Below are 72,089 nucleotides of genomic sequence, written 5' to 3' on the forward strand. Positions count from 1 at the left end.
GTTGTAATAAATGTATTAGAAATTGCTTCCATTAACCTAAAAAGCATGGGCATTTTTGAGGCATCGTTGTAGATGTTTAATCCCTTTGTGAAATGAGATGATGCTCAATCCACCTCATGAAACGACATGAGCTAAATGTGAGAAAAGCCACCAAGGTTAGTGGTTAAGGACAGAGAGCTGCAGTCAGATCTGCTTTCTCATCTTATCCTGGTCACTTAGTAGCTCTTTTATTTTGAGAAAAGTAATTATCTTTTCTAAGGCTCAGTTCCTTCAGCTGTGAAATAGTTTTAAGAATATTAACCTGATATTTTTAAATGAGTTTTTGAAAAAATCTTACATGACAAAGGTTCAGTATGTTAAGTTTAATGAATTTAGTTACTTTATTAATCAAACATATGAAAAACACTTAAGCGCTAAGAAATTCAACAGCTAAACAAAGTACATTATGGCCTAGAAAAGTAAGGAATTGGAAGCACTATCCATCCTGTGAATTGGTGTCTCCAATTACTTTCATTTCCTCTCAGGCTTTTCTAAATAACAAAAAACCAACAAAACAAAAACACACACACAAAAACAATATAAAACAACCAAAAAAGGGGTCTAATATACCCCTTTTAATCAAAGGAATGTATGATTGCTACAGTAATACCGTACGGTAGAATGTGCCTGTGCCACATCGGTGGGAAGGTGCAATTAATGAGTAACTAACTGGCTTTCTTTAGAGTGCAACTTGTTCTGCTGAGTCTCGGAGTCAGTGAGGGAGACAGGACCGAGCAATACGTGGTAAGTAGGCAGACACAGAAGGGAAGCGTACACTATTCCTAGCTCCCCTGTTGCTAATCCTTGAGTTGTCTTCAGGAAACTTTTAATTAGCAGAATTGATTGCTTCATCTTGATATTTTAAAAGTACCATAGGGAAAAATAATCACCCTTATAAATACAAGAAACAATTCCCCTTCTTTACTTTTTGAAGGTGTACTGGTTTTCCAACTTCTTTGTAGGTAGGGCTGTTTAATTTGTGTTTTACGAGTGAGCAAAATGTTCTTATTTATACTTGGAATCCACTTTCTTATTTAGTAGGGATAAGTGCATGGTTAGAAATAGGTAAATGGCTACCTAGGCAAAAACTAGAGCTGGTCATATGAAAGATACCAATGTGCAAAATTGGGGAATATTTTATTTTTCTCAATAATAAACAAAGGGGTGGTAGACACTAAAATTTTCTTGTGATAGACTTACATGCCTCCCACATGGCCAGGTATTAACATGCATTCTAAGTTATAAAATCGTCAGAGAGCAATCATGGTGCAATATTTTCAATGTGAGAAAACTCAGACTCATAAAGATTAAGATATCTGTCATCACAGAATAAGTAGGCAGCACAGTTATATTTTTTCAAATTGAATCTGCCCAGTTGCAAAACCTGTGAGATGAACATCAGTATTAAGGATACTGGGAATATTTTAGCATCAAAATCATTTTTTAAAGTTTGGAAAGCCCAAAGATACCTTAGCAGATTATTTTTACAGAAGACAGGAGGGGTGGAAAGGGCATGAATACATAGAAGGATGTAACATGATGTTTCACTGTTCTCCAGTAAAAGATGAGAAAAAGATTATGAGCCACCCTATACCTATATACAACAAATAGCCATTTTTCTACCCCCTCTCTCTTTTTACAAACATTTACTTATTTATTTTAGAGAGAGAAAGTGCAGGGCAGAGAAGCAGAGGGAGACAGAGAAAGAATCTCAAGCAGACTCCACGCTGAGCACAGTGCCCAATGGGGAGCTTGATCTCACGATCCTGAGACTGCCACTGGAGCTGAAATCAAGAATCCAATGCACAACCAACTGTGTCACCCAGGTGCTTCCAAGTAACTACCTTTCTATAGATGATGTTTCCTATTTTATGACAAGCCTTTTAGCTTTGCAAAACATCTTAATGTATTCACTAGGTAACCATTAGTTGGAGCTGAGCTCAAGGATAGGAGCCAGCAAAAGGTGGACCACTCAGGAAAAATGGAGTTCCTGAGGTCATTCCAGGAGAGAAGTGGTAGAGCTGAGAAATATGAATAGGAAAGAAATTAGAGAAACCAGACCTGTGTTGGGAAGCTGGGGATTAAGTGCTGTATAATAGTTCTGGAAAAAATCCTCTGTGGTTAGGGTGCAGGAGGACAGCTTAAAAAATACATATAACTAATTATATTGTTAAATTATTTTGTATTAAATAGTTTCCGTCTGCTTTTTTTTTTTTTTTTTTTAATTTTTTATCTGCTTTTGATAGAGTTGTGATGTGTGTGTGTGTGTGTGATCGCGGAATGGATGCGGAAGAGCTCTATGACAAATTTAAAAGGTCTCAAGAGGCTTGTGATTATTTAAACACTGTCATCACAGTTTTTAAGTCATAAAATCATCTTTGGGCATAACCTCTGAGGAATTAATTAAATTTTAACTAATAATTATCATCTGATATAGTTTTTTCTTATACAGATAAAACTTTCTTTTTCCAAGAAGGATCTTGTTGATTGAGTGAAAAATAAAACTCAAAATTACATATAGATTTGCCTGGAGATCTATATTTCTGAATAGTTATTTTTTTTTAAATTGTGGAAGCAAAATTTTTTCAATGCATTTGGATTGGAATAATAAGAACTGATGTTTCCAACTCAGGGTTGTGTTTGTCACAGATTTTAAGTAAGTTTGGACCAACAAGAGTATAGATTCTAGACTGCCTGTACCTTAAAAACCTACAAGAAAGAAGTAGTGATGAATGCAAATCTGAAAACCAGGACAAGCTCTATAGAGACTTACAGTAATCTTGGGCACTGATCCTAGAGGTCTCAATTAGTTGGATAATGATTTCAACTCCTGCAACAGCAAAACAAATTAAGTTAGAAGTCCAACTCTCACTCCTATCAAATTCTGAGCTGCTATGTCAGTTGAGGTCGGCCACGATTTTAGTAGTCATGACTCACTCATTTTTCTGCCATCTCATCCATGGGTTCCCAGGTAGTTCAGCACTACGTCCACATGAACTGCCAGAAGGAAGGAGAAAGGAAGAAGGGAAAGGCAATCCTATGTCATAAAGGGATGGATTAGAAATTGTACACTTCTCTTTCATCACATTCTCTTGCCTAGAACATACTCTTTGGTTGTAGAAAATCTAGTCTAAGAATAAACGAAGAGAAGGGAAGCTTTGTGGTTGTGCTCTTTTGTTTACTTTGGTCTTGCTTTGTTTTTGTTTGTTTGTTGTAAGTGCTGTTCCATAAAGACCCACTCTGGCTCCAAAGGCACTAACATGGGTAGAGGGGAGGTACCGCTTCTAGCCCAGGCTCTGTCAAAGCCGTCTCTGCCTCAGGGCTGTCACTTTGCTCTTCCATCTGCTTTCTCAAATGTAGACAAACATACTGGACCAAGTCATTTCTATTATCTAATTCAGGTCTGATAGACTGAAAAATCAGCTTCTCTAAATGTATTGAATTGACTGGAAAATGTTAGGAGACTTTCTGAAAGCTTTCCTGTGCATTATACCTGTGGCCATACATGGTAAAATATTTACCATCATTCAACTTCTCAAAGATTTCTTTCCTTTCATAACCCCCTAAAGAACATCTAGTCTATCTCACAAAGAATGAATTAAGATGCATCTCTAATGTATCACTTTGTTCCCTTTTACAAAGAACCTAAGGAATTAATGTGGCATCTTCCGGAAGAAATCATTTGTTATCAGGAAAAGAACTTCTGGTACAAGATTCTCAACTTCTAATTAAGTTATCGGGTAAATTCATTTTTCAGTGGTGGATTTCTGTTTGTTTCTTTTTTTTTTTTTTTTCTTTGCAGAAATCTGTTTAATGGTTTAGGAATGTGTACATTCTGGCTCTGCCGTTTCCATAAAGGCAACTTTTCCATGTTTCAAAAAAAATAGATTTGCTATAAAGATTTATGTATCATAAATAGGAAATGTGAAAAATCCCCCCCAATGCAAACCAAGGATGCCGTCTGTTTGTTTCTTGGTACCGATTGGCAAAATCTGGGGTGAAAAAAAGTAATGTGAGGTTAGGTAAAGTATTGAAAAATAGACAAAGTGCAGGTGGGTACGAAATATCCTGAAAGAATCCAAAAATGTAAGTAGACAAAGAGAAATAAGAGGATAATTAGCAAAGGAAAAGTCTTCAAGCCCACTAATGACTGGAACCCAGAAGTTTGCACTCACTAATGTTTAATTGGATACTGTTTCAAGTAAAATACTATTTCTAGTGTTCCCAGGGACAAAGAGTCATAGAAAAGGAAAGAAAAAACAGAAGAAAACGGTCCAAAATGATGTTCTAAGAAATATGACTTTTTCTTTTGCCTTAAAAAAATTTTTCTTACTGATCGAATGTTCTCATTTCCCATTGAAAGAAACGATGAGAAACTTCACCTCAGTGACTGAGTTCATTCTCCTTGGACTCACCAGTCGCCTGGAACTGCAGATTGTCCTCTTCCTGCTGTTTCTGGCCATTTACATGGTCATGGTCGCAGGGAATGTTGGCATGATTGTCCTCATCCAGGTCAATGCCCGGCTCCACAAACCCATGTACTTTTTCCTGAGCCACTTGTCCTTTGTGGATCTGTGTTTCTCTTCCAACGTGACTCCCAAGATGCTGGCGATCTTCTTGTCGGAGAAGGAAACCATTTCCTATCCTGCTTGTCTGGTGCAGTGTTACTTCTTTATCGCCTTGGTCCACGTGGAGATGTACATCCTGGCTGTGATGGCCTTTGATCGGTACATGGCCATCTGCAACCCTCTGCTGTATGGCAGCAAGATGTCTAATAGTGTGTGCACCACCCTCATCATGGGGTCTTACATGTATGGGGCACTCACGGGCCTCATGGAGACCATGTGGACCTACAACCTTGCCTTCTGTGGCCCCAGTGAAATTAACCACTTCTACTGTGCTGACCCACCACTAATTAAGCTGGCCTGTTCTGACACTTCCAACAAGGAGCTGTCGATGTTTGTTGTGGCTGGATGTAATCTTTCTTTTTCTCTGCTCATCATCCTGATTTCCTATCTTTATATTTTTCCTACTATCCTAAGAATTCGTTCCACAGAAGGCAGGCACAAAGCTTTCTCTACCTGTGGCTCCCATCTCACAGCTGTCACCATATTCTATGTGACCCTGTTCGTCATGTATCTCAGACGTCCCTCAAAGGAATCTGTGGAACAAGGTAAAATGGTAGCTGTATTTTATACAACAGTCATCCCCATGTTGAACCCTATGATTTATAGCCTTAGGAATAAGGATGTGAAAGAAGCATTGACCAAAGAGTTGTTAAGAAAACAAAGATTTTCATAGAATCTACCACTATTTTTTTGGTTCCCAAACTTTTTCTAAAACTTTTTCCAAAGTTACAGGGTAGAATTGATGACAAAATGAGAAATATGGTGCATCAAATGGGGACATTGAATTTTTAATTCTAATTATTATTTAATTCTAATAATTTTTAGAGATTTAAACATGAGAAGTAAAATTTCATTACCAAAATTGGCATGTTGGTACTTATTCATTATGCTCACTAATTATTGTAATTTCTTTGTCTTTTGTGCACATGGTGGCATTTTAATTCTCCTGTTTTGGGTTTAGGTGGAAGTATTTCTAGACAGTGAGTTAAATTAGAATTCATACATATCACTTCTAAGCTGAGCATTTAATTGTTCATGAGAAAACCCTTCAGTGGGTTTTTTCCCCTTGTCCTGGTGACCAGCAATATTTAATATTTAAGATGGGTTTTTGAGTGAGAACATGTGGAAATGCTCCCTCCACCATCTCACACTAGAAGTGTGGAATGAGAAGTGCCCTCTGTCTTACGACATATGCTTAACTACAATGATATGTTGAGTTATATTTCCATGGCAAGGAGTCCCCTCTTCTGACTGACACTACAGTAACTATACAAAATTTAAACATGTGAATGCATACAACAGAAATTAAGCCCCACAGCCCTCAAAAAATCATATTTGAGATTTTGTGTTTTGGGCTTTTTCGGTTTCTACAAATATGTGTGTTTGAGTTAAAATTTCTTATTGTAATTATTTAAAATTGTTAATATAAAGCATAAATGTTGTTTAAAATGTCAAATAGTACTATAGGCTTATTCACACTCCTCTCTCACTTCTCCCCTCCCTATCTCCCCATAGATAAACACCTTGTTCCTGTCTTTGGGCATTAACTCATTTTACATTGTAGGTTTAGATGTCTGTGTATTGATTTTCAAACTTGTGCATGATTTATTTTTAATTTATTTTTAATTTATTTTCAGCATAACAGTATTCATTGTTTTTGCACCACACCCAGTGCTCTATGTAATCCGTGTCCTCTATAATACCCACCACCTGGTACCCTGACCTCCCACCCCCCGCCCCTTAAAACCCTCAGATTGTTTTTCAGAGTCCATAGTCTCTCACGGTTCACTTCCCCTTCCAATTTCCCCCAACTCCCTTCTCCTCTCTATCTCTCCATGTCCTCCATGCTATTTGTTATGCTCCACAAATAAGTGAAACCATATGATAATTGACTCTCTCCGCTTGACTTATTTCACTCAGCATAATCTCTTCCAGTCCTGTCCATGTTGCTACAAAAGTTGGGTATTCATCCTTTCTGATGGAGGCATCATACTCCATAGTGTATATGGACCACATCTTCCTTATCCATTCGTCCGTTGAAGGGCATCTTGGTTCTTTCCACAGTTAGGCAACTGTGGCCATTGCTGCTATAAACATTGGGGTACAGATGGCCCTTCTCTTCACGACATCTGTATCTTTGGGGTCAATACCCAGTAGTGCAATTGCAGGGTCATAGGGAAGCTCTATTTTTAATTTCTTGAGGAGTCTCCACACTGTTTTCCAAAGTGGCTGCACCAACTTGCATTCCCACCAACAGTGTAAGAGGGTTCCCCTTTCTCCACATCCCCGCCAACACATGTTTTTTAAGAATGCTTGTGTAGTTAGGCTGAGAGCATAAACAGTTTTCTTACCTAATGTGTGAAAAATGACTAACTATTTGGAAGAAGGTGAGTGGATCATATAAATCTCCCTGCAGAGCAAAGACAATCTCCTACAGAGCTGATAATGCCTTCTATTCCTCTTTTACAAATTTGTAGTTAGATGAAGTAACACCTCTCTCAAAATGCCATTTTGGCAGAGTGGACATATTGTGCAACCCCTTTCCCTTTGCCTCAGTCTCTCCCAATAGTCTAGGAAGGATGAAACCCATCTCTTGTGTTGTCCATCTCCATCTGATTTCTATCACATAAATTTCAACGAGGAGATGAGCAGTGTGGCAGGCACAGGTCTCATTAGGCTTATACTCTTGTGGTGTGAGATATGCATACACAATTATCACAATACACAAGTGAATCATATGTTAGTGACTGCATGGCAAAATCTGAAAAAAAAATACTGTAGGATAAAGGAGCACAGGTGGGTCTCTGGCTCAGGCATAGAATGAGGGTAAATTTTATTGAGAAGGTGATAGTAAACAAAAACTTCATGGAGGTTGTCTAGATATTAGCCAAGCACGTGTGTGTTGTGTGTATGGGGGGGGTGCTGTAGGCACAGAGAACAGCTGGTGAAAAGGGCTGTGTTTCAACGACAGATTAGAAGCCATTGGTGCCGAAACCTAGGTCAATGAGATAGTTGATGGAATATGAGATCAAAGGCGGAATAGGGTCGCACTGGCCAATTATTTAAGATGTGGGTGCCATTGGGAGGTTTCTTCCTTTGAGGAAAAATGAGAAGCTGTGGAAGGGCTCCATGTTCAGTAGCAATATGATGACTTGCATTTTAAAACATCCACTTCTGTTTTTGGATTTAGAATGGAGTGTAGAGGCGCTTGGACAGGGGGATGTTACATAATTCAGGCAAGAGAGATGGTTGCTAGGACCAGGGTAGAGCAGGAAAGGTAGGGAGAGGTCCTCAGATTTGGGGAATATGTTCGGTATAGATCTCTGGGTCCTTAAGGTGGGGTTATTGCTTGGAAGTTAGAGCACCACCAATTCTGGTTTAGGTGCTACAACATGACTAGTTCTCACCAATGGATTGGAAGTGTACAAGCCAGAGATTGTTTTAAAAAGGTATGGATGGCTTCCCTATTATTTCTCCAACTTCTGACAGTTGCATATAGATGCTTAAAGTGACTTAGTTGAGGGCAGAGGACCTGACAGTTGGAAACCCTGCCTGACTGCATGAAAAGGAGCCTCCTGCTGTGAATTGGAATACCTCTTTCAAATTTTATGAAAGAAGCAAAATTTCTAATATTATGTTACATAATTCCACTTAATGTTGATAATCCTACCTGGTAATTTGTCCCTATGTGTAAATGTCCAATGCCAGATTCTCAAAACCAAGATTTTTTACTTCATCAAATATCAATCCTACTCTTTCCCTTATCAATTTTTGCTTTTATGTTTGTGAATCTCATTTTATTTGTTTTACATAAAACAAATATATAAAACAAAACTGCTTTATATAAAAAATATGTTTTATATTTACTTTTTCTTCTTTCTAACACTTGGAATTATGTGCTTAATTGATCAATTTACATTTTTTCCTATTTAGTAATGATAACTATTTGAAATTATAGTTCAGATTTGGAACCTATCATATATCTTGAAATGCATCATTCCTTTTATGTTATGTTTTAAATTTAATTTTAGCTTTTACTTCACCTTAGATCTAAGAATTATATATGTAACTATTTTCATTTATGAATTCCTTTTATAATTTAATGCTAATTTAAAGATGTATTCCTTGCTATTTTCAAAAACCTTGTACTCCTTTATATCTCCTAGATGTTATCATGTTATTTTTGCACTTTTCCACTATGAATTTTGACAAATAATCAGAGGTTGCTCTGAATATAATATATTAATATCATATATTAATATAGTTATATATTATATTCATTTATAATGTGTATTATATATTATGTTTATACATATTATATTGTAATATAAAAATATAATTATGCCTTCTGAAAAATCTAGATTTCTATATTAAAATCCACATAAGTTCTCATAGTCTCTTTATAGTTATTCTTTTTCTTTCTGTTTGCTTTTGTAAAAAGATTCAAATTTAAATTAAAGATTCAAATTTAATCTTAATTTGCATTATTCTTTTCCAATACTCTGTTTTATAATTCATCTATTATATAATATAATTGCATCTTCACTATGGATGATACCCTTCATCAGTTAAGTAACATTTTCCCTCTTATTAAATGATTTTTAATTACATATACTTAAATTCAACTTTACTTCATATTAATATTACAAACTCCTCTTCTCATGATTTTGAGTTCACTTGTCTTGTGCCTTTTAATCTTACAGAGTTCTATGTATATCATCGGTAGGCAAAAACAACAACTTGTTGTTTCTCCCATTGTTCAAAGTGGAAACACTTCAATCAGATGATTTACATGAGGGTTGTCTTCATTTGGGGCAGTGACCTCTCAGAGAGAAGAGCTAGCATATCCCAGGTTTTGCTATGTTTTGATTATTACCTTACAGACTCTCCATTTATTCTGGTGTCAAATATTGTGGAAACACCCATATGATTTTCTCATAGCTAAAGATCCTTTATTTTCAGTCTGTTTCATGATGCCCTCTTGAAGATGCATTGAAATGAGGAACCTGTTTGGCCTATGCAAATGACATGGAGATTTAGATTTAAGTGGATCTTAAATATGTTAACTCCCTCATTTTTGCCGTTTTTTAGCTTGGGCTTGTGAAGCAACACCAATAAATCGAACATGGCAGTGTGTTTTTATTCTTCATCATATTCTTTCCTTTATGTGGTTGTTCTTTCTTTCATACTTTAAAAGGAAACATTCCAAGTGCCCCACTGACAAAGTCAAATGAAGATTTATTGTTGTATAATAATTTCGTGGCAAGAAGAAAAATGGAAGTTGTCCTAGTTTGCCTGTGTCAACTCGATTAACGCAGAGAACTACAGACTGTAGAGTCTTTTCCTCATTGGAACCCAAATTATATTGACACAAAGAGGAATTTGGAAGGTAGAAGAGGAGAAAAAGCCAGTACTCTGTGATTGGCAGAACCAAGGCTCCCGAAGATATCCACATCCTCATCCCTAAAACCTGTGAATATTGCACTGCATATGGCAAATACTAACAAAATACCTGGTATTACATAATGACCAGGGATGAGTAAGACAACGTGTTTTGGTTTCACATTGTTTCATTGTGAAACATTGTTTCAAACTGTTCACTGTCTAACATTATGAAACATGCACTTAAAACTATCTGAGATACAATACTATAATTACAGCAATATGAACTAAGTTATATGAAAATACAGGGGAGGAGAGTATTAGTTTTACTTAGAACTAAATGTTTAAAAGGAAAGTAAGTTTTTCATGACCCATAGAATTAGATAATAGTGATAAATAATCTTTGTGGTCTGGCGAGAACTCTAATTTCTTCCTCTGCGAGTTGTCCTATCTAAATTTCTCTGTGGTAGATGAATGGTTTTCATGGCTTCTTACACTGAGAACCATCTTTTAACATAAAATCCAGAGGAATCACATGATGTTATTTAGTGTCTTGTAGAGACAGGCCTTAGAAATTAAATCTAGCAAAATGTTAATATAGATAGGGCCTATATTAGGCCATGGGTAGGGCAAAGAATAAGGCAACTGCTCTACTGAAAATTTTCTTGCAATTTTGGGGGAAAGCGGCCATTTCCTTCGCTGATCTCAAGAAGCAGAAATAGGCTCTTGTTGCCGGAACTAAAGTGAGTATAATGCAGCAGTCAGGACAGAAGAGGGAACCACTTGGAGGGTATATATTGCCAGGAGATTCAATTAACATGATCAAATGCATATTATCATTGACATACCACATTATTTGGCTATACAAAGAACATATTTTTGTTCCTTCAAGTTCATAAAGAGTGTGAAGGAATATATTCTATAGAATATATTATACATACCAGTCATATAGTGGAAATGGGTGTATTTTGAATTAGAATTGAGATTTTTATCCGCTCAATTAGTAGTTACTTTAGGCCAATCGGATGAGATGAGTAGCAGTACAAACTCTGGAATCAATGTCTAGAACCAGAAACAGGAATCTAGTCCCTGATTTAGGGTGTGTAACCTTGAGCAAGTCACTGAAACTCTTTAAGCTCTAAGTTTCTTGTCTGTAAAATAGATATTATAATAATGACTTCAAGAAGTAGTGGTAAAAATTAAGTTAGTGTGTGCAAATGTAATAAATGCTTTATTGTTGCTATTATTAAATTTCTTATGTTCTTGTAAAATGAAGGATGTAAAGCAAAATCATTTTCCTGCTCTGATATGCTACAGTTTTTATTGTAGGCAATGATGCTACTTGTTTCATCTTACACTGGAAAAGCCCAATGGCACAGAGCGAGGACTGCAGAACACAAGACTGCTCTGTGCAGACTGAGTGACACCATCACCAATTGGGCTTGATGCAAACCCAAAACAAATTGTGTTCTTTGATCCCAGGACACATGCAAAATACCTTGAGTTTGGGGAAAACCAAATTGTGCAAATCTGGTATTAAAAAACAAAACTCAACAGTGGACTCTTCCTCTAGAGAGCTGCTTGCCCCCAGGGTTGTTTGTAGGCAAACTTCTTAATTGTTTCTTCCTTGTTTTTGTTTTGTCAAAGCAAACATTTAAGGGAAAATTCTCTTGTGGACTTCCAGGTTCTCTTTTACCTGGTATACATTGTTGATCATTTCTTATGTAGCATTTGCCTTTTACTTCTGCATTCTTACTGGGAATATTTCTCTTCATTCTCAGGTTGGTATAAAAATGTATCTGGATCTCTCAGATTAAATTTGCATCTTGTATTTTATCTTATCTTATTCTTCATAATTGCCCTTAATTATCCCATAGATATTATCTGAGTGTGAAGATATATATTTGTGTGCATGGGAGAGACAGAGAAATAGGAGGGATGGAGAAAATAAACAGAGAGAGGGAAAGAGGCAGATTTTCTTCAATTTTTTAAAAGGATTTATTTATCTATTTGGGGTGGGGAGAGAGAGAGAAGGGGCAGATGGTTAATATCTCAAGTCAACTCCCTTCTGAGCACAGATTCCAACGTGGAGCTTGGTAACATAACCCTGATATCATGATCTGAGCCAAAATAAGAATTGGTTTCTCAACCATTTGAACCAACCAGAGGCCTTGAGAGAGATTTTCTATAGAGATTTGATTATTTGTTTATTATAAGCTACTAATGGAAGTGCTAATTTCCTGGAGTGCATTTAAGAATAATTGTGTCCTGTGTTATTTATTACATGTGAATATATAATATCTCCTTTAAGATTCATAATTAAATAATAAAATGAGTACTATAATTACTGGTACATCATATTAGGTATAGAGAAATTAAAGAGAAAACAAAGAAAGTATAAAAGCAGCCCAACTTTATGAGTCATGGAGACAGAATGCAACCGAAGTCTGACAACAGAAATGAAATGCTCTTTTTTCTCTTTCTTAAAAAAAAAGATTTTTAAGGAGTTATGTATTTATTTTAGAAAGAAAGAGAGAGCAGGGGCAGGGGCAAAGGGAGAGAATCTCAGGCAGATGCCCTGCTGAGCATGGAGCCAGATGCTGGACTTCATCTCAGGGCCATTAGGTTATGACCTGAGCTAAAATCAAGAGTCTGATGCCTAACTGACTGAGCCACCCGGGCACCTCAAGAAAAGGAATTATTCAACTGTAATACTTTATATTTTCATGCCTGTTTCTCCATCTTTATTGGTAATTTAATTTGAAATACAGACCGATACAACATGGGAAGTCTGTGTATGCATTTTTGCCTTTAGATGGTGAGGACAGCCCTCTAAAGTGCTAATGAGGTCCCCCAACCCCCTACTTTTTTCCAGACCTCATTCTTTTTAAGATCAGGTCTGACTACTCCCCTCTTTCTGATGTCACCATTGCAGTCTATCAGCGGGCGAACCACTTCTCAGCTGTTCATATATGTAGCTTTTGCAAAGTTCATTCACCACTGTCTTTTATGCCCTTTCATTATGCTGCATCATTCTTGATACATGAGAATAGATCTGAATTTCCAAGTAAGAATTCTTCTATTAACCTTTGAAAAATGCACAAGGGTGAAAAGCCCAGGCAGCCATGTCCTTGATAGTCCCTTAACTTCCAGTTGTAATGCAACTGATTTATGATTTTGTGTGCATTATCTTTATGGAAGTTGTGTAAGTGCTATACATGGTTACTGTGTACATTTGGGAAAATTTGTAATAACCAACCTAAAGCAAAATATATGTTCATATTACTACTTTCTACCTTGTGATTTGATGTCATCTTTTATTTCTTAGGCCCACAAATATATTTCTTTAAAATTGTAATTTAACTTTTGTTATAAGAATAATAAATTGGTAGGTAGGTAACCTTGGCCAATGTCTTAATACACATACTGTGAATAGTGAGTGAGTCATCACAAAGCAATTTGTTTAGTCTTTAATTTAAAGGAAACTCTGCTCTGTGCATAATGGATTGATGTTTAACTCTAATTCAATGAGGTCACATGCATTCTTGAAGCTTTAATTTATCCCTGTGTATCTGTGTATGATTCAATCTAAATGATCATGTCCAGTTGATCCCTGGAAAACTCTTCTAGGGGAGAATGAGTCCCATAAAGGTAACATGAGGCCGTAGGGCTGAGGGTGGATGGACAGAAGACACAGACATTATACAAAAAAAGTGACATTCTGTGTATCATAAAACAAAGGATTTTAGCGATAACTTTATTAATTCTGTCACAGATCATTCAGCCTATATAGAAATATATTCCGAAGTAGTTTATCCAGTTATAAATAACTTGAACTCTTCTTTTTTTAAAATTTTTAAATAATTTTTAAAAAGTTTCTTTTCAGCGTAACAGTATTCATTGTTTTTTGCACCACACCCAGTGCTCCATGCAATATGTGCCCTCCCTAAATCCCACCACCTGGTTCCCCCAACCTCCCACCTGCCGCCCCTTCAAAACCCTCAGGTTGTTTTTCAGAGTCCATAGTCTCTTCTAGTCACATCCATGTTGCTACAAAAGTTGGGTATTCATCCTTTCTGATGGAGGCATAATACTCCATAGCGTATATGGAACTTGAACTGTTCCTATTCTTTAAAATGTTTAAGTCATTTCATAATGCCTCAAGTTTTCATTAATTCACCTGAGACTCTGGAGTCATATAGTCTCAGTCTAATCTACTTTGGTTGGAAGCTTTCTCCTTTCTCCAAGAGAATTATTCTTTCCAAGGGTGGGTGGAAGTTACCTTTGTGGATAAAAGTCTGTTTGTTTTCATTATGGCCAGAAATGTATCTTCCTGCCCACTCTTGTCTTTTCTGGTCACTATCCAGTGATATCAATGGATATGTTCAACTGTCATTAACAGTGATGCTGGAGATTAAAATAAGGGTCTTGGAAACAATCACTGGCCCTCTAAGAGTCTGCTTTAGGCTCAGGTCACGATCCCTGGGTTCTGGGATCCAATCCCACATCTGGCTCCTTCTCAGTGGGAAGACTGCTTCTGCTTCTGCCTGCCACTCCCCCTGTTTCTGCATGCTCCCTCTCTCTCTCTGACAAATAAATAAATAATCCTAAAAAAAAAAAAAAAAAGAAAGAAGTAATCTTGAAATTTGGCTAAGCAGAATATTGAGTACTAGTATGTTTCAATAACAATATTTGGTGTAGCTGTTATGTACTAAGGCACTCAGTAGCTTTCAGAGAGCCTGCTACATAGCAAGTCCTCAAAAAAGATTTGTTGAAAAGAATGGCAGAATTCAGGCATAGATATTGAATAAAGGAAGATAGAAGAGGCATGGAAAATATATAAATTAATAAATAAACAATATTTGATTTTTAAATTCATTTCATTCCAGTTATCACTAGGATTTATGACGAATATTGACTTAGAATTGAGAAAATATTGACTTGGAGTTGAGAAAATGCTCAATTTCACCGATGTGACAGAGTTTATTCTTTTGGGACTAACCAGTCGTCAGGAATGGCAAGTCCTCTTCTTCATCATTTTTCTTATGGTCTATGTGGTCACCGTGGTAGGCAATATTGGCATGATCATGTTAATTAAGGTCAGTCCACAGCTTAATAGCCCCATGTACTTTTTCCTCAGTCATTTGTCATTTGTGGATGTCTGGTTTTCTTCCAATGTGACCCCCAAAATGTTGGAAAATCTGTTATCAGACACAAAAACTATTTCTTATGCCGGTTGTTTGGTACAGTGTTTCTTCTTCATTGCCCTCGTCCATGTAGAAGTTTTTATTCTTGCTGTGATGGCCTTTGATAGGTACATGGCAATTGGGAAACCTCTGCTTTATGGCAGCAAAATGTCTAGAGCTGTCTGTATGCGACTGATTTCTTTCCCTTATGTATATGGTTTTCTGACTAGTCTGGCTGCAACCCTGTGGACATATGGCATGTCCTTTTGTGGGAATATTGAGATCAATCACTTCTACTGTGCGGACCCACCTCTCATCAAAATGGCATGTGCTGGGACTCTAGTAAAAGAATATACGATGACCATTCTTGGAGACATCAATGTGACATATTCTCTGGCTGTGGTGATCATTTCATATCTGTTCATTCTCATTGCCATTCTACGGATGCACTCAGCGGAAGGGAGGCGGAAGGCCTTTTCCACCTGTGGCTCCCACTTGACAGCGGTCATCATATTTTATGGGACTCTCATATTCATGTATCTCAGGAGCCCCACAGAAGAGTCTGTGGAGCAGGGAAAAATGGTTGCTGTGTTTTACACCACAGTGATCCCCATGCTGAATCCCATGATCTACAGTCTGAGGAACAAGGGTGTGAAAGAAGCCATGAACAAAGTGATCAGGAGAACATGTTTAACAAAATAAAATAAAATTCTGTTTGTGTTGTCTTGTGGGTTTCATAAGCATTTGTCAACAAATTGCCATTCAGTGTATTGCTTAAAGACTTTTTACAAAAGTTAAATATTTCATGCGTTAAAAATAAAACAGAGAAAGTCTCAAACTAAGAGGAGAAAAAGGAGGCAGATCCATCTCTCTTGATGTAAGTAGTGAGTGTTAATTAAAACTCAAAAAGTGGGGTGCCTGGGTGGCTCAGTGAGTTAAGCCTCTGCCTTCGGCTCAGGTCATGATCTCAGGGTCCTGGGATCGGGCCCCGCGTCGGGCTCTCTGCTCAGCAGGGAGCCTGCTTACCCTCTCTCTCTGCCTGCCTCTCTGCCTATTTGTGATCTCTGTCTGTCAAATAAATAAAATCTTTAAAAAAAAAAAAAACAAACTTAAAAAGTAATGAATTGAAAGGGTTATTGGAACCAGGGTTCACAGGCACTCTAATTGAAATTGTTCAAATACTTAGCTAAAATGAAAGGACTTCGTGCTCCTTATTAGAAAAAAATGGAATGGGGTACCTGGGTAGCTCAGTCCATTAAGGGTCTGCCTATGTCTCAGGTAGTGATCTGTGTCCTTGGATTGAACTCTATACCAGGCTCTTTGCTCAGCAAGGTGTCTGCTTCTCCTTCTCCCTCTGTGCTCTGGCTTTTTTTCCTCTCTCTTTCTCAAGTAAATAAATAAAATCTTAAAAAAAAAAAAAAAGAACGAATGAAAAAGTGGAATAGATGAGTTTAGGAAATACTTAACAGTTTGCCTATTTGGAGAGTAAATGGGGGCAGAAAAAAATTCAACATATTTCATTTATTTTCTAGTGTGACATAAAATTGGTGGTCTTCATTCCATTATCAAAACATTCTCTGTATCTCCAGTACACAGACTAGGAGTTTGCTAAGGCTGCCATAAGAAAATACGTCAGACTGTGATGTGTAAAGAACAAAAATTTATCTTCACAATTCTGGAGGCTGGAAGTCCAAGGTCAAAGCACCAGCAATGCTGTTTTTTTTTTTTCCTGAGGACTCTCCTTTGGTTTGTAGAAGCTGTCATCTCCTTGTACTTGTCATGGTCCTCCCTCTGTGTGTGTTGTGTCCTACTCTCTACTTCTTATAAGGACACAAATCATCTTGGATTGGGACCTACACCTACGACATCATTGTAGTTTGATTTTCTCTTCACAGACTTTACCTTCAAATACAATCATATTCTGAACTGGGGGAGTCAGGACTTTGACATATAGATTTCAAGGAAACATGATTCAGCCCATAATGCAAAGTGACATGGTAATAGAATTGTGACCCAAAGTTGGGACAATGATGTAGAAAAAACTGTTTCAGAGAATTGAGTTAAGCTGAAAATCAACCTGGGAAACAGGATGCAACCTGAGTGTCCATGGAAGACATCGGTCTTACTGGACAGACTTCCCAATGTACAAAGGAAAACACTGAGCCTGAACATAAAGGAGGAAAATGCTACAGAGCGATGAGCTCCCATGTTTAGTGCTGACTGTGCTAGTTGTTGTTTCTCCAGAGGACTCATTCAGTGAAAAAAAAAAAAAAAAAAAAGATCTAACAAAGTAATTGCCTCCTTCTCACCTATTTGTACAATCTCTTAGGAAAATGGAGTAAACAAACATGTACTATAAATTTGGTCTGCATTAATCACCAGAAGAGCCACTGATACTCCTTGTCAAGACAGTTCTTCCCCTGTAGCTAAGTAGGTTTCTTTATTCTGGGACTGTGTATAGCCCTGAGAACTCTGTACTTATTTGGGCAATCATATTCATTTTCAGAATTAGACTTATGATTTATAAAGGACTACATGGAAAAAAGAATGCCAATTACCAGGAAGGTACAGGCATTTAGGACTTCCGATATTGTTACTTATGAAAGTAATCAAGTAATGAGTCTAGAACATAAGGGAATCAAAATATATTGAATGGTATTCTCTAGAATTCTTCCGTTCACATGCCTGAGAGCCCACATTTATTGAGGGCTTGATACGGACTGTTCACAGTGCTATGCATACAACCTACTTTATTTTGTATAATCTTAAAAATAGTCCTGCCCATTTATGAAACATGTTTTTGTTTTATTTTGTTTGTTTTATCAGAACATGGGACTGTCCATAATATTTCCCTCTACCCTAAACCTGAGAAATAATCACTATCCATAATGATAAGGAATCAAACGCAGTGGGGTTGTGTGATGTTTAAATGTATTAGTATTTACAAAATATTTGGGTCAGAGCTTGGCCTATAAGACACACTAATATCTGTGCTTTATAAATTTTAATTCATTTCACCCTCTAAGCAATCCTATGGCATTCAATTCCTCATTATTTATACTCAAAGAATAGTTTACTGTGGGGTGTTCTTAGGGAATACAGATGACTCAATAGAGAAAAATTAACATGGGCATTTTAGTTAATATTACTAGTCTGAGTTTTTTTCCCAGCAAGCAACAGAAGTCAATTCCAGCTACCTTTAGCAAAACAAAACTGTTCTGGAAGGATACATAGTCTTCCAAATCCATGTGTAGCCAGAATACCAGGCTTAGAGAACAGATAACTATTCATGTTGTGGAGATAGGATAGCTCAAACTGCAGCATCGGTGTTCCTTTGCAGGATCAGTCTGCTCTTTCAGGCCCACTGCAATCAGTTTGATGCAAAAATATTTTGTTCACTGGAATCATTATTACATCCGATAATCAAGGGCAAGCATCTGATCCCACCCACTCCTCCCTGAAGCTAGGGTCTAGCTCCTCAGATTTCATTATGGAAACCAGAAGTGGAAGAGTAAGCGGATAGAATTCCCATCCTTCTCAACTCTATGCAATGGGAAATTCCCTCCCAAAGAATTCTAATGGGGTGCTACTGTCTGGGAATATTTAAAAGCCAGACAATGGCCAAAATGCAAATAAAACACATTCTTAAAAATAGCAAAGAAAGATCCCATGCTCCACCTGGAAAGTGCCTATTCTGTTTAGTCTGGGAGGTTAGGTAAGCATTGGACTAGCCTTACTTAATTGCTGAGAATTCTCTAGTAATGAATGTTAGGTTACACAAAAAGAATGAAGCCATTTGGGAAAATACTGTTCTTTGATACTTAGTTCTTTTATCTCCCTAAATTCCTTCTCTGCTCTTGTTAAAATAAGGGATAAAGAAATTCTTTAGTATGGAAGATTATATTTTGGGCCAGATATCTCCATAAAGTACATTTGTTCAATAAAAAGTGGAGAAGAGCGAAGAAAGAGGAAAGGAAACAGAGAAAGATAGGAGGGGAGAAGCACAATTAGAAGAAAGTGCAGAGAAAGGAGAGGGGATAAAACAAGACAAATAGAACCTATCCTGGAAGGTTGATACACCTAGGTTCTAAAGCCTTCCTGCGACTGAGCTTACCCCAGATGGAGATCAGTAGTCCTGGAGTTTAAAAAGAATATATAGTCCAATGTAAATGTAGAGTTTCCTTCTCTCACTAAAGGAAATGAGGAGGAGAAATTTCACCTCAGTGACTGAGTTCATTCTCCTTGGACTCACCAGTCACCTGGAACTGCAGATTGTCCTCTTCCTGCTGTTTCTGGCCATTTACATGGTCACAGTCGCAGGGAATGTTGGCATGATTGTCCTCATCCAGGTCAATGCCCAGCTCCACAAACCCATGTACTTTTTCCTGAGCCACTTGTCCTTTGTGGATCTGTGCTTCTCTTCCACAATGTGACTCCCCAAATGCTGGAGATCTTGTCGGAGAAGGAATTCATTTCCTATTCTGCTTGTCTGGTGCAGTGTTACTTCTTTATCGCCTTGGTCCACGTGGAGATGTACATCCTGGCTGTGATGGCCTTTGATCGGTACATGGCCATCTGCAACCCTCTGCTGTATGGCAGCAAGATGTCCAAGAGTGTGTGCACCACCCTCATCACAGGGCCTTATGTGTATGGGGCACTCACAGGCCTCATGGAGACCATGTGGACCTACAACCTCTCCTTCTGTGGCCCCAGTGAAATTAGCCACTTCTACTGTGCTGACCCACCACTAATTAAGCTGGCCTGTTCTGACACTTCCAACAAGGAGCTGTCAATGTTTGTTGTGGCTGGATATAACCTTTCCTTTTCTCTGCTCATCATCTTGATTTCTTATGTTTATATTTTTCCTACTATGCTGAGGATTTGTTCCACAGAAGCCAGGCACAAATCTTTCTCTACCTGTGGCTCCCATCTCACAGCTGTCCACCATACTCTATGTGACCCTTTTCTTCATATGTCTCAGATGTCCCTCAAAGGAATCTGTGGAACAAAGTAAAATGGTAGCTGTATTTTATACAACGGTCATCCCCATGTTGAACCCTAGGATTTATAGCCTTAGGAATAAGGATGTGAAAGAAGCATTGACCAAAGAGTTGTTAATAAAACAAAGATTTTCTTAGAATCTATCACTATTCTTTTGGCCCCCCCATGTTTTTCTAAAGATTTTTCCAGCATTATAGGATGGAATCAATTTACTCTACTCTTATAATTGATGGCTAAGCTGAAATATCACCTCTTACAGCAAGTCTTCCCTAATACATTCAGGTTGTATAGGTACCATATGGTGCTTTACCCATGACCTTACCTTCTGGTGTATTTATAACATAGAACTATAATCTTATGTGTAGCATACCTCTGTTTCTTCCACTATTCTAGGAAGTTCAGAAAGGAAGAGACCATATCTTTTCATCTTTTTCTCTATTACCACAGCAAAGAACACCCATTCCATTTGTTTGTAGAATTCAGGTAGTAGGTTGGCTTGTATTCTTTGTTCCAGTTGAACCATTGGAAGCAATCTCCCAATTTCTTAAAGGGCCAAATGCTTATAAAATTGGCAAAAATGAAGAGGTTGCAGAACTTCAAATATGGAAAACTCACCAGATATGGTTGAGAATATATCAATAGAATATCATCTTCATCACCGCAGGTGGTTTTTTTAAATTTTTATTGTATTTCAGGCACGTAGTACTGGACACATAAATAGGTAGATGCATGTCAATGTCCATAGATGTTGATACAAAAGTCAAGAATTGTTGTGTTTTGCAATGCCTTTGAGACAGTGATCTTGTATAAGTCAGGTGCAGACCCATGAAAATTAGGGATAAGACTGAATCAACTTATATGTCTTCCAGCTTGAAAAACGGAGCTTAAAATATTAATTAATCTTAATTAGAGGAATAAAGTTATATGCTTTACCATATAGAGATTGTAAACTGAAATTTAACCCACCACATCTACAAACAATTCTCCAAACTAAAGCAATAAAAATGAAAACCGTATGTCTTGCATGATTAAATCATGCTAATTTTTCTCCTCTTCTATTAATAAAAACTGTTTATCCAGGAATTTGAATCTTTTTTTACAGTGTTAAACAATAAAGAAAAATCAACCATTATCTGGGAATTCAGCTGGGTGTTAGAGAAGTACTAATTCTTTTAGAGGAGGAGAAGCCCGTTTGGGGCTCATCAATGACATGTCAGTATGACATATGACATGTATCTTCCTTATTATCCCATTTTTTAAACAATATTTTCTTACTGAAAAATAGAAGGAACTTTCTCTATTAATATATAGAATTTTACTTAGGTAGTACAGATTGCTTGAAATATATGTTGTGACCCATGGTTATTATCACGGGAAACTAAGACCCAGCACCTCCCCCCCCAACAAAGGTAACACAATAAACAGGATACAGACAAAACATTTTAAGAGAGGAAGAAAGTAAGATCTCAAGTTCTTCTAGCCCTTTTATTTTTTTAAGATTTTATTTATTTACTAGAGAAAGAGAGAGAGAAAGAGATAGCAAGAGAGAGCACCGAGCTGGGAGAAGAGGGAGAAACAGGCTCTCCTCAAACAGGGAGACCAACACAGGACTTGATTTCAGGACCCTGGGATCATGACCTGAGCTGAAGGCAGACACCTAACTGACTGAGCCACCCAAGCACCCCTATTTTATTTATGTTAAAAATCGTAATTCCTCTGAGAGTCATTTTGTTCTTGAGATTCATTTCCTACTGTAGATGATGCAATGTGTAACTTTTTAATGACCTCTACAGGTCTCTGTCTACACTCTCCAGTGAGAAAGCCCCATCATGGGAGATCCAATCCTTACAAGTCCTCCTGATTTATCCTTTGGTGATGACAGATGAGATGCTTCTGAGAACATTTTTTCCTCATGTACAAGTAGGTTCCTGCCCAGGCAGGTTCATGCACAAGGACAGCCTGTGTGTTTTTATGGAGTCAGTCTGAAGTGTTGGCCCTCTAGGTTGTCCTTGCAGTTCTGCAGAAGGAGAGAACGTTCTTGGAAAGGGTTATCAGGAAGTGGGATTAGAAGCTTTGTTGCAGCAATGCATGTCACTGTGTGATAGTCAGATAATTATGTTTCTGTTTTCTCTATTAAAGACATTCTGTCCTTTAGTAAAAAGTATCATTTTCCATTTCTCTCACTTTATCCATTGTCTGTCTCCTTCTTTCTCTTTGTCACCCCATACACATGTGCAGAGTCACTGATGGGAACTTTTACAAGTTCTACTGTCTGTGCTCAAACCAGCAATATGTTCAAGCACAATGACTGACAAGCCCACTTGCTCTGAAGACATTAAGAAATGACTCTGTACTGTTTAGAACCCACTACTCCTTTTCTGCCCCCTTCCTTCTACATCCTTGATGTTCGGAGCAAACCTAGAGAAAAGCTGGGAGAGCAATTTCACTCTACATGAGATTTTTCTATCGTTCTCTTCTTTGTTAAAAACAGTGCTCTGAAGATGTCTGTATGATGCTGGCAGGTTCGCTATGGGCCCAGACATTTCCAACGGGAAGCAATTATCTTGGTTTGCCTAAGACTGAGGTATTCCCCAGGATGCAAAACCAGGATATTCTTGGGCAGACTGGATGGCATTTGATCCGCTACACATTCTCCACCACAGACTGAACTGGTCACAGACATGGTGTCAACAGTTTGAACCCCTTTTTCTTCCCCTGTCCAAATTTGTCATTAAACATCTACTAAAATTTAAGACCTTCCTGGAACTGGAGACTGAGCTCATATGGCTTGTCTTACTCACTGGTAACACTCCTCACTTCCTAATAGCATTTATCTTTTTCTTCTATGTTTTGATCACATTTGCCATAAGTGAAAAATAAGCAGTTAAAAATGCTCTCTTTACATATTACACATATGGTTTATTAATCATTCAATGTATCAGTGAATTTGTAAAAAGTGTTTAAGAGTGCTTGGATGAGTAGACTGAAACAAAAACAGGTTTCATAAATAAATAAAGCATAACTAGAATATTACTGCCAGTAAATGAGCTCAAAATATTTAAACTAGAGTATTAGAATGTCCTAGATGGCATCCAGAATACAGATTGCTAGTCATCTTAATTTTATATAGTCAACAACTAAAAATAACTTCCTCTTCAACTCTTTAAAAAATGTCCTTAGCTTTTGGTACGTTTTAGACATGGCATTACTTTAAGCTTAAATACTCATAGAAGAGTATGGTAGGCCCTCACTTAGTATTTCATTGTTCTTATTTTATTCAATGTTCTAAGGCAGAAAGAAAGGAAGAAAGAAATTGCCATAGAATTTCTTAATGCTTCAAGATCCAAGGGAGGGGACGCCTGGGTGGCTCAGTGGGTTAAGCCGCTGCCTTCGGCTCGGGTTGTGATCTCAGGGTCCCGGGATCAAGTCCCACATCAAGCTCTCTGCTCAGCAGGGAGCCTGCTTCCCTCTCTCTCTCTCTCTCTCTGCCTGCCTCTCTGTCTACTTGTGATCTCTCTCTGTCAAATAAATAAATAAAATATTAAAAAAAAAAAATCCAAGGGAGAAGGACTTTCTAAAAGTATGGAGGAGATGCTTGAAAAAGGTGGTGATGCTTGAATTTATTCTTATTAGGTTTGTTTGCAATGTGGATGAATGCTGACAATGATTCAATTCTTGATTAGGTTGATTTTCAAAATTTTAAAAATATTAAACCAATATTAAACCAACCAAAAATATTAAACCAATATTAAACCAACCAAAAAGATTTTCCTTTTTGGGATAAGGACAATTGGTTTATAGTAAACCATTTTATACAGTTGTAGTAAGCCATTTTTTGAAAAACAGTTCAATGTAGAAGATTCAGAAATGGATGCTGAACTTTCTGATTATGAAATAACATTTCTTTGTGGCTTTGAGTAAATTTCTCTATATTATAGACCTTCAAAACTCTATAAATATAGTGAATAAAAAGTGTACACACATTTTAAAATGTGGAGCTTTCAGGAAATAACAAGAACATTCTCCTTCTGGTGTTTTTTGTTGTTGTTGTTGTTTTTTATTTTGTTTTGTTTTGTTTTTTTTTGAGAGGGGAGAGAGGAAAGGGAGGGGTAGCAGGTAAGGGAGGAAGAGAGAGAATCTTAAGCCAGTTCATTCCAGATGAAGATTCTGACCAGGGCTTATTCAGTTACTGGAAGGAAGGTCTCCCAGTAACATCTGCATTAGCCTGCTATATGAATAAGAAATCAACTTTTACTGTGCAAAACCACCAAGATTTCAGAGATTGTTATGACTGCTAGTATTATTTTCTTTAATATTTATTTATTCATTTTAGAGAGAGGGAGGGGAGGGGTAGTAGGAGGAGAGTAAATCCAAACCAGACTCCCATATGAAGTTGGAGACTGATGCTGGCCTCGATCTCACAACCCTGATCTGAAATCAAGAGTCAGTCACTTAACTGACTGAACCACACAGACACCCCTCCTAAAATATTTGTGTCTACAAGAATAAGTATTCCATGTTCTGTTGGTGTATTTCTATAATTTTATACTATTTTTCTATTTTCTCTGTAAAAAGTCTCATACAGAATTACATGCATAAGAGAAAGAGATACTGCTAAGAAAAGATGCCTGAGAAAGAAAAAAGAAAAAGGAAAAAAGAAAACTAGCAGAGGAATCAAAAGAGAATGGGTTAAGAAATGATATTATACAATAAGCACAGCTATATTTGGTCAGTGTATTTTGTGATTTCTGTTTATTTTATTAGATAACGTGCATCTTTACCTGGATCAGATTTAAGAAAATGCTCAATTTTACTGATGTGACAGAATTTGTTCTTTTGGGATTAACCAGTCGTCCTGAACTACAGCTCCTTTTATTTGCGGTGTTCTTTTTTATTTTTTTATTTTTTAAAAGATTTTATTTATTTATTTGACAGAGAGAAATCACAAGTAGACAGAGAGGCAGGCAGAGAGAGAGACAGGGAAGCAGGCTCCCTGCTGAGCAGAGAGCCTGATGCGGGACTTGATCCCAGGACCCTGAGATCATGACCTGAGCCGAAGGCAGCGGCTTAACCCACTGAGCCACCCAGGCGCCCCTCTTTGCAGTGTTCTTACTGGTCTACATTATCACACTGATTGGGAACATTGGCATGATCATACTAATCAGGATCAGTCCCCAGGTCAACATCCCCATGTACTTTTTCCTCAGTCACTTATCTTTTGCAGATGTGTGGTTCTCCTCTGATGTCATGCTGAAGATGTTAGAAAATCTAGTAGCTGAGATCAAAACCATTTCCTATCCTGGCTGTATAATGCGGTGCTTTCTCTTCATTGCCTTTATCCACTTAGAGGTGTTCATCCTTGCCGTGATGGCCTTTGACAGATACATGGTGATTGGCAACCCTCTGCTCTATAGCAGCCGGATGTCAGGGACCATCTGTATTTGACTAATCTCTTTTCCTTATCTATATGGCTTCTTCATTAGTTGATCTCAACACTGTGGACCCATGGTTTGTACTTCTGTGGGAACATTAAGATCAACCACTTCTACTGTGCAGACCCAGCCCTCATCAAAATGGCCTGTGCAGGAAACTTCATCAAAGAATCCACCAAGTGCACCTTGGTAGGTCTCAACTTCTCTTATTCCTTGCTAATCATTATCATCTCCTACATATTTATCCTCATTGCCATCTTAAGGATGTGCTCTGCAGAAGGAAGAAAGAAAGCCTTCTCCACATGTGCTTCCCACTTGACAGCTGTCACTATATTTTATGGAACCCTATTCTTCATGTACCTCAGAAGTCCAACGGAAGAGTCTGTGGAATAGGGCAAGATGGTGGCTGTGTTTTACACCACAGTAATTCCTATGTTGAATCCCATGATCTACAGTCTCAGGAACCAAGATGTAAAGGAGGCCATGAGCAAAGCAGTCAGTAGAACAATTTTAACTAAATAAAGCAGAAACTTCAAATGCAGGATGAGACCCGTAGTTCACTAGAAGTGTAAATTGACTTTCAAATCATTCTGAGAAAATTTGTTATTTCTGTTTTCAATAAATAGACGAAGAATACAGAATTGAGACGGGAGTAATAGCACCAAGAAAAGGGAAGCCTATTGTAGACCAGACTCTCTGGGTCTCTGAGACCTGAGATAATAAGATGTGTTGACGACAGCATCCACTCTTTCCCTTTCACCCAGTGTCAAATTCAGTAGTTCATTTTGTGATTGGGAATGTTTGTTCATGGCTTCTCAGTACCTCACAAGTCACTCTTTTGAGTATGATTTTAAAAGAACTGTAATGGTCTCTTCTTGCACCTAGAATAGGGATTGAGATGATAGGTTATTATTTTAAAATGCTTCAGTTGAATATAATTTCACCAGGAGGCATTGTTAAAATTGGAGATGACATCCCTGACAATTGGATATTTTATGTAGAATATGATATCATAAGATTTATATAACCATGGTAATTAATGTAACTTTATACTAGATGAGTGTCTGCCTTTCAAATATATAATAATTAATTCAATAAACTTCATTTCAAGTGAACAAACTTGACATCCTATGGTATCCATTTAAGATCCATTTTATGTCTTTTCTTACAATGACTATCAGAAGGTGATAACACAATCTCAGTGAGTTTTGGAACTTGGATTGTATTTCAATAAATATATTTCAACAAGTTACCTATAGAAAATTTGGGGGAGTATAAAGATAGCTTTATTCTTCCTTTTTTCTTTTATGTTTTTTTAAATAGTTCAGTTGGGTTTGGTGGCAGTAAGAAACTATCGAACCCTTAGTGTTTCTAGCACTTGCCTTTGTATCTTGTCATAAGTCTCATATCAGACTCTCAACTGAACATACCATTGTTCATATATAACACATGGTCTATCTTTTTTTAGAATATTATTGCCTCAGTTTCAAAAATGCTTTTTTTTAAAAAATTAAAGATTATAAGGCATGAACAGCTAAATGCTATTGTGATGTACAAAATCTATAATCTTTTATATGCTTGCACATGTATGCATATGTGTTTCACAAGTATACACATGTATGTGTATGCATATTTGTGTAGTGTGTATGTATATGTGTGTGTTTCAGAGTAGTCAACTTGATAGAACTTTCTAGGAGTTCTTAGTGAAGAATTTCCTTTAGAATCCAACTTGTTGTCACACCTCTATTTGTGTACTAACATCTCTATCCCTCTAATTATAAAATACCGAAAATATTGTATATAAATTTGCTTTTATTTATCTAGTTCTATTTTTTAGCATTCTAAACTGCTGTTTAATCAGTTAACTCATTCCTCTAGCAAGTTTTAGCTGAGTGTATATTATATACCTGGCACAGTGTTAGGTATTTGTTATCAATGAACCAAACAGAAAAAGAAATCCTTGGTCTCATGAAGCTTATATTCCAGTGGTGTAAGGCATACAAAAACAATTATCATAGAATACAAGTAAATCATGTAATAAGTTAGTAATTGTATGGCAAAATCTGAAAAAAATTATTGTGGGATAATAAAAGGGTCTCTGACTAAAGCATGAGAATAAAGATAACTTTTAATTGAGAAAGTGACAGTAAGTCTAAGGACAGACCACCCTGAACAGGTCTGATCTTGTCTGATCTCAAAAGCTAAACAGGGTTGGGCCTGGTTAGTACTTGGATGGGAGAAGTTGACAGTAGCAAAAACCTCATGAAAGAGGTCTAGATAGTAGCTCTGCACATGTGCTTATATGTGTGTGGGGAGGTAGTGCTCTAAGCACAAGAAACATCTAGAAAAGAGTTTAAATGCAAATATTCACTGAATATTCAAGGAAAAATTGGAAGCCATTGTTGTTAGAACCCAGGAATATGAGAAAAGTAATAGAATATGAGATCAAAGGCATAACAGGGTCTTAGTATAAGCGATATGAACTAAGTTGTATGAAATACAGGGGAGGAGATTGCTAATTTTACATAGGGACCCTCAAGGAAATGTTTAAAAGAAAAGTTTTTCATGACCCATATAGGTAGATAATTGCATTAAATAATCTTTGTGGTCTGGAGAGATCTCTGGTTAGAATAATAAAAACTCAACTTTCTTTCTCTGTGCAAGTTGTCCTATCTGGATTTCTCCATGCTAAGTGCGAAGTTGTCCTGGCTTTTTATACTGAGAACCACCTTTTAACATAAAACCTAGAGCAATCACATCAGGCTTCTTAGTGTCTTGTAGAGGCTGGCCTTAAAAATTAAACTTAGCGCAATATTTGAGGGGATGAAATATAATTAACTTCTCATTGAGAGAAATTCTGGGTCAGAGGTAGGTTACTGTTTATGATATAGGCCCAAGACTTCTGTGGACAGTAAACCTTTGGTCCTAAGTAGCAAACTTATTCTCTCAAGTAACAGTTACTCTCAAGACCCACACAGAGCTGTAACTCATATATGTTTAATCAACACTCCTCAATTCCAAAGTATGGTTTCATGGTAAGCCTGGAGCGTCTCGACACTATTCTGAGAAATATCTAGGTGATAGTTAGACATGTGCTTCTCTTAGTTATAGAGTTCACCTATTGAAAAGATTATCATATCACCATTTTCTTTAGTCAAAAAAATATTTCTTGTATATCTACCATGTGCCTCCATCCTAGGTAGGGCCATGAACAAGGCAATTGCTCTACTGAAAATCTTCTTGCAGTTCGAGAAGAAGAATGGATTTGGTGGAAAACCAGCAATTCCTCCACTGATCTCAATAAGCTGAAATAGGCTCTTGTTGCAGAAACAACTTGGAGGGCATACATTGCCAGGCACTCAAGCAAAGTGATCAAATACGTATTTTTAGCTAAAGAACGAACATATTTTTGTTCCTTCAAGTTCATAAAGACTTTGATAAAATATATTCTATAGAATATATTATATACACCAGTCATATAGTAGACATGGGAGTCATTTTGGATCAGTAGTTGAGATTTTGATCTGCACAATTAATAGTTACCTTTGGGATTGAGATGAGTAGTTGTACAAACTCTAGACTCAAAGTCTGGAATCAGGAACCTAGTCCCCAATTCATTAGAAATATGACCTTGAGCAAGTCACTGAAACTCTCTAAGCTCTGTCTCTTGACTGTAAAATAGATATCATAATAATGATGGTGGTGGTGAAAATTAAGTTAGCAAATGTAACATATGCTTTATTGTTGTTGTTAACTTTCTCATGTTCTTATTCATAAAGTGAAAGATGTGAAACAGATACATTTTCCTGCTCTGATATTATACAATTTTCATTGTAGGGAATGATGCTACCTGTTTCACCTTTCACTGGAAAAGCCCAGTGGCACAGACCAAGGACTGCAGAACATAAGACTGCCTTGTGCAGACTGAGTGACACCATCACCCAGTTGAAAATGATGCAAACCCAAAGCAAATTGTGTTCTTGGATCCCAGAAGATCAAAATAACTTGAATTTGGGGAAAAACCAAATTGTGCAAACCTACTATTAAAAACCAAAACTCAACAGTGTGGACTTTCCTCTAGAGGGTTACTTGCCCCCAGGGTTCTGGGTAGGCAAAGCTTCTTAATTGGTTCTTCTTCCCCCTCCCCCGCCCCTCACCCCCTTAAGGCAAAGATTTAAGGGAAACTTCTCTTGTGGACTTTCAGGTTCTCTTTTACCTGGTATACATTGCTTATCATCTCTCATGTAGCATTTTCTTTTCACTTCTGCATTCTTACTGGGAATATTTCTCCTCATTCTCAGGTTGGTATAAAAATATATTTATCCAAATCTGTCAGACTAAATTTGCATCTCAGATTTTAACTTCTCTTATTTTTTTTTTTATTTTATTTATTTGTTTGCAAGAGAGAGCAGGAGCAAGAAAAAGCTAGATAGCAGGAACAAGGGGAGCAGCTGAGGGGGAGGGAGAAGCAGACTCCCTGCTGAGCAGGGAGCCCAAAGCAGGGCTGGATCCAAGGATCCTGGGATCATGACTCCCGCAGAAGGCAGTCACCCAACTGGCTGAGCCATTAGGTGCCCCTATCTTCTCTTATTCTTTATAATTACCATTAGTTATACTATACATGATATCTGTGTGTGAAGGTGTCTATTTATGCACATGGAAGTGACTGAGAAATGGAAAGGAGGGAGGAAAGAGACAGATACAGAGAGAGAAAGATATTTTCTACAGAGATTTGATCATTTGATTATTACAAACTACTAATGGAAACTATAATTTCCAGGAGTGCATTTAGTAATAATTGTGCTCTGTATTTATTATGTGTGAATATGTAATGTCTTTTCATACTTATAATTAAACAATGAAATGAGTATTATTGTTACTGTCACATCATATTAAGGCATAGATAAATGAAAGGCAAAGAAAACAAATATAAAACCAGTTCAAGTTCTTACATCATGGAGCCAGAATTCAACACAAGTCTAACAACAAAAACAGAATTCTTTACTGAGAATACTGAATATTTTCTCATGCCTGGTCTTGTGGGGAAAAAAAATCTGTATTTACTGATATAATTTAAAATATAGAGTGATGCAATAGGGGAATCTCCATAAATAATAGTCAATAATATTTAGTAGATTATAATTATATGCTAAGGAGTCCACATCCAGGGAATATGTATAAATTAATGAATGTAGTTAAGTACTTTACCCCTTTCTACCTGGCTTTGATGACCAATGTGATCAGTTTGCGCTCTTTAATTTAAGTGGGTGGAAGCATGAGATTAGATTAAAAATAATATTTTCTCAAACATTTAGGGCTGGTAAATTATTTGATTAAGTGGCTTCCATCCCTAATCATGGAGAATATGCTTATAATGAAGAAGTGATGAGGTAAGAAATTATTTTACATTGGGTTGAAGAGAGAATTATGAGCCTTCATAAATATCTTAAAATATGAAACCTCCAAACATACCAATATTGGAAACAAGAGATGTCTAATAGTCTCAGAGGGGTCTGTGTGTGGCTCAGGTCCTGAACTCAGGGTCCTTGGATCAAGCACCACATAGGGCTGTGTTTAGTGGTGAATCTGCTTGGGATTCACTCTCTCTGTCTGCCCCTCCCTCTGCTCATGCTCTCTCTGAAATAAGTAAAAAAAAAAAAAAAAAAAAAAAAAATCTTTAGAAATATAAGTAGTCTTGGCAGTTTGACTAAGCACAATATTTAGTAGCAGTATGTTTCAGTCACAATATTCATATAACTGTTATGTACTAGGGCATCTTAGTAACTTTCAGTCATAGTGAATAAAGAAATATAAAAGAGGCATGGATAAAAATATAAATTAAGAAATAAACAACACTTGATTTTTAAATTTATTTCCTCCTAGTTATCCCTGAGATTTATAACAAATATTGACTTGGAGTTGAGAAAATGCTCAATTTCACCGATGTGACAGAGTTTATTCTTTTAGGACTAACCAGTCGTCAGGAATGGCAAGTTCTCTTCTTCATCATTTTTCTTATGGTCTATGTTGTCACCATAGTGGGCAATATTGGCATGATCATGTTAATTAAGGTCAGTCCACAGCTTAATAGCCCCATGTACTTTTTCCTCAGTCATTTGTCATTTGTGGATGTCTGGTTTTCTTCCAATGTGACCCCCAAAATGTTGGAAAATCTGTTATCAGACACAAAAACTATTTCTTATGCCGGTTGTTTGGTACAGTGTTTCTTCTTCATTGCCCTCGTCCATGTAGAAGTTTTTATTCTTGCTGTGATGGCCTTTGATAGGTACATGGCAATTGGGAAACCTCTGCTTTATGGCAGCAAAATGTCTAGGGCGGTCTGTATGCGACTGATTTCTTTCCCCTATATATATGGCTTTCTGACTAGTCTGGCTGCAACCCTGTGGACATATGGCTTGTCCTTTTGTGGGAATATTGAGATCAACCACTTCTACTGTGCAGACCCACCTCTCATCAAAATGGCATGCTCAGGGACTTTTGTAAAAGAATACACGATGATCATACTTGCAGGCATTAATTTCACATATTCTCTGACTGTGGTGACCATTTCGTATCTGTTCATTCTCATTGCCATTCTACGGATGCACTCAGCGGAAGGGAGGCAGAAGGCCTTTTCCACCTGTGGCTCCCACTTGACAGCGGTCATCATATTTTATGGGACTCTCATATTCATGTATCTCAGACGTCCTACAGAGGAATCTGTGGAGCAGGGGAAAATGGTGGCTGTGTTTTACACCACAGTGATCCCCATGCTGAATCCCATGATCTACAGTCTGAGGAATAAAGATGTGAAAGAAGCCATGAAAAAAGTTATCAGCAGAACATGTTTAACAAAATAAAATACAATTTTGTTAATATTGTCTTATGTGATCCATAAGAATTTGTCAATAGATTGTGGTTCAGCATATCAATAACTTTCACAAAAACTAGATTATTTCATGCATTAATTATAAAAAAAGAGAAAGACTCAAACCCAGTGGGAAAAAAAGGAGACAAATCAACGCTATTGATGTGAGTAGTAAGGATTTGTTAAAATTTTTTAAAAAATTAATTAATTGGAAAGTTTGTTTGAGCCAAAATTTGCAGGTACACTAATTAAAATTATTCAAATATTTAGCTGAAATGAAGTATTTTGTTTTTCTTATTAAAAATGCAATGAATGATTATGGAAAATACTTATCAATTTGCCTATTTAGAGAGTAGATTGGAGCAGTAAAAATAAGAACTTATTGCATTTAGTTTTCTAGTATGTCAACATAAAAATGGTGGTCTTGGTAATGGTTGTGAGATTTTATGGAAACAAATATATTTTCTTCAATATGAATGGCAGGTCTATTCAGAGACTATTATCTTGAATAAAGCTATCCTCTTGTATGTCATCCCTTTTCAACATTTTTAGTATTCATGAGAGATTCGGCATGGTATGTAATTCTCTTACAGATCCCAGTAAGTGCCATATTTAAATGCCACGGTGGCCATTGATCACTGACCTTCTCCCTTGTTCCTGCCAAAGGGTCTTCGGTTGGACAGAAGAGTGGGTTGAATCAGCAAATGGATGCATAATTTTGAAAGCACAGCTCTCTTGATCCCACTTAATAAATAAATAAAATTGGTATTCATGGGGAATAATTTTCACATCTGTGACTAAGATGTAGTAAATATTTTAAAATGATTTTTATGTTTGAAAGACACAAAGTATCAGGGTGGTGTATTTGTTGCTAATGATAATATGACCCACCACTCTCATACCTCATTTCATGAAATACAAGCATGAGGAACAACTTTAAAACTTGGACTTCTTAAATTCTCTTTATCAATACATACATCTATAATACATACATTAATAATCTGCTTTTTTGATGTAGAAAATACAAAAAGTACTGCAATGGAACCAACACACACTTAAATTACACCTTTAAGTAATTACAAATTTATCTGGAAAGATATAAATATAAAATGGCATTGATGTAATATGAGAATAAACATTCTTCTTTGTCCACTTTTGAGTTTTTATTTTCTTCAAGGGGAACCAACAATGTATACGAACTCACTTCCACACACATACACACATGTCATCAGCAACTTTTTAAAAAAATATTTTATTTATTTTTTTGACAGAGAGAGAGAGAGAGAGAGAGATCACAAGTAGGCAGAGGGTGGGGTGAGGGAGGGAAGCAGATTCCCTGCTGAGCAGAGAGCCCGATGTGGGGCTCGATCCCAGGACCCTGAGATCATGACCTGAATCTAAGGCAGAGGCTTAACCCACTGAGCCACCCAGGTGCCCCATCAGCAATGCTTTAAAGGTATTTGCATTTAAACAAACTGGTCATTTAGATTAAATCATACTTTACCACTGTGCCTATAGTTGCAAAACTTAACCCCTCCCCCCCAAAAAACAACTTTAAGGTCTAACTCAGTGTTACTTTTGGGGTTAGTTAAAAATAACTTTGTCAGGACAACTGTTTATTCACCAGTTGGATTTTGTTAGAGAACTCTCGATATGCCAGTTAGTTGCTGATTACTAATAAATTTCAAAGTATGATTTTAAAACGTTTTAATATGTAGGCTGTTAACAGTTGGATTTGGATCTGTGCTATATCTCTCATTCTCTCACTGCCTCCCCAACACCCAAAAAAATGAAAAGCTATCCCTATTTACTTTTTAGAGATTTAGTTTCGTGCTCCATGAAGAATGAGAACAGCACTTTCTGGGTTTGAGTTTCCAAATTTCAAATTAATTTGTGGTTCTCCTTGGATAAATCATTTTTATTATTCATCCAGTTAATTTTTAGTTTCTAGTCACTGCTCTCCAAGGTCTCTCCAGACTTGTAATTTCTATGAATCTAAGTTTTTAGTAGAACTTAAAGCAATTTTTTCATTTGTTGAGTATTTGGGATATTTTTGCAAAGTACTTTGAAAAATAAATCTTTTTGTTACATTCATGTCTACATCTGTCACCTTCATTATATTTAAGCATCTCTAACATACAGCACATTTATCTCTCCTTGTCATGATGCAAACCAAGAATATTTTCCCAAGATGCATAACTGCTAAATGAGAACAAAAGAATGCAGAACTCATGTAAAGGTGGGAGAGATTACACCATGTTATCAAGAATTTTGATTTCTTAATTTTACTATCAGGGTTACCCTTCTCATTAACAGCCCTTAACTTCTCCTACCCCTGAGACATTTCTGGCATTTTAATCATTATTCCTATCATAATTACCGGGGTAGTTTCCTGGGGAGATATTCTCAATGCTCTCAGTGTTCAAAATTCTATTATAAATAGGGAACAATTATCATTGGATGTTCTCCTCTGCTGAAGGTAGGTCTACAAATTGTATACTCTTTGCAAAACAGATTAATGCAGTCAAATATTTTCATTTTTATCCATATTTTGAAGATGAGATTGAGACTTTATTTGTAGATTTATTTGTTATCACAGTGCTTTATATGATATTACTGGGAAATATTCTTTCTCTATCTGTTCAAAACATCCCAAGAATGAGCTCATTACAATGCAGATTTATACAATTTAATCCTTGTTTGTTAGCCTTTACACCATTCTCTGCAAATACCATTGATTTTCACATTGTTGTTTTAAAATAGATGTGAATGGAGTTGAGGATATCCTATCAGTGCTAATGATTGGGCCAGTAATTATACCTTTACTGTTTTTCTTTATGGGAAGTTCCTGAAAGGTTAATAAAAAAATACATATTTTTGTAAATTATACATTCTATCTTCTCAATTGTTTTGACAGATGATGCACTTCTGCAATAAACTGACTCTATCCCAGAACTCACTGGGACATCTGATCCCAGATCTAAACTTCAAGGAGGAGGGAGAGGCAATGGTCTACTACCTCTGTAGTTCAGCCTGCTCAAGGGTCCTGCAAAGGACTAGTTCATCTAGGATGGACTGTTAAAAGGATACCTTTGTTTTGTCTTGGAGGATAATCAAACTAAATTTTAAATGTAAAGAAATAGGATAATAGAATAAGTAATCAAAGAGGCAACAACATAAGGTCATTAAGGGTACTGCAGTTAAATTAATTGGTTTGCATCCTAATCTTGTCAATTACTTGTTGTCTGGCCAGGGAGACCTAGTTAGTCTCAGTGCTTTGGTTTCTTCATTGCAAAATGATGATACTAATAGAATCTGTTTCATAGGACCTTTGCATGCTAAAGTTCCAGGGAACACTCAGTAAAAGTTAGCTATTCTTACTGATATTATGAAGCTGAGACTGTTGTCACTAGAAAAATCTGTCTTAGTTTTTGTGTGTTGGAATGCTATAATGTATTCCATAAAGCTGAACTAGACTTTTTAAAACACTTTTCACAACACTTTAAAAAAAATCATAACTGTGAATATTCTTGAATATCCGTTTACATGTAACATCTTAACTAGGCAACTTAAAGAGTTCCCAAGATGGATGAGACAAACTCTACTATCACAGAGCTAAAGATTACGTATAGAGGAAAATAAATACACACTCATGCAGGAACTAAAACAAAATTGGAGAAATAGTATTAGTTTATGTTTCTTACATACCTTGAAAAATATATTTATATCATTTTATGCTTAAAATAAGTAGAACCATTAACCAAAGTCAACTCTGTGAACTGGAGAATCATGGGTTCATCAAGTGGGGTCAGGAGTTTTTGCATAGAGAAATCCCTCACTTTAGAGCTCTTCCCCAAACAAACTGCAGACATTATCTGACTCAGGATTCCCATACTTGAAATGAGCCAAAAGATGGGTTACAATCATGGAAATCTATAGTAATGGGAAACTTAGATCAGAATTAAAACTTTGGTGCCTATTATGTTATGTACCCAATTAATAGCATATTTAACTCCATTATTAAACATTTTCAGGGTAAGAATATAGTTCATTGAGATTAATTCACTCCTGAATTCATCGTGCTACCAATTACAGGTGGCCATGATATAATCACAGAGCCCATATATATTTTTTTACATGATATAAAAGGATGTCTCTAGCAACACTCTTTTTCACCTAGTGCCAAGCTAATATTTATCCTTCTGAGCTTTTCCATTGCATGCCATTCACCCTTCATATTTTTACACAGCTTGCTGTTTCTCACCAGTTCAGAAGTCCCCTCCTCAGAGAAATCTTTGATCACTCTTTCTGCACCCTGCCTCCTCCTATTTCTTATCTTCCTAGCATGCTGCCATTTTGTCACAGTATGTCCACCTCCTAAAGTATCTCATTTGTACATTTGTGTATTGCTTGGTCTTTTCAATGATGATAGAGTAGGATGCAAACCAGAATCTTATATATCTTGTTCATTCTCAGATTTCCAGAATTTAGAATACTGCTAGATCTAGGGGTACCTGGGTGGCTAAGTTGGTTAAGCATCCGAGGCTTGATTTCAGCTCAGGTCTTGATCCCAGAGTTGTGGAATTGAGTGCTGTGTCAGACTCTGTGCTAGGCATAGAGTCTGTTTGGGATTCTCTCTCTCTGTCTCTTCTCTACCCCCTCTCCCTCTTTTATAAAAACACAAAACAAAAGAACTGCTAGCTGTAACAAATATATCTGCCATAATATTGGCTTTGATGTTTGTAAATAAACTAAGGTAAGCAATTATAAACCAAGGTCAATTTTCAAGAGTAATAGACCCTTCAAATATTAATATTAAGGGGAGCTCAAATTTCCAAGATGGTGTTAATCCTACAGATGTCCTTAAGAACTTATAACAAGTTTTTACTCCTTGAGAGAAGTAAGATAGAAAAGTGTAGTAAATGGGGAAAATATTGTTTCGGAACCTTTTCCTTGAGAGGATATTAAGTGTGAATATAAATAAGCAGGTGTAGCATTGATTGCATCTGAAAACCAGTAGAATCTGAAATAACATGTCACCTAAACTTTACTTCATGATATTTACCATTGACATAATTTTAGTAGTGCATGCAGCAAACAAGCATAATGTTTAGTCAAATAAAATAAAATATGATGTAGGAATTTCGTATGTTGTAGGTATATGATAAGATATGGTAGGGAAAATATGTCAATAACTAGACTGCAACATCAATGTGTAAGTCCATAAGTTGGAAAGGATTTAGCCATTCCCTGACAATTTTTAATCTGACTTCGATCATGTTTGTGCCTTGAGATTTTAACATCAGTGTAATAATTAAGCAAATGTGAATGTCCAATTTTAGTAATATATGATAGCAATGTATGTAGTTATCTATTTTACTGATAAAGAACTAATGAATATTCATGGTATGTACCTACCTATAAGACCTATTAAGGGAAACAATGAAGCCTACCTATTCTAAACTTGGACATGGTGCATAATTGCATTGATTTTAAATTATTTCCATTAGAATAAGGATAAATCCGTCTCAAAAATTTCAAGAATAAAGCAGATTCATTCCTGTTTTTTATTTCTCTGTAGGTACTACAGACTGGCTCTATGGTAAGGCAATGCCAAATTTCACAGATGTGACAGAATTTATTCTTCTGGGCTTGACCAGCCGTCAGGAATTTCAAGTTCTCTTTTTTGTGGTATTCCTTGTCGTGTACATGATCACTCTGTTAGGGAACATTGGCATGATCATTTTGATCAGCATCAGTCCTCAGCTTCAGAGCCCTATGTACTTTTTCTTGAGTCATTTGTCTTTTGTGGATGTGTGGTTCTCTTCCAACGTCACCCCTAAAATGCTGGAAAACTTAATATCAGAGACAAAAACCATTTCCTATGTGGGGTGTTTGGTGCAGTGCTACTTTTTCATTGCCCTTGTGCACGTGGAAGTCTATATCTTGGCAGTGATGGCTTTCGATCGCTACATGGCCATCTGCAACCCTTTGCTTTATGGAAGTAAAATGTCCAGGACTGTCTGTGTTCGACTTATCTCTGTGCCTTATGTCTATGGGTTCTCTGTTAGTTTAATATGTACACTCTGGACATATGGCTTATACTTCTGTGGAAACTTTGAAATCAACCACTTCTATTGTGCAGACCCTCCTCTCATCAAGATTGCCTGTGGGGGAGTCCACATCAAAGAATACACGATGATTGTTATTGCTGGAATTAACTTCACGTATTCTCTCTCTGTGGTTCTCATCTCCTACACCCTCATTGTAGTCACTGTGCTACGCATGCGCTCCGCCGATGGCAGGAGGAAGGCATTTTCCACATGTGGGTCCCACTTGACAGCTGTTACTATGTTTTATGGGACTCTCATATTCATGTATCTCAGACGTCCCACTGAGGAGTCTGTGGAGCAGGGGAAAATGGTGGCTGTGTTTTACACCACAGTGATCCCCATGCTGAATCCCATGATCTACAGTCTGAGGAACAAGGATGTGAAAGAGGCGGTCCACAAAGCAATTGCCAAGGCAAACAAGGGCCGATGAAACTTCATTAAATAGTTTTGTGGTATGTTGCTACCTATTATGAATGTCCAGGCATAAAAGTCTTAATGCAACAAGGATTTTCTAAAGGCAACTCTTACATACAATAAGAGGTCCAATCTAACACAGGATGCCTTACTCCAGAAGGGACTCCCACTGCTAAGACTGCTTTATTCTATATATACAACCTTATCATCAAAACTGACATATTAGTGTCATTCAGAATGTACATAAAATTGTGTTAAGTGTAGTCATTGGAGGAATTCATAAATGACTCTATATAAATAAATATTAATTACAGATACCTTTGCTAGAGTTGAACATGTTTTCCTAGGGTATTTCCCTATACCCATGCTCCTCTACCTAGAAAAAGAGTAATAATTCATGTATTTTTCATGACCTTAGGTATGTTAATGGTTCCTGATTAACCAAAAAGTGTTCTATAACGTTCGTTCACACATGGACTTCTGAAAATGGAATTGTATTCAGAATCTTCAACCTGTGTCTCAGGACCATCATAAATTATATCTTCAGTATGTGTTGTTTGGTAGTTAACAATGTTTCTGCTTCAGTAAGCTGTTTATTCTAACTCTACTCTTTAGTTTGGATTCTGGTAAAACTCTTTTTTTTTTTTTTTAAAGATTTTATTTCTTTGACAAAGGGAAAGGGAGAGAAGCCGGGTAGCAGCAGAGAGAGAGAGAGAGAAGTAGGCTCCCCACTGAACACAAAACCTGATGTAGGGCTTGATCCCAGGATCCTGAGATCATCACCTGAGCTGAAGGCAGACGCTGAATGAGCACCCAGGCGTTCCTTGATTCTGGTATAACTCTGGTTATAAGCTGCTAAATAAAGAACTGAAGAATATAATGTTAATGAGAAGAAACTAGGATCCAGCAATAACTTCGGATCATATCAACCAAAGGTTTAATGGGACAAAGTCTGGCAGAGGTCCTATTTCATATATCAGAAAATTTATAGATTCATTTTTTAAATTATGCTGAGGACAGGAAACTCCTTTGTCATAAGCGTTCACCCTTTTAAGAGCCGGAAATTTATCTATTTATTCTTGTTACTTTCTATTTATTTATGAGCCTCTTTCTCATTTGTAGTGGTTGTCATCTAAAGTTCAGTTTTCAGATTTATTTAGAGAAAATTATGAATTAGTTTAAGAAAAATATGTAAGCAAATAAGTGTGATATGTTAATGAGAAAGTGTGATATGCTTATGTCAAGTGTGACATGCTAATGAGGAAAAACCATAAGGCATAGTAATAATCTAAAAGTCAGAAAACACAACTGATGACCACAAACACTCATATACACATTTGCCTGTCATATATCTATATCATCTATATCTATGTATATCTATAGATATATTTAGTCACTGTGCATATATTATATAGTATAATGCATACAGCAACTTCTTGGGACTGCTGTCACATACTACTTCCCTTGGGGGTTATATATATCCATTGTCTTAATTTCTTCAGAGTCCAATAATTTCTGCAATGTCCAAGACATTACAAACCATTACATGGTTTGAATGAGACAAAGTCCAGTAGGTCTGTTGTGAAAGTCTCTCTTGTTACACCATCAGTTAATTTTAGTCATATAATATTCAAACAGCAGACTGATTTATTTAGAATCCACCTTTTGCCCATCTTATTATTGGAGGAGGTCATTGACAGGACACAACTGCCAGTTGACTGTCAAGCTGGACCAAGGCAAGAGCTCCTTATTCCTTCCCCTGTCTTTGGAATGTTCTCCCACAGTAGGAGCCATTTTCAAGGATAAAGCCTTGGAGAGCAAAGTGTTGTTGAAGACCATCTGCACGTATATGTGACTGAACCCTGTGAAGGCCTCCATATACACTTTTAAGATTCTGGCAGGAACCTGTGGAGATTTACTTATGTGGCCACCTAAGACCAGCCTCACATGTAAGTTTCCTTCCTTATGAGATGGCACCTATCAATCTGTAGGGCTCTACCTCTTCCTTTGGTCTTTGTCCTTATAGGAAGAAGCCAGTTTCAGATTTCACTGAGGAAATTCCCAAGGTTAGAAATTAACACTTACTAAAAAAAGGTTGTTGCACTTTAAAGCCACAGAAACCATTCAAAGTATCTTAATAAAAATAAGCAAGAAGCAAATGTATTTTTGTTTTAGTTTCTGTTTTTAAGTAAAATTATAGTGGTATTTTACAAAACTCAGGGGCAGGGAACATAACTAGGTTTTACAAGAAACTAGCAGTTGGGTGATTTGGATTTCTTATTTTTCTTTCTCTACAGATCAGCATTCTGTTTTTTAGTGCTCAGGGAAGCCTTAAGTGAAAACCTCAGCTCCAGAATTCACTTAATTTAAGGTTAAGTGATCAGCTGAGACTCACTGGAATTACAGGATTACAATGACAGATTCCATTGAAAGACATCTGATTGGCTCATTCTCAGTCATGTAATCACCTCAATGTGCTGTGCTTTTAGGGGTAGGACTCCTAGTGCAATGACAATGTCCCATTCCACATCTGTGAGGAAGGAGAGTCTCAGAGGGGACAGTAACTTTGTAAACAAGAATGCCATCTACACTGTGTTCCTTTTGTCTCCTTAGCCATTCATTCACTCCACCCCTATACTACCATTCAGAGTAGTTACAGGGGTTGAATTAGACCCTAAGAGGGACACATTGTAGAGGATAAATTCATCAAACCCTAACCTGGGAATTGAGCTTACCAGACTGAAAAACCTAAACCCTGTGCCTGAGCCAAACCCAGGCATGTCATAATATACTGGCAGAATAACAAAGCAGAAGGGGTAGGTATTTATACTGTATTTGTACTGAACGCTGGTGGGCTTCTCCCAAAAGAATCAGGAATGAGAATTTGCTATTTATTTATTTATTTATTTATAAATTTTATTTATTTATTTGACAAAGATCACAAGTAGGCAGAGAAGCAGGCAGAGAGAGAGGGAAGCAGTCTCCCTGCTGAGCAAGAGCCCAGTGTGGAGCTTGATCCCAGGACTCTGGGATCATGACTTGAGCCAAGGAAAGAGGCTTTAACCCACTGAGCCACCCAGGCGTCCCTATTTATTTATTTATGAATGGGCTTTCAATACCTGTTTTCCACACTAGTACTGCCTTATCCCACATATTCTCCTTTCTCCTTGGGGCCTGATACAACGCTTCAGGAGAAAACGTCTTGAAAAATGTCTGGAGGCACTTGTGGCTAGTAGCTCATGCTACTGGAATTTTTGCCTTGGTGGCACATTGATTGCCTTAGTGACCCTTTTCTGACCCTTTAATTTTCTCAGAGTGTTACTAACTCCTATCAAAACTAGAAGTTTGTTTTTGTAATTATTTGGTTGACATTTGCCTTCTCTACCAGAGTTCAGCCTTATCAGGCAGGAATGTGCTTGCTTTGGCTCACAATATCAAGCACACAGTGGACACTGAGTATTTGAATTTATGAGTGAAAAAAACGTATTACATTCTGGTTGAAGGTTTAAGTGGATTTGGATTTTTTTTCCTTATAATCACTGCAACATAGAGTTATATTCTTGGAATGTGACAGCAATCATAATTACCATATTGTTTTTCTTTTTTAAAATTAATTAATTTATTTTTTTAAATAAACATATAATGTATTTTTATCCCCAGGGGTACAGGTCTGTGAAATCGCCAGGTTTACACACTTCACAGCACTCACCATAGCACATACCCTCCCCAATGTCCAGATCTCCAACACCCTCTTCTGTCCTCCCGCCCCCCAGCAACCCTCAGTCTGTTGTTTGAGATTGAGTCCTTTATGGTTTGTCTCCCTCCCAATCCCATCTTCTTTCATTTTTTCTTTTCCTACCCCCAACCCCACCACATTGCATACCATATATTTTTAACTACATCTGGCCTGTCCCCTAATCCTCGGTAAAGTTCCCATATCCCCCCAAAATATCCCCATATTCCAAAGAAACTTTGGAAAGCACAGCTCTGCTTAGGGAATTTAGGGATAGGTATACATTTTTGCTTTGGAGAGTAGAGCTTTCTAAAAGGTAATCATGATTCTCAAATCTGCATAATGAAAAATGACATCTTTTCAAAGGACATGATAATTGTATAATACCAGGGAGTGACCAGCAATGTATCTAGTGGTGGTCAGAGGCAGAGTGAGGACTGGTGGTTAGCAGACCAGGTAGAGGTGGGGGCAGGCTATGAAATGACATCAGAATGGACAAGAAACTTACTTCACCAACTTCCCTGCCCCCTTCTCTGTCTTCCACCAATATACAAACATACTTTTTTTAATTAATTATTTTTATTAATATATATGTATTATTTGCCCCAGGGGTACAGGTCTGTGAAGAAGCAGTTGACTCTTATCATTTGAACAGTAGCTATCGAGGCCAGTATTATCTGGGTGATATACCTAAACAGTAACAATTTGTTAAAAGTCTAAATTCTACTCCTTTAAACATTTCATCTTATTATAGACTATATGAAAAATATAATTCATGTACAAAATAATTTTATTCATATAAAGGGTGGTAAAAATGAATTTACCCCATCAAAAGCTTATAAAAGATTATAAAAACAATGTATCTACATATGGCATTACTCCAAGTTAGACATTACTCCAAGTCATTTTTTAAAGTTTGTTAAAAACAGGACATAACATTTGTCAATTGCTTTCCTTAAGGCATTTTTTACCTCTTGGTTCCTCAAGCTATAGATCATGGGGTTTAGCATAGGAATTACTATTGTGTAGAACACAGAGGCCATTTTGTCTGTGTCAAGGGAATGGTTTGATTTTGGCTGCAGATACATGAAGATCAGAGTCCCATAGAATATAGTCACAGCAGTCAGGTGAGAGGCACAAGTAGAAAAAGCTTTGCACCTCCCTTCTGTAGATTGGATTTTCAAGATGGCGGCCACTATGTATAAGTAAGAAATAAGAACTGTTGTCAAAGAGCTGATCATGTTGAATCCAGCAAAGATGAAAATCAAGATTTCTTTGAGGCTGGTGTCCGAGCAGGCGAGGGCCATCAAAGGGACATCATCACAATAGAAGTGATTGATGATATTGGGGCCACAGTAAATCAGTTGGAAAGTAACAACTGTATGGAGCAAAGCAACAGAAAAGCTGTATAAGTAAGGGCCTATTACCAGTTGCATACACACCTTTCGGGACATAATCACCATGTAGAGAAGAGGATTGCAGATGGCCACATAACGATCATAAGCCATTACTGCAAGAAGGAACATCTCTGAAATCAGGAAGTTCAGGAAAAAGCCCAGCTGTGTTGCACATGCATAGAAAGATATAGACTTGTGCTTGCTTAGGAGGGTTTCCAGGAATTTGGGGGTTACTGATGAAGAGTAACAGAGGTCTACAATGGCCAGATTACTGAGAAAAAAGTACATGGGTGTGTGAAGTCGAGAATCCAATCGGATTAATGAAATCATCCCAAGGTTCCCTATGAAAGTTAGAGTATACACCACTGAAATGAGCACAAACAGAATGACTTCAAACTCTCTATGGACTGAAAAACCCAAAAGAATGAATTCCGTCACTTTGGTTCTATTCCTTTCAGCCATTTATTCCAGTCTCTTAACTGCTGAAAAAAGACAAGATAAATCCAGAGACAAATTATTTAGTCAAGGAATTGTCACCAGATGCCAACTCTTGCGTGTTTTAGCTTCAGAAATTATATTTCATTGAGGTGGAATTTAAAAACAAACAAATACATCCCATTTCAAACTGTTCTCTCTGGCTGTTCATAATTTTCTGAGGTCAAAAATTGAGGAACTATAAACAAATAAATTGATGGCTATATAGTAAAAATAACAAAGAAACAAAAATTATATTGGGTAAGAAGAAGAAAACAAATTTTTATTTCCTGCCCCTTTATTTTCTTCTTCATGGAGCAAACCCATAATGCATCAATTTGTCTTTTTGAATAGATACTTTTTTTTTCAATTTTAATAAGTACGCCTTATGCTAAATGAAAAGGTAAACAGGATATCCGATGTGGAAAGTGGACCATTAAATGTTTTTATTTGTGAATTAGGCAAATTTTAAAGTGTATATGTTAGTTCATTTTCAAATACTGCAATCTAAAAATTAAAAAATAATATGCTTGTGAGTAGGAATAGAATATGTATTTTTTAAAAATATAGTTCTTTGGATTATAGTGTTTATGGTATTCTATTTTAATTACTTCCAATGTTTATAGTTGGAAATGTTTTCCAGCATTTCTGGTAAATTCTCAGCGAAACAATAGCATGCATTCTTACTTTTAAAAGGTGGCAAACTCTTTGTCAAAAGAAGGAATGATTTTCAAGAAAAAATACTCTTTTCATATGATGTTTGTAAAGTTTTCATTATCACAAAAATGACTTTTGGATGCCTGGGTGACTCAGTCATTTAAGTGTCTGCCTTCAGTTCAGGTCCTGATCCAGGGGCCTGGGATGGAGCCCTGCATCTGGCTCCCTGCTCAGCAGGGAATCTTTCTCCCTCTCCCTCTGCCCTTCCCCCACCCCACCCCACCCCTGGTTTGTGTGCTCCTTCTCGCTCTCATGTTCTCTCTGTCTCTCTCAAATAAATAAACAAAATATTTCTTAAAAGGCAATGGCTTTCATGTCCACAGTTATGAATATATCAATATTACCTCTTGGTCCAGCTTAGGGATCCAAGCTGTCAGTCATTATTGGTGAGTCAATTTCCCTTATTGGATTCTGTATTTATAAGACATGTGAAGCCATGTCTTTCTCCAATTACCACCATATTCACAGTCTTCTTAGACCCCTGACCCTCAGTGTCTTCTCACCTTCATCTCCAAAGTCAGAATTAATTTATCTTATTCCATATATAACTCGCCTGTAGTTATCACAACTTACATGGTGTGGTTTTGGGGAGTTACATGTCTCTTTCCACCTCTGAGACTGTGAAAGTTCACTTTAATTTTGTGAGGAAAATAAAAGATAAGAAATTCTCACCATATCAAATACACATATACATATAGACAGTGTGTGAAATCTCTTTTTCTCCCCAAAGGTATTACCCAAAGGGAAACAGTTTTGTCTAAGTGGTCAGAAAAATCATCTTTTAAATTTTCTCTTCTTCCTTTATTGACTCAGCTTAACACTGTAAATGGCACCTAATGCATTCTCCAAAATTACACAAAATACATACATGCACACATACATGTATTCATACAAACATATATAAGTGTTGTGTATGGATATATATATGCATATGTGTATGTGTATAAACACACATGCATACTCACATACATAAAATCTGACATGAAAACAATTTTCTCTCTCATTCATTTTCTTCCTTCTTGGTAGAACCAAAGCTCACCTTGTGAAAGGTGTGTTTGGATAGAATTTTGGAACTGGCTTGTCTTCCTGAGCTGGCATCTCCCTTCTCTGGGTGTAGAGCAGAAGGGGAAATGAGAAAGTGTTGATGGGATCACTTTGGATGTTTGAAAGGTGGAAGTTTTATTATGAGTTACTTTTCTTGGTACTCATACTGGAATCAGGCTCATTTTCTTCCCTTGTACAACCATTAAAAGAGAGGAAAAAAATGCAAAATCTACATTTTCATCAATTTCAGATTTTGAAAAGACCAGCCCCCATTTTTGTGTATTACTTTCACTTCTGAATAGCTTTTTGATACACATTTCTTGAACCCATCAAGATTTTCTCCTAAGAGAAAGGCAATAGATACATAAAAGCTTGTCTTCTACAGAAACTGATTTCTGAAGTTTTGTCAACAGTGAAATATATTTCCTCCAAAGGAAGCCTTAGTCTCAGTGAGCTACTGAGGGGTATAGCTTATTCTGGGAGCATTAAGAGGATTATTTCATTCTTGCGTTTAGATGTTAGCTTCATCCAGTTGGAGCGGAGTCAGACAGGGTCATCTATTTTCTTTTTAATGGGGAAAACTGGATGACTTGGGGAAGGTCTGTGGAAATGACAAACCATACCTGTTTAACCTACCTGGTTGTGGAAGAAATCCTCTCCTGAATGTTTTCAAAGGGGCCTCCTTCCAATGACACTATCCAATGATAGTGAGTGTACGTGAATGAGTGATATAGGCTTTATACAATGGAGTCTTTATTCCCTAGCAAGTTAATTCCCAGTGTTCCACAACATGACTACCTTAGGGTCACTGACACTCCAGGGCACAACTATGATTAAAAAGTTCTAATTAGGAAAAGATTAGTCCAGGAAACAAATTTGACATTAGGTCATATTCAAATTAGAACTGTCTCACCATAAAATCACTAGTCTTTGGTTATGTATGTCCAATCTGATTTATGTAAACAAAACAAAGAGAAACAAAATCAAATGGCAAGCAATTTAAATTACAACCATTTTTAATGTCATTATTTGTAATTGTCCCTTTCTGCCTATGTGACCATTTTAGAGGGATTCTGATTTAATCATTTGTCTTATCTAGCTGAGTGAGTTTTATATCTAGAAGTTCTAAATTTTTTAAAAGGTATTTTATTTATATAATTGACAGACAGAGATCGCAAGCATGCCGAGACAGAGAGGCATGCCGAGAGAGAGAGAGAGAGAGAGAGAGAGGAAGTCAGGTTCCCTGCTGAGCAGAGAGCCCCATGTGGGGCTTGGTCCCAGGTCCCTGGGATCATGACCTAAGTTGAAGGCAGAGGCTTTAACCCACTGAGCCACCCAGACGCCTCTAGAAGTTCTAAATTTTTAAGCGACAATTCTGTTTATTTTTTCTTTGCTAAGTTGTGGACATGAAAATAATAACAAATCCCCTTTATTTATATTTTAGAGAGTTGACATTTAAAGTCACGTTTCATTAATTTGTTGAATGACTTAAGACAAGAACCTAAACTCTTTGTCCAAATAGCCAACTGCCTTGATGTTATTTAATTAAATAACCCGTCTTTCTTATTAATTTACAATTTAAAAGTATCATTTTATTTACTAGAATAATTCAATAAACTTGACTAGCTTCTGATTATAATAAATATCTTGGAGTTTTAGAAATTTATCAAAAGCATTTTTATATATCCTTTCTTTTGTAAAATAAATATTTTACAGAATATAAATGAAGTATATGTATATGTATGCTGATTATAAAATTTTATACATGGGAAGATAGAAATGCAAATATAAAAATAAATATATGTCACATACAAATTCATATCATCTACCAGAGGTAACTGTTCTTTAAATTTAGGGGGACTTTTGATTTTCTCTTTTTCCTTTATATTTTTATGTATTTCATTAAATTGGGCTCATAGAGTATATGAAAATTTACTACTTATGATTACCATTTTTACCATCAATATATCAGGATTTTACATGTTATTTAAATTTCTTTCCAAGGCATGTTTTCTACTATAACTGTAACAGTTCCTATTTCTACATTTTGTGATTTAAAAAAAAAATTATAATTCTTTTATTCAAAATTTGTTTTGAATGTTCCAGTATTTTAGGGTAGAATGCTAAATGGCTCTAAAGGTTCAGAATATCTGAGAAACTAAGGGAAATGCCACCTTCTGTACTGCCCTTCTTCATCTGGTGATTTTAATTAAATAATTGATGGTCATTAAGAAAAAACTGAAGTCAGAGTTACTCCAGTGTTGATGATGAAATTGTCTCTCTGTGTCTTATTAAAAACTCTTCATTGCAAACAGAATTCCCTACTGTAATTGCTTCACAGAGGCTACTTGATAATCAGTTTCAAGGGGCCTTATTAAAATGACAAGGTTTTCAGCTTTTTCATGGGGACATATTAAATGAAACCCATTTCAGCAAACATAAAGTTTCAGAGTAGAATTAATGAATCTGCAGTTTAGTTTGAGTGTGTGGAGATTATCATCTGATTCCTCGGGGATGGCTATTTCCTCTACCTTGAACTGCCTTCCTTTGGGAGATAAGATATTGTAGTGGGAAGAGAAGGGGATGTGGAGTCAGATCTAGGTTTGCAAGCAGACCCTTCTGCTGTCTACACATGTGCTCTTGCGAAGGCCATAAATTCTGAGCCTCAATTAAGAAATGAAAATGCTACTAATAGCAAGGGGTTATTTTGAAGAGTAAACGCATAACAGATTTTAATTACTTTGCAAACTACAAATTGATCATATAATGATCATGAGTAGAATATTAATGGTCATAATTAAGAAGCACTAAAATTCATTGGGTGCTTATTATGTGCCAGACAAGGTATAAAAATGTCTACATACATGTGAATCAAAAAGTAATTCTTATTCTTTCCCAAACAAGAATCCCACTCTAACAATGAATTCCACATCACACCCAGGGAATAGTAAACTGTTAATCACACCTCTAAATTCTCTCATTTTTCATGGGATACACATCAGTTGCAACATGTAATTTTTTTTCCATTTTGAATTCCACAAATTGTAATGTTTCTACATATGGGGTTTAGGCAAAACTCATTATTATGATCTACAATGTTGTGTATCCATGGTCCTGACTGTCTTTTCTAATTTCTCCTGCTTTTTCCTTTCCTGTCCACCATGAAATTCCTTTCCTTCATTGATTGTAGCTATCCATTTTGTCTTTGCATATTCTGTATCACTGAAATATTATCCCATAGTTTTTCCTCTCTGTAATGACTAAATCTCTCATCTTCTTAGTACAAGGTCAAAAGTTAACATCTTGGTAAAATTTTCACTAAATTCACATAATTTTCTCTTAACTAATCTTCCAAAGAAGGAAGAATGCTGATTGATTATTTCTCAGGATACTGTGTCTTCCTTAAGTCACTGTTATATTTCTCATGCTATATTATATGCATTTTCTTTGTCTGTCTCTCTCATTAGACTCTGAGCTACATGATAAATAAAATAATATAAATAAAATAAACACTTTAAAAATAATATTCAGTAATTAGGGGAATAATTTGAATAAAATGACCTAAAAGAAAAGAAACAACATAGTAGATTATTATTTCTATATTTCTTTAGTGCCTTTTTATTTGAATATTTTTGAGTATGTCTTAGTTTAATACACACATATATAATAGACCTCACAAGATTGTTAATAGATTTTTCCCACTTTGTTTTTTTTTTTAAGATTTATTTATTTATTTGGGCGGTGGGGTGGAGGGAGGGGGAGAGAGTCAAGCAGTCTCTGCACTGAGCATGGAACCTGAAATGGGGTTGATCTCACAAGCCTAAAATCATGACTGTGTTTTTTATTTTTTTTTTTTATTTTTCTATTTTTTTGTGTTTTCTTTAAATTTATTTTTTATTTATTTTCAGCATAACAGTATTCATCATTTTTGCACCACACCCAGTGCTCCATGCAATCCATGCCCTCTATAATACCCACCACCTGGTACGCCGACCTCCCACCCCCTGCCCCTTCAAAACCCTAAGATTGTTTTTCAGAGTCCATAGTCTCTCATGGCTCACCTCCCCTTCCAGTTTCCCTCAACTCCCTTCTCCTCTCCATCTCCCCATGTACTCCATGCTATTTGTTATGCTCCACAAATAAGTGAAACCATATGATAATTCACTCTCTCTGATAGACTTATTTTACTCAGCATAATCTCTTCCAGTCCTGTCCATGTTCCTACAAAGTTTGGGTATTCATCCTTTCTGATGGAGGCATAATACTCCATAGTGTATATGGATCACATCTTCCTCATCCATTCGTCCGTTGAAGGGCATCTTGGTTCTTTCCACAGTTTGGCGACCGTGGCCATTGTTGCTATAAACATTGGGGTACAGATGGCCCTTCTTTTCACTACATCTGTATTTTTGGTGTAAAAATACCCACTAGTGCAATTGCAGGGTCATAGGGAAGCTCTATTTTTAATTTCTTGAGGAATCTCCACACTGTTCTCCAAAGTGGCTGCACCAACTTGCATTCCCACCAACAGTGTAAGAGGGTTCCCCTTTCTCCACATCCTCTCCAACACATGTTGTTTCCTGTCTTGCTAATTTTGGCCAATCTAACTGGTGTAAGGTGGTATCTCAATGTGGTTTTACTTTGAATCTCCGTGATGGCTAGTGATGATGAACATTTTTTCATGTGTCTGATAGCCATTTGTATGTCTCCACTGGAGCAAAGTCAATGTACAGAAATCAGTGGCTTTCTTATACACTAACAATGAAAATGCAGAAAGGGAAATTAGAGAATCGATTCCATTTACTATAGCACCAAGAACCATAAGATACCTGGGAATAAACCTAACCAAAGAGGTAAAGGAACTGTACTTAAGGAACTACAGAAAACCCATGAAAGAAATTGAAGAAGACACAAAAAGATGGAAGACCATTCCATGCTCTTGGATCAGAAGAATAAACATTGTTAAAATGTCTATACTGCCTAGAGCAATCTATACTTTTAATACCATTCCAATCAAAGTTCCACCAGTATTTTTCAAAGAGCTGGAGCAAATAATCCTAAAATTTGTATGGAATCAGAAGAGACCCCGAATTGCTGAGGAAATGTTGAAAAAAAAAAATAAAACTGGGGGCATCACGCTACCTGATTTCAAGCTTTATTACAAAGCTGTGATCACCATCGTGTTTTTAACATTTCTGGTAAGTAAGAGTGCCATTTCTGGTGAAATTTAATTATTCTGATTCATTGATTTCCTTGGGTTTTGCTGATCACATTATTTATGAAACATGTTTTTATTCCTTTCTTTAAAAATTTTATTTCTCTTATTTTTGTTTTGTACAGATTTCCTGGTCTCCTTGATAATACTTTTAATAGAGATGTATTGATATTTTAACCTCACCAGCTAGTATGACTACTTACAAATTTTAAAATGTGTTTATCCTTTTAATTAATGAATTATTATTAGTAATTATTTTTAGTAGGGACATTTTCAAAGACACACAAAATGAGAAGATTTGATATAATAATCCCTACCCCAATAACAATTGTCCAGCTTCAGAGTCTACATTAATTGTTTGGATTTAATTTATCCATACTTCTTACCCCATTCACTAGCCCCCCAAATTTATTTTGAAATAAATCCCAGAATTCACACCATTTCATCTATCAGTGTTCTCCAGACAAAGACCTCCAGCGAGAACCTCTAGTCAAAGTTGTGTTACTGTTACTTGTTTCAACAAGGGAGGTTTAACACCATGGGAAACAGGTCCATCTCAATAAGGGGGCTTAGATATCAAGCTTGATATGGGATTTTATCCTGTGAATTTATTTATGGTAGGGTTCAAGAAAGCATGTTTGCACTCTGGATTAGTTGCAGTCATTGAGTGACTGTGTTTTTATAATTTGATATGTTAATGGTTCTTATTTAGAACATGGACAAATTGGAGTCAGGTTAAAGCTTTAGTTGGTAAAGAAGACACAGTCCCTTATATTAGCCAGATGGAAAAGATGTTTGACCATTTTTGTGGTTTAGACACAGTGTTCTCGATTTTGTCTAGATCTATGACATTATTACTGAGTGACTCTCTTTTTGTCTTGCTTCATTACCATTACCCAGTAAACTTTTCTCATGTTGGTGCTCTGTGAAATTATTGACATATCATTAATATTATTGATATGATACTACAGCTTAGCTTTTAGTGTCAGACTAGATCCCACCTGACAATTCTCAAAAAATGTTTTTGCTTCCTCATATCCACACATATCTCACTGAAGATACATAATTTTGATCACATGGATAAAATGTTGAGTTAATATATTAAGCATGTAGTAAAAATCCATGTACCTTACAGATCATTTCCTCATTTCTAGGAATAGTAATCTTATCCATTCTTTAAATCCCATCTTGGGTTCTTCATTTACCCAAAGGTCTTAGAATACACCCACCTCCACTTAAATAGAAGTGATCTTACTGACTAGAAACTTCCCAAAACGTTTAATTTTCAAAAACAACAAAAAAGTAAGATTACTTGCAAAGGAATTTGAGAATTATTGATCAGATTCCTGAGAATAAAACTATATAATTCAAATGAAGAGATGTTAACAAGCAAAGAATTGTAATGCACTTAGAACCTAAGAAAAGTGCAGTCATATCATTACTTCAAGGTTTGAAGGGACATAGGGAGTTGGAGAAGCCCAATGGGAGGAAGGCTGTGGATGAGGGGCTGACTGGAGGAACCCAGAGGGAGGGTTGCATCTTCTGCTTAAGACATGGTACCAAAGTGAGGCGAGAGCAGGGGCAGGGACGAAGGGCACTGACCTCCCTCTCTTGGTGCCATCAAACCTCTTGTCACAACCTCCTTATGGCTGCATTTAGTTGGATCCAGCTCTCATGCATGTTTAGGAGATGCGGTTACTCTGTGTATGCTTAAAGCAGAGAAAGGCGAGAATTCACAACCAATTCATGGTTATGTCTCTGGGGTCAAAATATGATTTTTCACTTACTCAGTGGGTGACCTTAAGCAAGATGCCCAATCTCTCTATACTTTGGTTTCCTCCTTTGACAGTAATAATGATAGTTATATCACAGGATTGTTGTGAAAATTAAATGTACATATAATGTATAAAAATTTATATAATATCATATATAAATAAATAAAAATTACACACAGACACACACACAACACACAAGTGCCTGGAACAATATGAGTGACCCTAAATAAATGTTTGTATATATTATCATTAGTGAAGAGAGATGTTCTTCTATCTATTTATAGGAGAAAGCTGAGAGAATTGTTTAAGTTGAGAAGGCTTAGTTTCCTCATCTGTTTAAATGACCATGTTAAGTTAGATGACCCTGGATGTTTACATTGAAAAAGATGCAAATAATTAGTTGTAAGACCTTCAAAAATTGAATGCAAGGGTTAGTGTTGGTAAGGATGTGGAGAAATTGTCTTATACCTAATTGATAGGAATACACTATGGTATAGCTGCTATGGAAAACGTTATAGAGGCTTCCTCAAAAAAATGAAAATAGAACTACCTTATCCTTCATCAATCTCACTTTTGGATATATATCTCAAAAACTTGAAATCAAGATCTAGAAGAGATATCGAAATCCTCACATTTCTTGCATCATTTTTCCCAGTAACCACAGTGCAGAAGCAACTTAAATGCCCATAAAGAAAATATGGCATATACCTACAATAGAATATCCTTCAGCTGTGAAGAAGGAGGAAATTCTGCCGTATGTAAGAACATGAAGATATTACACTAAGTGCAATAAGCCAGCTACAGAAGGATGAACACTGCATTATTCTAAGTAGAAGAATGAGGCATCTAACATTGACTCATAGAAAGAGTAGAATGGTGGCTTCCAGGGACCGGGGGTTGAAGGAAATGAGAGTTGTTTGTCAATGGGTAGAAAAGGTCCATATGTTCTAGGGCTCTGCTGTGCAACATTTTGTCTATAGTTAACAGTGCTGTATTGTGCACTTAAGAAATTGCCAAAGAGGTTCCATCTCATGTGAAATGTTTTTTACCATGATTAAGAAATAAAAGCTGAAAAAAGTGTGGTTTATTAAATGATAAGGATACAATATACATTTTTCCAGGTTCCAGAGGAAATCTGACAAAGAACTGAAGAGTGTTCATTGTCTGTATCAGTAGGATAATTATCAGACAAGCTATAAAGAATTGGCTTCAGTGGTGGAGGGAAAAGTTGGATTGGAAAGTACAAAAGATTGGGAGAACTTGGAAGCAGTAGAAACATTTTCCAGGAATGTTTGCTTCTTCTATGAGTTTTGTTTTACACACACACTTATCTAGTAATGTATGATATATACTAGGCTTAAAAATGGCTTTCTAGTTTGAAATTTGGTAAGAAACTGGATTTTACTATTAATAAAAACACATTTTCTTTTTTATATAGACTCACCAAGGTAGAATCTGAAACTGGTTTTCAGGTATGATTTTGGATTATTTTGGCTTTATTTACTTTTTGTTTTCTCTTAGTTTTTTTTTTTTTTAAGATTTTATTTATTTGACAGAGAGAGAGAGAGAGAGATCATAAGTAGGCAGAGAGGCAGGGAAAGAAAGAGGGGGAAGCAGGTTCCCTTCTGAGCAGAGAGCCCGATGCGGGCCTCCATCCTAGGATCCTGGCATTATGACCTGAGCTGAAGGCAGAGGCTTAACCCACTGAACCACCCAGGCACTTCTCCTCTTACTTTTTAAAAAAACATCTTCTGAAAACTTACTTACCATAGAGTTTACTGAATCCTTCCCATATATGAATTTATTCAATCCTCACAAAATCATAAAGAATGTACAATTTTTATTTGATTTTACAATTGAGGACCAAAAATATATGGACATTGTCTAAGGTCTAACACGTTAGTTACTCAAGATTTAAGTGTTAGTCTTTTCCTTTCACAAAACTTGTATTTTTATTCAAATGAACCAAGGTTCACAGTCTTTTCATATTGTTTCTAGTAGTATAGTCTACTTTTTCCTTCATGGAAATTGTCTGATTGGTGTACTTGAAGTATGGTTCCTTTAGGAATACAGATAATTAAAAAGATTTTTTAAACTCCCCAATATAATTTGTCCAGCTCATCTTAATTTGAGAAAAATAAGAAAGAAAACTCTCAGATGTCTCCAGATATCTCCAGATAAAAAAGCTCTCAGATATCTCCAGAGGTTCAAATTTAAACCCAAAGGGATCTAGGAACTAATAAATCACCCAAACAACTTCAGAATGAGCTCACTCATAGCTTAGGATTATTGCTAAGCCCAGGTGAGTCATGGAATTTGTATATGGAGTGAATCACCAATGCTCTACCAATGACTAGGTTTTCCATTAGAAACCTCTCCTCTTGGTGAGTTGTGGTAGTCGATGGAATAAATGAGCCTGCTTTTAGAGAAAATGCCTATAACATCCTAACTGCATTTCTTAGTTTCATACTCCTTATTGTTACACTCTTTGCTTTTCGGTACTTTCTAAAGGATGTCTGCTTCCTTATTCATCTCCAATTCTCTGTCCTTCTTTCCATCCCTACCTTCCTCCCTTCTGTTTGTCTGTCTGTCATTCCTTTAAATGACCTCATATTGAGTTAGCGAGATAATCTTGAATCACCCTCTGTCCTACAGTAGTACCCACAAAAGCTAGTTGTTATTATATAGCCAATGGAGTAGAAATACATGAGCGGGTGGGTTTTTCTGTCTAAAATTCTATTATAAGAATGGACGACCAAGAATGGCTCTACACTTAAGTGCTGGTAACAGTGTTTATCTCTCTTGGCCTTTGGAAACACCAAATGTTTTGTAATAAATAAAGAATGAGTACTCACTGTAATTTTTGAATCCTGACATAAAATAGAAATCCACTGGATTTCATTTTTCTAATTTTGCTTCTCAGAAGAGATGTTCTTGATGCCTCAAGAAGGGTTTTAAGATAATCAGTCTTACACCCATGCTTCCTAACCCTTTTTTATGTTATGCCATGTCATTGGTATGTGTTTTGGGACACACAAAGGGAGCACTGATAGCTGAAGAAGTCACATTGTTTGCACATCTGTACACCTGTACACCTAGTATACTGGTGGTGTTCAGTGTGCCTCTGGAGCCTGGTAAGTTCTGGAGAAGAAAGCAAGCTTGGTGAAGCCCTGGAATGATGGATGCTTGGCTTGGAGAAACCATACAGACCCTTATAAAAAGCAGGGAACAAGACCTGGATAAGACTAGACAGTGAGTAAATAGAGAATAACTTGGTGTATAGAGCAGTGGATAGGAGAGAAGAGGATTATCAATGACTATTTCCTTCTTCCCTGTCTATTGAACTCATTTTCTGTGTAAAATTTTCCCATTATGTTAATTGCCAAAGTGTGTAGACACATCAGGGGTAGTTCCCTAATCCTTATTAAGAAGAGGCAAACCCTTAAAGAATTTGTACAAAGAAAAGATTTAATGTGCTCAAAAACTATGTTTTGAGAACCTCGATGGGCAAAATGGAATCTTATAAAGACTGATGGAGAACCAAATAAATGAAGTTCTTTTTTGTTAAAAACAGGATCCAACTACGGACTAAAAATGATCATCACCAATTAATTTGGTACTCAAATAACTGAAAATAACAAGTATTTGTCTTGCTATACATATTTAAGTAAACATCTAAAATGTTTCACCAATAGCTCAAATAGGTATAAAAGATGTAGTTTTTCATGTTATAAGTATTGGCATTCATATATATATGAATTTATGTATATACAGATATATGTACACATACATACACATATATGCCTAAAAATAGTGTAATATTATGGTAATAAATAATTGCCATCATCCATTGAAAATAAGAGACTCCTTTGTAAAATTAGGTAGCATAAAACATTTTTTTGTCCTTAAATTCATTTATTCATTCAATTTCCATCAAAAGAAAAAGTAAACCTAATGTAATATATTATGTTATAGAAAGTATTTCCCTGGCCATTTTTCCTTACTCCCCTAAAACTCAAATACATGCACACACACACTAGAATTTTATTATTGTAACAATAGATTCTATAGCTTTTATATATTACATTAGTAAAATATTTCTATTTGAGTTGTAATCACAAGTAAGTGATTGAAATAACTGATATACTCCTGATGTTGATGCATAATTGTTCGATACGGATTTAACTTTTATTTGAAATTTATCTTATTAATGAGATGGGGGTATATTTATGCAGTCATATGAAAGGAATTATCTAAATGTCTAACTGTTGGACAAGGAATCATACACACATTCCAGGTAAGTGAGAGATACACCTTGCATTTGTGAAATGTGAAAAGTGTGAGTTTTGAAAAGGGAAGATGAAAACAAAACAAACAAAAAACCAAGATCACAGATGCCTTCTCAGACAAATGAGTTTCAGAAAGGAACAGATAAAAATAATGGAGGGATTGAAAATTAATTTTCTTGAAAATATTCTTGTCCACATATCCTTTGGTGAGTCTTTTCATGTGAGTAGAAATAGCCATACTCCAATGTGATTTCCTCTGGCATGGTGGAGTCACTGTTACTCAAACATATTCAGCCATAGGTCAGGCAAACAAAACCAAAAGAGAAATAAAAGTAAGTTTGAAAATATGGCTGATTTTTGCTTGCCATTCTCATGAATTTGTTTTTTAGGCTACTTTTTCCCAAACATGTCTGTATATAGGAATCCCCTGGGGGGCTTTAAAATACTGATGCCTGGGTACTAACCAGACATTTTGATTAAACTGGTAGGGGGTTCCTGGGCATTGAGATGTTAAAACACTCCATATGTGATTCAATGTGCAGTCAACTTTAAGACAAAATTCACTTTAGGAAGGATACAATGAAACAAGAAACAACAGTGCTTATTAAGTAAATCTTCAGCTGAACTATGTCAGTGATTTTGAGGACTTTCCCTCAAAATTGACAGAGATGTGGAAATGACAGAATAGGAAGACTTTGAGACAGTGTTTGCTTTAGAAAAAACCTATAGAAAATAATTGGAGACTATGAAAAAAAATACTTTTAAAAAATTAGAGGAATTGATAAAATAATCCAGAGAATAGTAAGGTAGATACAAAATCATAAATGCTCTTTTGTATGAGCACTTTAACAAATGTCTGTAGGTAGTCTTGTTTCTAGGGTGATTTAAAAGTTTCTTGAGTTTGGAATCCAAACTCCACCTTAATATTAATATTAACATAGCTTCATTTATGAGTTACCTGTTTCTGTGCTGCTATATTTATATGCATACAAAGAAAAGATAGTAGCAACAAAAACACTGAAATCTTAGTGGTCTCAAGTGTTTTCTATCAGGTGGTATTGCAATTTTAACCAGCACCCTTCCATGTTCTTAAAAATTACAAAGCAAAACAACTTTCAAGAAAGCTATTCTGAGAGCATGGGACTCCTCTCCCTGAGGCAAGGATGCATGTCATCAGAGAGCTAACGTGTACTTTTTGCCCACAAGACAACATGGTTCAAGGCAAGAAGACACCAGCAATCATCTTTTGTCAACAGTGACAAGGGCCATGAGAAGCATCATTTGTATTCTTCAACTTGCAACAAAATCAACAAAATTCACTGGGATAAATGGCCAATGTCAATATCACCTATGTCACTGAGTTCATTCTAAAGGGAATTACAGACTGGCCAGAGCTTCAGGCCCCATGCTTTGTGGTGTTTTTCATCATCTATCTGGTCACAGTGCTGGGCAACCTGGGGTTGATAACCTTAATCAGGATTGATGCTCGACTCCACACACCTATGTACTATTTCCTCAGTCACTTGGCCTTTGTTGATGTTTGCTACTCCTCTGCTATCACACCAAAGATGATGGTGAATTTTGTTGTGGAACTCAATACTATTTCTTTCCATGCTTGTGCAACACAGCTGGGCTGTTTTCTCACCTTCATGATCACTGAGTGTTTCCTTTTGTCTTCCATGGCCTATGATCGCTATGTAGCTATCTGTAGTCCTCTGCACTATTCAACACTGATGTCAAGAAGACTCTGCATTCAATTAGTGGCAGTGCCATATATATACAGCTTTCTGGTTGCCCTATTCCATACTATTATCACCTTCCGTCTAACTTACTGTGGCCCCAATGTAATTAACCATTTCTACTGTGATGACCTCCCTCTCTTGGCTCTGTCCTGTTCAGACACACACATCAAGGAAATTCTGATCTTTGCCTTTGCTGGTTTTGATATGATCTGTTCCTCTTCCATCGTCCTCACCTCCTACATCTTTATCATTGCAGCCATATTAAGGATCCGCTCTACCCAGGGGCGACGCAAGGCCATTTCTACCTGTGGCTCCCATATGGTGGCTGTCACTATTTTCTATGGCACCTTGATCTTTATGTACCTACAGCCTAAATCAAATCATTCCCTGGACACAGATAAAATGGCATCTGTATTTTACACAGTGGTGATCCCAATGTTGAATCCCCTGATCTATAGTTTAAGGAACAAAGAGGTGAAGGATGCCTCAAAGAAAGCCTTGGATAAATGTTGTGAAACCTTAAAGCTGTTAAAATTAAGGAAATAACAATAATAAATTCTTTATTGAATGCAAGAAGATAAATAAATCAAGCTTTCTCCTGCTGACATTTCTTTTTTTTTTTAATTTTTTATTTTTTATAAACATATATTTTTATCCCCAGGGGTACAGGTCTGTGAATCACCAGGTTTACACACTTCACAGCACTCACCAAAGCCCATACCCTCCCCAATGTCCATAATTCCACCCCCTTCTCCCAACTTCCCTCCCCCCAGCAACCCTCAGTTTGTTTTGTGAGATTAAGAGTCACTTACGGTTTGTCTCCCTCCCAATTCCATCTTGTTTCATTGATTCTTCTTCTACCCACTTAAGCCCCCATGTTGCGTCACCACTTCCTCATATGAGGGAGATCATATGATAGTTGTCTTTCTCCACTTGACTTATTTCGCTAAGCATGATACGCTCTAGTTCCATCCATGTTGTTGCAAATGGCAAGATTTCATTTCTTTTGATGGCTGCATAGTATTCCATTGTGTATATATACCACATCCTCTAATCCATTCATCTGTTGATGGACATCTAGGTTCTTTCCATAGTTTGGCTATTGTGGACATTGCTGCTATAAACATTTGGGTGCACGTGCCCCTTTGGATCACTACGTTTGTATCTTTAGGGTAAATACCCAGTAGTGGTATTGCTGGGTCATAGGGCAGTTCTATTTTCAACATTTTGAGGAACCTCCATGCTGTTTTCCAGAGTGGCTGCACCAGCTTGCATTCCCACCAACAGTGTAGGAGGGTTCCCCTTTCTCCGCATCCTCGCCAGCATCTGTCATTTCCTGACTTGTTGCTTTTAGCCATTCTGACTGGTGTGAGGTGATACCTCATTGTGGTTTTGATTTGTATTTCCCTGATGCCGAGTGATATGGAGCACTTTTTCATGTGTCTGTTGGCCATCTGGATGTCTTCTTTGCAGAAATGTCTGTTCATGTCCTCTGCCCATTTCTTGATTGGATTATTTGTTCTTTGGGTGTTGAGTTTGCTAAGTTCTTCATAGATTTTGGACACTAGTCCTTTATCTGATATGTCGTTTGCAAATATCTTCTCCCATTCTGTCAGTTGTCTTTTGATTTTATTAACTGTTTCCTTTGCTGTGAAAAAGCTTTTGATCTTGATGAAATCCCAATAGTTCATTTTTGCCCTTGCTTCCCTTGCCTTCGGCGATGTTCCTAGGAAGATGTTGCTGCGGCTGAGGTCAAAGAGGTTGCTGCCTGTGTTCTCCTCAAGGATTTTGATGGATTCCTTTTGCACATTGAGGTCCTTCATCCATTTGGAGTCTATTTTCGTGTGTGGTGTAAGGAAATGGTCCAATTTCATTTTTCTGCATGTGGCTGTCCAATTTTCCCAGCAACATTTATTAAAGAGGCTGTCTTTTTTCCATTGGACATTCTTTCCTGCTTTGTGGAAGATGAGTTGACCATAGAGTTGGTGGTCTATTTCTGGGCTCTCTATTCTGTTCCATTGATCTATGTGTCTGTTTTTGTGCCAGTACCATGCTGTCTTGATGATGACAGCTTTGTAATAGAGCTTGAATTCCGGAATTGTGATGTACCAACTTTGGCTTTCTTTTTCAATATCGCTTTGGCTATTCGAGGTCTTTTCTGGTTCCATATAAATTTTAGAATTATTTGTTCCATTTCTTTGAAAAAGATGGATGGTACTTTGATAGGAATTGCATTAAATGTGTAGATTGCTTTAGGTAGCATAGACATTTTCACAATATTTATTCTTCCAATCCAGGAGCATGGAACATTTTCCCATTTCTTTGTGTCTTCCTCAATTTCTTTCATGAGTACTTTATAGTTTTCTGAGTATAGATTCTGTGCCTCTTTGTTTAGGTATATTCCTTGGTATCTTATGGTTTGGGGTGCAATTGTAAATGGGATTGACTCCTTAATTTCTCTTTCTTCTGTCTTGTTGTTGGTGTAGAGAAATGCAACTGATTTCTGTGCATTGATTTTATATCCTGACACTTTACTGAATTCCTGTACAAGTTCTAGCAGTTTTGGAGTGGAGTCTTTTGGGTTTTCCACATATAGTATCATATCATCTGTGAAGAGTGATAATTTGACTTCTTCTTTGCCAATTTGGATGCCTTTAATTTCCTTTTGTTGTCTGATTGCTGAGGCTAGGACCTCTAGTACTATGTTGAATAGCAGTGGTGATAATGGACATCCCTGCCGTGTTCCTGACCTTAGGGGAAAAGCTTTCAGTTTTTCTCCATTGAATATGATATTTGTGGTGGGTTTTTCATAGATGGCTTTGGTGATATTGAGGTATGTGCCCTCTATCCCTACACTTTGAAGAGTTTTGATCAGGACGGGATGCTGTACTTTGTCAAATGCTTTTTCAGCATCTATTGAGAGTATCATATGGTTCTTGTTCTTTCTTTTATTGATGTGTCATATCACATTGACTGATTTGCGGATGTTGAACCAACCTTGCAGCCCTGGAATAAATCCCCCTTGGTCGTGGTGAATAATCCTTTTAATGTACTGTTGAATCCTATTGGCTAGTATTTTGTTGAGTATTTTCGCATCTGTGTTCATCAAGGATATTGGTCTATAGCTCACTTTTTTGATGGGATCCTTGACTGGTTTTGGGATCAAGGTGATGCTGGCCTCATAAAATGAGTTTGGAAGTTTTCCTTCCATTTCTATTTTTTGGAACAGTTTCAGGAGAATAGGAATTAGTTCTTCTTTAAATGTTTGGTAGAATTCCCCCAGGAAGCCGTCTGGCCCTGGGCTTTTGTTTGTTTGGAGATTTTTGATGACTGTTTCAATCTCCTTACTGGTTATGGGTCTCTTCAGGCTTTCTATTTCTTCCTGGTTCAGTTGTGGTAGTTTATATGTTTTTAGGAATGCATCCATTTCTTCCAGATTATCAAATTTGTTGGTGTAGAGTTGCTCATAGTATTTCTTATAATAGTTTGTATTTCTTTGGTGTTAGTTGTGATCTCTCCTCTTTCATTCATGATTTTATTTATTTGGGTCCTTTCTCTTTTCTTTTTGATAAGTTGGGCCAGGGGTTATTATTAATTCTTTCAAAGAACCAGCTCCTAGTTTCGTTCATTTGTTCTATTGTTTTTTTGGTTTCTATTTCATTGATTTCTGCTCTGATCTTTATGATTTCTCTTCTCCTGCTGGGCTTAGGGTTTCTTTCTTGTTCTGTCTCCAACTCCTTTAGGTGTAGGGTTAGGTTGTGTACCTGAGACCTTTCTTGTTTCTTGAGAAAGGCTTGTACTGCTATATATTTTCCTCTCAAGACTGCCTTTGTTGTGTCCCTCAGATTTTGAACCATTGTATTTTCATTATCATTTGTTTCCATGATTTTCTTCAATTCTTCTTTAATTTCCCGGTTGACCCATTCATTCTTTAGAAGGATGCTGTTTAGTCTCCATGTATTTGGGTTCTTTCCAAACTTCCTTTTGTGGTTGAGTTCTAGCTTTAGAGCATTGTTGTCTGAAAATGTGCAGGGAATGATCCCAATCTTTTGATACCAGTTGAGTCCTGATTTAGGACCGAGGATGTGATCTATTCTGGAGAATGTTCCATGTGCACTAAAGAAGAATGTGTATTCTGTTGCTTTGGGATGAAATGTTCTGAATATATCTGTGATGTCCATCTGGTCCAGTTTCCTTGCTGATCTTTTGCTTGGATGATCTGTCCATTTCAGTGATGGGAGTGTTAAAGTCCCCTACTATTGCTGTATTATTGTTGATGTGTTTCTTTGATTTTTGTTATTAATTGGTTTATATAGTTGGCTGCTCCCACGTTGGGGGCATAGATATTTAAAATTGTTAGATCTTCTTGTTGGACAGACCCTTTGAGTATGATATAGTGTCCTTCCTCATCTCTTATTATAGTCTTTGGCTTAAAATCTAATTGATCTGATATAAGGATTGCCACTTCTGCCTTTTTCTGATGTCCATTAGCATGGTAAATTCTTTTCCACCCCCTCACTTTAAATCTGGAGGTGTCTTCGGGCTTCAAATGAGTTTCTTGGAGGCCACATATAGATGAGTTTTGTTTTTTTATCCATTCTGATACCCTGTGTCTTTTGACAGGGGCATTTAGCCCATTAACATTCAGGGTAACTATTGAGAGATATGAATTTAGTGCCATTGTATTGCCTGTAAGGTGACTGTTACTGTATATGGTCTCTGTTCCTTTCTGATCTACCACTTGTAGGCTCTCTCTTTGCTTAGAGGACCCCTTTCAATTTTTCCTGTAGAGCCGGTTTGGTGCTTGCAAATTCTTTCAGTTTTTGTTTGTCCTGGAAGCTTTTAGTCTCTCCTTCTATTTTCAATGATAGCCTAGCTGGATATAGTATTCTTGGCTGCATGTTTTCTTCGTTTAGTGCTCTGAAAATATCATGCCAGCTCTTTCTGGCCTGCCAGGTCTCTGTGGATAAGTCAGCTGCCAATCTAATATTTTTACCATTGTATGTTACAGACTTCTTTTCCCAGGCTGCTTTCAGGATTTTCTCTTTGTCACTAAGACTTGTGAATTTTACTATTAGGTGATGGGGTGTGGGCCTATTCTTATTGATTTTGAGGGGCGTTCTCTGAACCTCCTGAATTTTGATGCTAGTTCCCTTTGCCATATTGGGGAAATTCTCCCCAATAATTCTCTCCAGTATACCTTCTGCTCCCCTCTCACTTTCTTCTTCTTCTGGAATCCCAATTATTCTAATGTTGTTTCGTCTTATGGTGTCACTTATCTCTCGAATTCTCCCCTCGTGGTCCAGTAGCTGTTTGTCCCTCTTTGGCTCAGCTTCTTTATTCTCTGTCATTTGGTCTTCTATATCACTAATTCTTTCTTCTGCCTCATTTATCCTAGCAGTGAGAGCCTCCATTTTGAATGCACCTCATTAATAGCTTTTTTTATTTCAACTTGGTTAGATTTTAGTTCTTTTATTTCTCCAGAAAGGGCTTTTATATCTCCCAAGAGGGTTTCTCTAATATCATCCATGCCTTTTTCGAGCCCGGCTAGAACCTTGAGAATTGTCATTCTGAACTCTAGATCTGACATATTACCAATGTCTGTATTGATTAGGTCCCTAGCCTTCGGTACTGCCTCTTGTTCTTTTTTTTGTGTTGAATTTTTCCGTCTTGTCATTTTGCCCAGATAAGGGTATATGAAGGAGCAAGTAAAATACTAAAAGGGTTGCAACAACCCCAGGAAAATATGCTTTAACCAAATCAGAAGAGATCCCAAATCGTGAGGGAGGAGAAAGGGGATAAAAAGAGGTTCAAAAAGGAAGAAAGAAAAAAAAAAGAGAAAAAAAAAGAAAAGGAAAGAATTTTAAAAAATGAAAATGAATAAAGAAAAATATAAAAAAGAAAAATATATATATATATTAGATAAACTAGTCAAAAAATATTAAAAAAAGAAAAGGGTAAAAATTAAAAAGAAAAAAAAATTTACCCAAAGGCGAGAAAAAAGAAAAAAAAAAAAAGAAAAAGAAAAAAATTAAATTAACTGCAAGACCAAAAAATAAATCACAGGGAGAAAGCCATGAGTTCTGTGCTTTGCTTTCTCCTCCTCTGGAATTCTGCTGCTCTCCTTGGTATTGAAACCGCACTCCTTGGTAGGTGAACTTGGTCTCGGCTGGATTTCTTGTTGATCTTCTGGGGGAGGGGCCTGGTGTAGTGATCCTCAAGTGTGTTTGCCCCAGGCGGAATTGCACTGCACTTACCAGGGGCCGGGCTGAGTAATCCGCTGGGGTTTGCTTTCAGGAGCTTTTGTTCCCTGAGCGCTTTCCGTAGAGTTCCGGAGGACGGGAATACAAATGGCGGCCTCCTGGTCTCTGGCCCGGAGGAGCCATGAGCCCCGGGCCCCACTCCTCAGTGCGCCCTCAGAGAACAGCGCCCAGTTACTGCCGTCTGCCTGACCTCCAGCCGCGCTCCGAGCTCACCGAGCCTGCAACCGGTTCAAGGTAACCCCGAGCTGCGAGCTTACTGTTGGCTCTGTCTCTGTAGCTGGCTTTCCCATTCCAATACCCACAAGCTCTGCGACACTCAGACACCCCCGGTCCTTCTGTGACCCTGCGGGACCTGAGGCCACGCTGACCCCGCGTGGGCTTCGCCCCGGTTTAGCCTCTGGAGCGATGTCCCTCAGTGGAACAGACTTTTAAAAGTCCCAATTTTGTGCTCCGTTGCTCCGCCGCTTGCCCGGAGCCGGCCCCTCCCCCCGGGGTCTATCTTCCCGTCGCTTTGGATTCACTTCTCCGCCGGTCCTACCTTTCAGAAAGTGGTTGTTTTTCTGTTTCCAGAATTGCTGTTCTTCTTCTCTTCGATCTGCCCATGGATTTGTAGGTGTTTGCAATCTTTAGATAAGCTATCTAGCTGATCTCCGGCTAGCTGAAGTAGTCTCGGCCTGCTACTTCTCTGCCATCTTGACTCCTCCCCCCCTGCTGACATTTCTTGTAATTCTTTCCTAATCATTTGAAAATGTGACTATGCTTCCGCAGACCTTAACTTTTTCTACAAGAACCAGGGCAAGTCTGGAAAGTCAGTGTGATTCAGAGAATCCCATTCAGGCCATTGCAGCCATTACAGCCTTTACAGACCACCAAAATTATGGTAAAATATACCCTCAGACACATATTTGTGCATGTCAAGCAAAGGGTGCTGCATGTTTTGTTAGAATTTTTGTTAGAATTAGCTCCTATTCTGGAGCTAGGGCTGCCTGAGTCTGAATGCTATGCTCTTCCTTTATTAGCTGTGCCCCTTGGACAATCAACTTAAACTATGTGACTCTGTTTCTAATTCTGGAAAGTAAGAGGACCCAATTCATTGGTTTGTTTTAAGTATGAAACAAGTTAACATTTATGATATGCTTACAACAATATCCTGTGATAATAAGTGCTATGAATCTGTTTGTTGTATAAATGTTTGTTAACTAGTTGAACTTAAATAAAATAAGATTTTTTTAAAAAGCTTATTTCCTTGCATTCTCAAAGGTTTATCAATCTGGAAGAAAGAGGAACAAAGCCTGGTTAGATTTCTACTACCTTCCAGGGAATCAAATGATATCAAGTAGTCTTACTTAATACAATCAAGTAAACCTAAGAAATGTCTGAGATTTTACCTCTGGACCATGATTACGTATAAAGTGCCTAAGTTCACATAGCTGGTAATATGATAATTCTAAAAACAAATTTTAGTCTATAACTCAGAAATATAATGTGAGGACATGGCACAATCTTTGACACCTAATATGGGGTTGGTAAAAACCAGAGTATTTTTTATCATTATTAGTGACACATACCATCCTGAAGATGTGTTCTTATTCAAGGATTCTTTTGGTAAGTACAACTGATTAGTGGTTTACTTTGAATAAAAATTCAAGCTATTGTCTTGTTAATATTGATATTTAAAGCTTTAGACTTTATTTTAGATTTTCTTTAATTTGGCTAGTCTTTACATTTTTTTAGTTTGTTGAATGAAGACTGACTTGGTCTAAAAAGAACTGTGCCCTTTCTGTATGTTGTTTTTAAGTGTTTTATTTGAATAAAAGGCCATTACTCAGTTCTAAACTTTTTGCACTAACACTCACAATAATATTAAGAATAATACAAATAAAAATATCTGACATTTATTTAGTGTTGACCACTGTTTAGCCTAACTGTATGTGGTTAGCATTTATCAACTCATTTAATATTCTTATCAATACTAAGAAATGAATCACATACATTGAAGTTTAATGTGTGAAAATCAGAATTTATGAAGTAGAGAAATTAAGGGGTTTTTAGCCTATTTTACCTTACAACAGGATAATTTAAAAATGTTCAAAGTTAGAATTCCTTACAAATATGCTTTATTTAAAATAATTCAGTTATTTGAGAGGCATAGGATTTTCAGGAATATATCTAGAATGTAACTGTTCTGATAAATTTAATGCATACTTTTTTTGTAATGTTCACTTCTAATTCCCTCATATTCTCTCAATTATATTTCTTATTTATGGATTAGATCAGAGGAACCCATTTTTTCTACATTTTTTGACCTCACCAAAGTAATATCAGAATGTAATTTATAAAGAGCCTCTAGTGATTATATCTTTATAGAGTTTTTCCCCCTTAATTTGGTCATTTAACAATTAAAGTATTCATAGGGTATTGGCATTTTACTATGTAAGTAATCACACAAATTGAAGACCATTAGAGAGAACTTTTCTTAAAAGTCTCAACTTAGGGGTGCCTAGGTGGCTTAGTCGGTTAAGCATCTGCTTTTGGCTCAGGTCATGATCCCAGGGTCTAGAATCCAGCCCCACATTCAGCTCTCCACTCAGCAGGGAACCTGCTTCTCCTTCTCCCTCTCCCTACCTAGGCTCTCTCTGTTAAATAAATAAATAAAATTTTAAAAAGTCTCAATTTATTTTTTCACTGTTCTAAATATTTTATTTATTTATTGAATGGACAAAGAGAGAACATGTGGGGGTAGAGAGAGGGACAGAGGAAGAGGGAGAAGCAGACTCCCCACTGAGCAGGGATTCTGATCCCAGGACCTTGGAATCATGACCTGAGCTAAAGGCAGGTTAATCCACTGACTGGATTAATCCACTGATGGTTAATCCACTGACTGCTCAGGCACACCTTGAAGGACTCCCATTTTTCCATGAGAAGATTGTGTCTCCATTTGCTAAGTCTTTTTCTTAGGTTGTAAACCAAGGCAGTTTTATGAGAACAAATAGGACCAAGTGACATCAAAGTATGGAAGTGAAATATAGTTAGGCTTTATTGAAACAGTTAAGAATTTGGTTTTTCAGGGGTGCCTGGGGTGCCTGGGTGGCTCAGTGGGTTAAGCCTCTGCCTTTGGCTCAGGTCATGATCTCAGGGTCCTGGGATCGAGTCCTGCATTGGGCTCTCTGCTCAGCAGGGAGCCTGCATCCCCCACCCCCTGCCTACTTGTGATACCTCTCTCTGTCAAATAAATAAATAAAATCTTTTAAAAAAAGAATTTGATTTTTCAGGGAGATGGAAGATTCTCAGAAATGTTTGAAGCTAACATCACTGGTGAGCAAAGGAATGATAAAGACAGAATGTACTCAGATCCATAAGTGTTAACCTTTCTCTTTACTTTCTTTTCCAGGTGTATGAGCAACAGGGTTTCTGTGCCAGACTAAGGCTCACATATTTTTTTAAATTATTTCTTTAACTTGTGAAAAATTTAACTTAAACCTAGTTTTTAGGTGGCATTTTTGTGAATCCCCATTCAGTGTTTTAAAAATCCCAAGGTGGGGCCCCTGGGTGGCTCAGTGGGTTAAAGCCTCTGCCTTCAGCGCAGGTCATGATCCCAGGGTCCTGGGATCAAGCCCTGCATCAGGCTCTCTGCTCAGCAGGGAGCCTGCTTCCTCCTCCTCTCTCTCTGACTGCTTCTCTGCCTACTTGTGATCTCTGTCTGTCAAATAAATAAATAAAATCTTAAAAAAAAAATAAATAAAAATCCCAAGGTTGTATAATTATAATTGGAAATATAAGATAGCTATTAAAAAATGAAGCTTTATGGTTGGACAAAAATTGAACTCAAATCCTGCCTATCCCCCGTGATAAGATAGGTGTTGTGTTAATCAATTACATAAACTATTTAGAATTTTTGGTTTTTAGATACCTGTCTCAATTAGGGTGCTAGACAAATTAACTGAGTGTGACCTCATGTGAAACTTCCCTTCTTTCTAGATGTGCTTCATTACCTCTTAAGTGTTTAATCCAATAATAGATTCACTTGTTAATTTGTTTGTAACCTAACTCTAAATTTCAAACTCCTGGCAAACAAAGATTGTTTTATATTTTCCTTTTTTTTCTCTCTAATACCTCGTAAGACTCAATAATTCATAGATGGTCCAATATAATATTAATAATGGAAAAAAATAAATACAAAGTTTGTGTTACATCAAATCCTTTTTTACTACTTCAGTTACCTTGATTTTTCCCCTCTACATGCTGTCTTTGAGTAATCCACGATATAACCAAAAAGAGGCCAATGTATCTTGATGCAAATTCTGTGAATACATTACTAAAGTATGGGGAGTGTATCTTGTACTATTTGTTGATCCCTCTAGAACATTTTCTTTGTGTTACATCATTTTAAGTAAATTATGGAAAAACAAATGATGTTTCACAAGAGTAATAATGTTATGGTTAGTCTTTAGGGATCTTATTTGCTTAACAGTCAAGGAATAATCATTTGAAATTTCAGATTACTGTGCTGAGCCCAAGTATAATAAAGAATTATTAACTAGCAGAAAGATTATTTAAACACAGGAAAAAACAGCTCACAAAATATTTAACTGTATTTTACTTAGTTTTTTCTTTTAGTATGGATTTTATTAAATTTTGAATTTTAGTAAAAAGTAGCAGTATGCATTTGATCAAAGTTCGTTGGCTTGCTGTTGAACTTTGCAAGGCTGCCAAGTATTGCTTTAGATTTTTCCAGAGATGCAACCTTATATCTGAAAGTTAGTATCTGTTGAGCTGTGGGCAAATAATAATTAAACCATGAATTTATCAAACTGCAGGTACATTTAACTTACTCTCAGAAGATTGTTTGAAAGTTTTGGTCAGAGCAACATGACCTACAGTGAAGTTCACTTTGTTTCCTGAAGTCTTTTGGAACGTACATAGGGCACACTAGCCACAGAGAAGCGAACACTTCTCTTTAATTAAACTCTTTAGCCGACTTTGTTCCTCTCCACTCCACCTACACATGTATATATACGGTGATACATAGAAAGATACATAGACACGTTGCTTATTTTTACAAAAAAAACACAAAAAACAATTAAATCTTATTGAATGTGGATATTTTATCCTAGGAACACTGTTTTTCTGAGGTTTTATAACAGCACTCTAACAGAATTAAAAGAACAAAAAAATCTAAAACATAAATTGTATAGAAGCCACCATATTTTTTGCATTTTAATTTTTTGCATTTGATTTTTATTTTTCATGTTTCTGAATTTTTAAAAACTAATCTGTAATGATTATACGAAGTGTAGCTTTGCCCAGAGACTTGAAAACATCCATCTGCATGTATGCAGCTATGGACCTCTGAGAATGTTCATCAATTGTTTTAGGTCATAGGGAGAGAGAGGAAAAAATGAAACAAGACAAAACCAGAGATGGAGACAAACCATAGGAGACTCTTAATCTTAGGAAAAAAACTGAAGGTTGCTGGAGGGGAGGGTAACTGGGTGATGGACATTGGAGAAGGTATGTGTTGTAAGATGACTGAGGAATCATAGACCTAGATCCCTGGAAAAAAAAATACATTATATTTTAATAAAAAAATTAAAAAAGAAATTTTAACTTTACCTTTCTGTCAAAATCATAAAATCTATTTTTAGGATTAATTATTAGAACTAATTTAATCTTTTTTTTTTTTTTTCCCTTTGAGAAGGAGAGGTTGGGGAGAGGCAGAGAGAGGAGAAAGGGAGAGAATCTTAACAGGCTCTAAGAACAACAAACATGAAGCCTGACTTGGGGCTCCATTTCACAGCCCTGAGATGATGACTTGAGCAGAAATCAAAAGTTGAATGCTTAACCAACTGAGCCACCCAGGCAATTCAGAACTAACTTAATCTTTAAAAATTGCAATTCTTGGGTGCCTGGGTAACTCAGTTGATTAAGTGTCTGCTTCCGGCTCAGGTCCTGATCCCAGAATCCTGGGATCATGTCCTGGGGTTGGGTCCATGTTTGGGGTGGGGTGTCTGTGGGGTGACTGCATCTCCCTCTGTCTCTGCCTCCCTCTCTCTCTCTCACTGTCTCTTATGAATAAATAAAGAAAACCTTTAAATTTTTTTATCTGCAATTCTTTTTGTGATTTATTGTTCCAACTATCTATTGCAATATAAAAAATAAAAAAACAAAAGACCCGTGGCCTAAAGCAACCATGATTTATTATCTCTCATGAGTCTGTGACCTTATTAGACAATCCTTCTTCATGTGCTGGAAATTGGGCAGTAGGATGTGTGACCCAAGATAATCTTGATAACAACTGACACTTGGTGAGTCTGTCAGCTGAAATACTTTCTTTTATGCAAGTGACATCTCCAGGCATCTAGCTTGGGTGTCCATAA

General features: G+C 36.8%; 7 protein-coding genes and 1 pseudogene across 7 annotated transcripts; 7 read left to right on the forward strand and 1 right to left on the reverse strand.

Annotated features, from left to right (window-relative positions):
* The first annotated feature begins 4,404 nt into the window (after window positions 1-4,404).
* On the forward strand, window positions 4,405-5,340 carry LOC132009897 (olfactory receptor 5M8-like). The gene has a single exon (XM_059387922.1). The coding sequence runs from the start codon at window positions 4,408-4,410 to the stop codon at window positions 5,338-5,340; it is 933 nt and encodes a 310-aa protein (XP_059243905.1). The 5' UTR covers window positions 4,405-4,407.
* Window positions 5,341-11,632: 6,292 nt separating this feature from the next.
* Window positions 11,633-15,937, forward strand: LOC132009890 (olfactory receptor 5M3-like). Its single transcript, XM_059387910.1, has 2 exons — window positions 11,633-11,641; window positions 15,002-15,937. Exon 2 carries the CDS (start codon window positions 15,005-15,007, stop codon window positions 15,935-15,937), a length of 933 nt encoding a protein of 310 aa, XP_059243893.1. The 5' UTR covers window positions 11,633-11,641; window positions 15,002-15,004.
* A 3,485-nt stretch (window positions 15,938-19,422) lies between these two features.
* LOC132009906 (olfactory receptor 5M8-like) lies at window positions 19,423-20,373 on the forward strand. The gene is given in 3 exon segments (XM_059387928.1): window positions 19,423-19,659; window positions 19,662-20,177; window positions 20,179-20,373. Coding segments are annotated over 3 exon segments (936 nt in total). The 5' UTR covers window positions 19,423-19,434.
* Window positions 20,374-25,036: 4,663 nt separating this feature from the next.
* On the forward strand, window positions 25,037-26,190 carry LOC132009918 (olfactory receptor 5M3-like; annotated as a pseudogene).
* A 3,569-nt stretch (window positions 26,191-29,759) lies between these two features.
* Window positions 29,760-32,528, forward strand: LOC132009925 (olfactory receptor 5M3). Its single transcript, XM_059387946.1, has 2 exons — window positions 29,760-29,768; window positions 31,593-32,528. The coding sequence occupies exon 2, from the start codon at window positions 31,596-31,598 to the stop codon at window positions 32,526-32,528; it is 933 nt and encodes a 310-aa protein (XP_059243929.1). The 5' UTR covers window positions 29,760-29,768; window positions 31,593-31,595.
* Window positions 32,529-38,146: 5,618 nt separating this feature from the next.
* On the forward strand, window positions 38,147-39,079 carry LOC132009936 (olfactory receptor 5M9). The gene has a single exon (XM_059387951.1). It carries the CDS (start codon window positions 38,147-38,149, stop codon window positions 39,077-39,079), a length of 933 nt encoding a protein of 310 aa, XP_059243934.1.
* A 4,619-nt stretch (window positions 39,080-43,698) lies between these two features.
* LOC132009948 (olfactory receptor 8U3-like) lies at window positions 43,699-44,655 on the reverse strand. The gene has a single exon (XM_059387959.1). The coding sequence runs from the start codon at window positions 44,653-44,655 to the stop codon at window positions 43,699-43,701; it is 957 nt and encodes a 318-aa protein (XP_059243942.1).
* A 14,380-nt stretch (window positions 44,656-59,035) lies between these two features.
* On the forward strand, window positions 59,036-59,995 carry LOC132009958 (olfactory receptor 8U3). The gene has a single exon (XM_059387965.1). It carries the CDS (start codon window positions 59,036-59,038, stop codon window positions 59,993-59,995), a length of 960 nt encoding a protein of 319 aa, XP_059243948.1.
* The last annotated feature ends 12,094 nt before the right edge of the window (window positions 59,996-72,089 follow it).

The sequence above is a fragment of the Mustela nigripes genome, chromosome 1 (genome assembly GCF_022355385.1).
Source record: "Mustela nigripes isolate SB6536 chromosome 1, MUSNIG.SB6536, whole genome shotgun sequence".
Taxonomy (NCBI): domain Eukaryota; kingdom Metazoa; phylum Chordata; class Mammalia; order Carnivora; family Mustelidae; genus Mustela; species Mustela nigripes.

What these genes read in the sequence shown, in the direction of transcription:
- LOC132009897 (XM_059387922.1), top strand. Translation starts at nt 4,408, where the DNA reads ATGAGAAACTTCACCTCAGTGACTGAGTTCATTCTCCTTGGACTCACC.
- LOC132009890 (XM_059387910.1), top strand. Translation starts at nt 15,005, where the DNA reads ATGCTCAATTTCACCGATGTGACAGAGTTTATTCTTTTGGGACTAACC.
- LOC132009925 (XM_059387946.1), top strand. Translation starts at nt 31,596, where the DNA reads ATGCTCAATTTCACCGATGTGACAGAGTTTATTCTTTTAGGACTAACC.
- LOC132009936 (XM_059387951.1), top strand. Translation starts at nt 38,147, where the DNA reads ATGCCAAATTTCACAGATGTGACAGAATTTATTCTTCTGGGCTTGACC.
- LOC132009958 (XM_059387965.1), top strand. Translation starts at nt 59,036, where the DNA reads ATGGCCAATGTCAATATCACCTATGTCACTGAGTTCATTCTAAAGGGA.
- LOC132009948 (XM_059387959.1), bottom strand. Translation starts at nt 44,655, where the DNA reads ATGGCTGAAAGGAATAGAACCAAAGTGACGGAATTCATTCTTTTGGGT.